We start from the raw sequence: 61,409 nt of genomic DNA, 5'->3' as shown, positions 1-61,409 counted from the left end.
AATAAATAATGAGGAATATGGGAAGGTCCCCAGAACAGTGCCAAGGTACAGTAAGAGTACAGCAAGTGAAACTTCAAAATAATTCCCATCGCAGGTTTCCCTGGTAGTCCAGGGGATATGAGTTCCAAAGCAGGTGGTGGTGGGAGGGCAGGATCCCATTGCTGGGCAACGAGGCCTGTGCACCACAACTGCTGAAGCCCACACGCCCTGGAGCCTGTGCTCCACAAGAGAAACCACTGAAATGAGAAGATCGCTTGCTAGAGAGAGCCCACGGGCAGCAACGAAGGCTCAGGGTAGTCAAAAAAAAAAAAAGATCCTATGGCAGTTTCCTCTCCATCTCCATAACAATCATCATCTCTTGAAACATCACTTTAATCAGTCCTCCTGCTTATACCCTTGCTTCCTGAAGACTGTTCTCAATGCTGCAGCCAGAGTGGCCCCTATGACAGTTATAGTCAGAGTATGTCCTTCAGCTCACAACCTTGCAGTGGTCTTGTGATACCCAAGGTAAAAGCCAAAATCTTCACTGGTCTCCAGGAACCCACCTGAGCTTCCCCCTCTTCCTTCATTGACCTCGTCTTCTACTCTAGGTCTCAAATGAAAAGACACTGGCCTCTCAGTTAGCTCACTAACCACATCCAACACTCTCCTGCCTCAGGACCTTAGCACCTGCTGTTCCTTCTGCCCCGAAACTTTCCTCCAGGTTACTAAGTAGCTCACTCCTACCTCAAGTTATTGATATAATAACCTTTTTAATGGGACCTTCCCTGACAACCTTTTTCAAATAAAAACACTCCTCCCATGTTTTCTACCCTTCCCTGATTTTTCATAGCACTTATTACCTTTTATTACGTGAATATTACTCTTTTTTATGTATGATACTCATTGGTGTAGTTTTTGATTGTACGTATTATACTATGTATGACATTTATACAATGTATTTGTTGATTGACCCTGCTCCTCCCCACACCTGTCCCCCACCCCTTATCTCTTGTTGACTGAGGGCAGGAATTACGCTTCGCTCGGTGATGTATCTGCAAAGCCTGCACAGTGCCCGGTACCCAGCAGGTGCTCGGTAAATACGGGTAGGACCAAAAAGAAAAAAAGAAAAAAAAAAATCAATCGAGAACGAAAGAACAGATGAACGAGCCTGCGGTCTCGACCTCGCCTTCCGGCCCTGGTTTAACCCCTTCGCGCTCCAGGTGAGGCTGGGGAGCCGAGCACAACGCGCCTGCGCGGCACCACCGCGTGGGCGTGCGCAGGTTGTAGTCCCGGAGCAGCGGCAGCACTCCTTTTCGAGGCGCGGCGCCCGCGGAGGGTTACATTCGGAGAGGCGGGGCCGTCGAAGGCCGGGAGCTTTGTGGGGCGGGGCTCGCTGGGAGTCCGGGCGGGGCGGCTGCTCCGCGTGCAGTTGCTCCACGTCCGCCTTGCCGCTCACACGGGGTCCCGCTCCCCGGCCTCTGCCGCCGTCCCCGGCTCGGTCCGCGGCCTGATCCCGGTCTCCCGAGTAGCCCCGGCCTTCCCGCCGGCCTTCCCCGCCGCAGTCATGTCCAAAGAGCCGCGAGCCGGGCGGGAGCAGATCCTAGAGTGCCAGGTGATGTGGGAGCCTGACAGCAAGAGGAACACGCAGATGGACCGCTTTCGGGCGGCCGTGGGCGCCGCCTGCGGCCTGGCACTGGGTGAGCGCGGGGTGCGCGTCCTGGGGGGCTCTCCGGCCAGCTCTTGGCTGGACCAGGGGCTTTCAGAAATCGGGCTCCTCCCTTGGCCGTCCGAGGGATCACTTGGCAGAGAGACACTGCTCCCGGAGTCCCGGGAGCCCCCCTTTTCCTGGACGTTGGGGTCAGGGCCCATCTTAATTGTTGGAATGGTCTCCTGATTTTCATCTTCCCGCCTCTGGGGGTTGGAGGAGCCACTGGACAGGGGGCGCGCCCCCTCCCTATGGGGTGGGACCCCTCCCTAGGGGGTGGGACATCTTCTGACTGTGGGGTTTTGCCCGTGTCTGTGCGGGGTGTCACTTCCTCTCTTTTCGGGGGGCCAGTCCCCTCTTCTCTGCAGTATCCATCTCTCTGGTAGGGTAGCCCCTCTGGTCTTGGAACCCCTGTGGACTGAGAGAGCCCTTGGTAGGCATTCCTACCTGTGAGGAGTGCTCCCTGGAGTCTTGCCCTCCCATACCGGGGGCTTCTGTCTCTCTGACCCAGGTCTTCTTTGACCCTTAGCTCCTCCCTTCTGTTGAGGGATGGGTCACTTGGCAGCCACATTACCTGGTGCTGACCCCTCACGGCGCCCCCCCCCCCCCCCCCCCCCTTCCCCTGCCCTGCCAGGCTGACCCTGCTAGAGGCCAGCCTGGATTCTGGGCATCGAGGAGATGGGTGATGCTCAGGCAGGAGGCTGTCTCTGGGATTGGGGTGGAACTCCTTCCCTTTATGTGTTTACACACCTAGCCCCAAACTGAACCTAGCCCAGTACCCCCCTTCCAGCTCCCTCCCTGTCCTCAGGAGCCACCTGGGTGAGATAGCCCTTTTCTGAGTGAGAAGCTTTCCCTCAGCTCTACCTGGCTGTCCACCTACTTCCTGCATCCTCCCCTCAACGATTTTTCATCTCATTGTGACCCTTTCCCCCTCGTCTCGCCCCTCTGCCGGCTGCAGGGACTCCTGTGTTTCTGTTGGTGGCATCACTGTCCTCAGGGAGCCCCACAGGAATGGAGACTTGGGTCGTCTGCCTTCCAGCATGGTCCCCTTTCCACCCCAGTGCCCGCATCTCCTTGAGGGCCCTGGTTTCCTCTTCCCTGAACCCTGGCTGGTTTTCCTCTTTCCTGCTTCTCTTCTCTTTAGTACCTGCTGCCTGCGGGCTTTGCCTGAGCAGCCTTGAAGCGAAGGTCTGGTTGGCCACACCTGGGCTCTGAGACTCACAATGGCTCCTTGTTGACCATGGATTTGCACATCCTGCCACCTGGCAGCTTCCATGTCCTCCACAGCACAGTGGGCGTCATAGCTTCCACAGGTAGCCCTTTCCCTTGCTCATCCAGCTCCCTCCTTCTCCTTGCTGCCTGCTCACTGGAGACAGGTGTGGCTTATTACTCTCTAGGCCTTTTTTTCAGGTAATAGTTGGTAAGTTAATGTGTGTTGGATTGGGGGACAGAGTTGTTTCTTTTTGGTTACACTGCATGGCTTCTGGGATCTTAGTTCCCCCTCCAGGGATTGAACCTGGGCCCTCGGCAGTGAGAGCACAGAGTTCCAACCACTGGACCGCCAGGAAACTCCCTGGGGCATAGACTTGATTCCCACCAAGAGCCAGGAGTGGAACCACATCCTGTTTTTGTGTTTCCGTGCCTTGATTCCATGTCTCTTTTTCTTCTGCCAGCTGTTCTCCCTGACGCTTTACAAAAATGATTTCACAGAAGGGCAGTCCTGTGAGATGCCTGAGGCTGAGCTGTCACCTCACTGCCGGGATCCTGAACTGGCTCTGCCACTTACTAGCTGTGTGGTCAGAGGGAAGTCATCGGATCTCCTGAGCCTTGGTTTCCCTCATCTGTAAAATGGGCATAATGAGAGGACCAACATCATTGGGTGGGCGTGAGGGCAATCAGGCTGAGCGCTGTGCCACACCTGGCCGGTGGGGGTGGCTGAGCAGACACTGGCAGGCACCAGTAGCCCCCAGACTGTCTGCCCAACTCCTGTCTGCCCTTCAAGGCTGGGACTGGTGGCCTGCTGGCCAGGGTGAACCTGCAGACTTAGTTTGGGCTTCTCACACTGAGTTACAGTCTCCTTGAGAGACTGCATAGGAAAAGCAAGATTTCCAGCTTCTTTGGCAAACCCACTGGCCCGTGATGATGGGTTCATGTCCCCACAGGCGGCATCAGCTGAGCTGAGTGGGGCTCCTCTCTTGGTCTGGGAGTGCTTTAGACCTTGGTTTTTTTTTCTCTTCCTCCTCTTCTACTCCTGATGGTTAACCCACCCTGCTTCTCTCCTTTCCACAGGCCTGGCCCTGGACATTTTGGGCTTTGCTTTAGGAGCCAACTCAAACGCTGTCTTCTCTGATTATTCTCTTTGACCACTTTCTTTTTCTCTCTCTCCAATTGCATATAATTTGGACTTTTATCCTGTCTTGCCTTTTCGTTTAGTTGTGAGCATGTTTTTTTATTTTTGGTCTATGAGGCATGTGGGATCTTCGTTTCCTGACCAGGGATTGAACCTGTGCCCCCTGCAGTGGAAGCATGGAGTCGTACCCACTGGACCATCAGGGAATCCCCTATTTGTGAGCCTTCTTATTTGCTTAAACACAGCTCCCTTGAACTTGTGTTGTCTGTGCCATCAGCGGTGGCTGGTGTGTGGCTGGTGGGCAGCACTGAGCAATGCTCTTGTCTGGATGTAGGGAGAGAGCAAGGGATGCGTCCTCACAGGCTGGCTCAGCCCTACTGCAACCCTGAGATGGGATGAGTTGGGGGGCATTCCCCAGCCCCTCAAGACCGGTGTCAGTGGGAGATCTATCCTTGTGTTTTGGAGGGGCAGGGCCTCTGTGGAACTATGCAGTCTCTTCCAGGACCAGAACCGTAGGTTGGTTGGCTCTCGTCATGGCTTCCAGCAGAGTTCATCTGGGAATCCACAGCATGCTCACCTAGACCTTGGGGTCCTCTGGGTGCAGACCTTGGGGGCAGCCTGCAGCCCCAGCCCAGCACATGTGCCTGTGACACTTGGCCTTGTTTGCAAGGCCCCAGGGGGCATACTGCATGTACCAGCTCTCGGTCATTAGGGGAGGCCACCAGCTTTATGGTACGCATTACTTTTTGCTTTTTATACAGAGCCATTAAAAAAAAATATATATATATATATTTATTTGACTGTGCTAGGTCTTTTCAGAGAAGGCAATGGCACCCCACTCCAGTGCTCTTGCCTGGAAAATCCCATGGATCGAGGAGCCTGGTAGGCTGCAGTCCATGGGGTCGCTAAGAGTCGGGCACGACTTCACTTTCACTTTTCACTTTCATGCATTGGAGAAGGAAATGGCAGCCCACTCCAGTATTCTTGCCTGGAGAATCTGAGGGACAGAGGAGCCTGGTGGGCTGCCGTCTCTGGGGTCGCACAGAGTCGGACACGACTGAAGCAACTTAGCAGCAGCAGGTCTTTTAGCTGCAGCACGTGGGGTCTTCGTTCTGTGTTGCAGCATGTGGGATCTAGTTCCCTGACCAGGGGTCGAACCCTGCCCCCTTGCATTGGGAGCCCAGAGCCTTAGCCACTGGACCACCAGGGAAGTCCCAGTACACGCTCTTCTGGAGGACTGGGCCAAGTGTCTTTACGTCACAAACTGCAACTCATCTCTGCGTGCCAGCATCTGGGGGAAAGCTGGGCAACACAAAGAAGGCTTGGTCTCCCTTCTCAAACAGCTCAAGTGTCTTTGTGGGGAGAAGGCTCTCACAAAGCTAGCAGCGCTGAGCAGCGGGTGTAGGGGCATGTGCTGCACACCTTCTGAGCTCCGGGGCTATTAGGATGCTGCTAAAGGGGGCTGACAGGCCCTTGAGCTGAGATGTGAAAGGTGTAGGCGGGTCAGAATTTTCACAGGTGGGGAGGAAGAAGCCAGTGAAGAAGCCAGTTTGTAAGCGGGGCTTACAAACTCAGAGGCCTGCAGGGACCAGGCAGGTGATGAGATATTAGTTAACAGTGAATGTTTAGTGAGCCCTTCCTATACGCCAGGCCTCATTTGGGAACTTTGCATGGATTAACTAACTTATTCCTCAGTAATCTGGCCAGATAGATGGGGCTTTCATCAAGGTTCTCAGCTGAGAAGCTGGAGGCTTAGAGTCTTGGCTGAGGTCTTGGAGCAGTGACCAGTAGGGCTGGAGTCAGTGCCCTGAGCTGCGGTATTAGGTTGCTTCTCACGTGTGTGAAGGGCCAGGTGGGGCGGCTGTTACCTGTTTAGCTGTTTGTCACCGTGTTGTGTGACCGCTGCCTGTTGCTTCATTGCAAATCACCCCAGGACTTAGTGACAGTAAACGACAGTAGACGTTTATTATCTCTCAGTTTCCACGGGCCGGGCTTCTGGGAGGGGCTTAGCTGGACAGTTCTAGCTCTGGGTCTCTGAAGGCTTTGTCTATCTCTTCTCATCTGAAGGCTGGACCGGGGCTGGCAGCCACACTATTCAGGGGCTGGCCCACGTGGCAGTGAGTCATTGCTGGTTGTGGGCAGGAGGCCTCTGCTGCTTGCCACCTAGGACTGCTTGAGTGTCCTCCCAGCATGGTCACTGGCTTCTTGCAGAGCAGGTGATCATGACAACAAGAACTGCAGTGCCCTTATGACCTTCTGACCCAGCCTCACAAGGCACTCGGTCATTTCCGTAACAGCTGGTTGGTTCGTTGGATCAGCCTGGCTCAGCCGGGGGCAGGGAGGGGACACCTGTTGGCCAGCTCCCACAATCAAGATGCCTGTCTTCTTGGGAGAAGTCAGAAATTCTGAATTTCATTCGGAAACCCAAATTTAGTATCAGCTGCTTCTGTTTCTTTCTGAGCATAGTGCAGACTGAATGAGACATGCCTGTGGTTGGTCACTCAGGTGTCTGGATCATAGCCTCTGAGCCCAGGTTGGGATGTATGTGTGCGAACAGAAGCCCCGGAGTCCCTGCTTGACTGGAGAGTTGTGGACGGTGGGAGAGTTTGGGCACAAACTCCACCTACTTTTCCATGGGTCATTGTGAAGTTGAGATGGTATTGTGACCTCCAGCTCCTTGGTCGGCAGGCTGGTTACATTCCTCCACCCTGCTAGATGCTGTTGGGGATGCAGTTTGTGATGGGCTATCAAGGTCTTCAGGGGAGGCCTGCGTTTCAAGCTCCAGCTCCATCTCTTGTGTCAGCCTGGGCAGGGGGTGGTTGGTTTGGTGCCAGAGCTCTTTGCAATTTGTGAGGACCAAGATGATTAAAAAAAAAAGCCTGGGAGAGGGAGGACCTGCAGGGCCTGTTTGTCTAGTGCGGTTTCCCCCAGGCCTTCCAGAGGCTCTGCTGCTGGAGAAGCGCCCTGGGCCTGGCACTGCCTCCCTTGACGGGGAACATGGCAGCAGGCTCCTGCTAACATGTGCTTTTTCATCCCTGTCTCCTTGTCTGAGCTCGTGTGGTGCGGCCAGGAGGCCCATCTTGTGTCACGAGTGATGCTCAGGGTAACAAGCTTGGGCCCTCCTCTCTGACAAGCACTGTTCTTAGTCCTTGCAGTGACCCCACGGTAAGTACCATTATCTTACTTGGAAGAGACAGAGGCCCAGAGAAGATTAATGACTTGGGTGACATCAGCCAGTTTAGAGAGCGGCAGGACTTGCACCCGGGTGGTCGGCCCTGAAGCCAGTGTCTGAGCAGCATGCTCTCTGCAGTTGTCCCTGTGTCACAGGTGAGGATGCTGAGGCTCAGAGAGGTGAAGCAGCCAGCCCAAGGTCACTGTCTAGTAAGTGACAAGAGCTGAGGTTTGAAGCCAGTCATTCAGCCTGGCCCTGGGGGGCAGGTTAACCCTGCACTATAGGACCCGGTGCTGTCTCCAGCCCATTTCCAGATGACACTCTGGAGAAACAGTTCCAGAGAGACAGCGTGGCCTCTCTGAGGTCCCCAAGCACTGTGTTGAGAGTCAGGGCTGGCTCCAGGCTCCCAGATGCAACCATCCCTGGCATCTTTCCCTGTGAGCTTGATCGACCTGGACTGTGGCTCCTGGGTTGAGTAGATACAGGGCAGGGCTCGGGGGAGGTTCTCTGGTAGGGTCTGGAGGACAGGCAGGCATCATTGCTGGGACAGCAGCTTCTCTTTCTTGAACTCAGAGCTCTAAGGCACCCCCCTTCCCCTCATCACAGCTATGCTGACTCTTCCCCCTTTGTTCTGATCTCTGCTGCCAGAGATGCCCCATGGCCTGGGCTCTTGGCTTCCTCCCTGGTCCTAGCCCCCTGCCCCTGCCACCCTGGCTCTCAGCGATTGCTCTCTTCCTCCGGCTCCTGTGTCCAGCATGACCGAGAACAGATAAATACTGGATGCCGGGACTTCCCTGGTGGTCCCATGGCTAGGACTGAGCTTCTAATGCCGGGGCCTCAGGTTCGATCCCTGGTCAGGGTACTAGATCCCACTGCCATAACTAAGATCTGGTGCAGCCAAAAAAAAAAAAAAAAGAACTCTTTTTAAAAAAAATTTACTGAACGCCACATGGAGGAGGGACACTGCTAAGGGCAGGGATCACTATGTGTCATCCTCTGGATACACCCCCAGTGAGGATGATGAAAGCTGTAGTTGAGTGATGCAGTGAGAGAACTTGACTTGTTGGTCAGCTTCCTGCTGGACTGTTATCATCCCTGGGGGCGCTGGTGGATGAATTTTAAGTCCTGTCGAAAACATACTGAGATTAAAAAGGCCAAAGGGGACTGGACTTGCCCATGGTTCCAGGATTAGAACCTGCTGAGAAGAACGTGCCTCCATTTGTGTAAAAGTGGGAGGCAGAGGGATGTATTTGCTGACACATAAAATCTGCAAGGTCACACACAGAAAAATCTCTATGACTGGTTACCTCTGGACCAGAAAAGTTAGAGGGTTGTGGGGGTAAGAGAGAGGGAGGCATTTTTTTTTTCTCTTTAACCATGTAATCTTTTATTTACTTTGTAATTTTGAATCCTGTGACTGTAGCACTTACTCAAAAATCAGAATAAGTAAATAATACAAAAAAATCCCCGTAGCGTTGTCTTGGCATGAAGAGTCATTGGCAAGCTTCCAGTACTGGACTGAATTTTCAAATCTGTTTAGGTTTTCTGAGTTTGTAGGGTATAATAATGTGTTAAGTCACTTTCAGTTCAGTTCAGTTCAGTCGCTCAGTCATGTCCGACTCTTTGCGACCCCATGAACTGCAGCACGCCAGGCCTCCCTGTCCATCACCAACTCCCGGAGTTCACTCAGACTCGCGTTCATCGAGTCAGTGATGCCATCCAGCCATCTCATCCCTGGTCATCCCCTTCTTCTCCTGCCCCCAATCCCTCCCAGCATCAGAGTCTTTTCCAATGAGTCAACTCTTTGCATGAGGTGGCCAAAGTGTCGTGTCCAATTCTTTGTGACTCTGGACTGTAGGCTGCCAGCTTCCTCTGTCCGTGGGATTCTCCAGGCAGGAATACTGGAGTGTGTTGCCATGCCCTCCTCCAGGAAATCTTCCCGACCCAGGGATCAACTGTGCATCTCCAGCATTGGCAGGTAGATTCTTTACCACTAGTACCACCTGGGAAGCCCCTAAGTATTTTATACCTGGCCTCATTGAAATCCTCATATTTGCCCTGTGAAGCAGGTTGTTATTAATCATTTCCATTTCACGGATGGGGAAACAGAGACATAGGACTTACAGAGCTTGCCTGAAGCCTCACAGCTAACAAATGGCCGAGCCGGGATTTGAACCCAGGCCTTCTGGGTCCAGAGTCCATGGTCTTAGGCATGCTGGTTAAGATGAAAAATCAGCTGCCTCATTGCTTTGGTTCTTTTAGGGGACTAGCAGTGGTGGGTTTGCTTCAGCAAAGACTAAGGTGCCCTGCTCTCCCAAGATCCTTTCTCATCAGATGCCTTTGAAGCCTTCAGACACATGTAACTCCATCTTGTCATTGAACTAAGTTTCCTCCTAAGATTTATCTGAGCTATATGTCTTTTTTTTTTCCCAGAAAATTATGATGACTTGTATCATTGGTCAGTTGAGTCGTATTCAGATTTCTGGGCAGAATTCTGGAAATTCAGTGGAATTGTCTTCTCATGCATGTATGATGAGGTAAGTAGAAATTTCACTTACACATTCTTTTCTACATTGCAAAATCATTAATTTGGGGGGATCGTGGTTATGATTCAAGATGAAGTGTTAATTTGGGGGAAGACTAAATCCTATCTTATTTTAAATCCTCACAACAGTGGGAAAAAGTCATTGCCTCAGAGAATTGCTGGGGGATTGTTTTGGGGTCAAGGACCTCATGGGTACTCTGCAGACTTGGAGCCCTCCAGTGAGCATGGATCCCAGGCCCTGTCTTGCCACTCTGAGTGATCCTAAGAGTAGGGCATCACTTTGTTTTTGTTTTAATAAAAATTATTAGAGTTGTGGTAAAATACACACAACACAAAATTTTCAACGATGCTACATGCATTCACATAATTGTTTTTTAAACTATCAGTTTTGTTGTTAACTTGGATTTTATTTTTGGCGGTGCAGCATGTGGGATCTTAGTTCCCTGACCAGGGATCAAACCCGTCCCCCCCACTGCAGTAGAAGCTCAGTCTTAACCACTGGACCACCAGGGATGTTCTTAACCTGGATTTTAGAGGAAAAATCCAAGCTCTTTATGCTCAATAACTATCCAGGGACTGGGAACTCTGTTATTCAGATAACCATTTGTTGTGTTGTTGGTTTCATTGTGAGGTGAGCCATTCTGAAAGGTTCTTCTGCAGGCACTTGGGGAAGAAAACCAAGGTTCCAGCCCCTGAGTACAGAGCAGGGATCCTGCTTTCTGAAAGCTGTGGTGGGAGGGTCAGGTAGGCCCTGCACTTTGACCCCCTGGTTTCCATGCTCCTGGTTACACCTGGAACGCTCGGTGGCTGCCATGTCTGTCTTATTTACTTTCTCTCATCAGCATCTTTCATAAAGTAGGGGCTTAATAATTGTTGACGGAGTAAATGAGTGGGGATGGTGTTTTCCGTTGGCATTAATTTTTTTTAACATTAGCAAGGAATAATTGCTGTGTATAATTATGTATTTCAAGTGTACATGTGATGACATCTTGTGGAATGATTACCAAGGTAATTGACACAGTCATCACCTCACACAGGTAACCTTTTTTTTTTCCCTTGGTGAGAATGCTTAAGATCTTTCAGCAGCTGTCAGGGACACTGTACTGGATTCATTTCTATTTTCACTTTCCAGACTTTGGGCCAGGTCAGCGTTCTGTCCATAAAACGATCTAGTGTCGCTTGGGCTGGTTGGTTAGTTGGCTTCCTGGGATGCGGAGTCCCTCGTGCGCATCCTTGGTGTTACCCTCTCGTGCATGTGTGTCTTGGTTTGCCGTTGTCCCTCTAGGTCGTGGACACTTCCAAAGGGATCGCCGATGTGCCTGAGTGGTTCAAAGGCAGTCGCCTCAACTATGCAGAAAACCTCCTGCAACACAAAGAAAACGACCGAGTGGCCCTTTACGTCGCACGTGAGTCCCCTTTTCCTCTCTTAGTGTGTGTTTTTTGTTTTAATATTTTGGCTGCACCAGGTGACATTAGAGATCTTAGTTCCTGGACCAGGGGTTGAACCCTGGCCCTCTGCCCTGGAAGCGTGGAGTTCTAACCACTGGACTGGCAGGGAAGTCCCGGTTCTGAAGCATTCAGAATCTGATATCTTATTTCCAAACAATATCTTGGGACCTTTGGGTTTTATGTGTGTGTGTGTGTGTGTACACGTGTGTGATGAGAACATAAAATAGTAACTTCACCATCTTAACCATTTTTTGAGTGTCCAGTTCAGTGGTGTTAAATATATTCACATTGCCATGCAGTAAATCTCTGGAACTTTCTCACTGAGACTCTGTACCCACTCAACATTGATTTTCCCTTTTCCTCCCCCAGCCCTTGGAAAGTTATATATATTAAAAAAATCACAACCTGATCAAAGAATTCTTCACTTTATAGAAGCATTGCCAATAGTAAAAAAAGAAATTTTTAAATGGCAGATTCTGAGCATGTGTCTCAGAGGTGCCCTTTCCCACAGCTTTTCTTTTCCGTAACGTTGGGTAAATCTGTATCTTGTTTTGCATTCTCTGCATCTGTGTAGCGTCTCCCAGGCATGTTTTCTAACCTGTATTTGTACAGGTGTGAGTTTCAACATGTCTGTGACTCAGAGTCTCTCTCTCTTTTTTGAAAAATTTATTTTGTTTTTTGGTTGTGTGCAGTGTGGGATCTTAGTTCCCTAACCAGGGATCAGCCCCAAGCCCCCTGCAGTGGAAGCATAGAGCCCTAACCAGTGGACCACCATGGAATTCCCTAGAATCTTTTTTTGTTTTTTTTAAACTAAAAAAATATTTTTTTACCATGTCGAGGTGGTTTCTGAAATACGACAACACAAATCAGCCATGATTCTACATACATCCCCTTCCTTCCTCGCCTCCCTCCCCTTCCCCCATCCCATCCCTCCAGGTCATCACAGTGCCAGACTGGCCTCCGTGTGCTACACAGTCACTTCTCACCAGCTGTCCATCTTACACCCGATAGTGGATATATGTTGATGCTTCCTTCTCCCTTCGCCTCACGCTCTCGCTTCCCTGCTGTGTCCGCAAGTCCATTCTCTGCATCTGCATCTCCTTTCCTTCCCTGCAAATAGGTTCATCGATATTGTTTTTCTAGATTCCGTACATATGTATTAATATAGTATATTTGTTTTTCTTTTTCTGACTTATTTCACAATGTATAACAGGCTCTAGGTTCATCCACCTCACTGGAACCGACTCTAATTTGTTCTTTTTTATGGCAGAGTAATATTTCATTGTGTATACATACCACATCTTCTTTATACATTCACGAGTCGATGGACATCTAGCTTGCTTCCATGTCCTGGCTATTGTAAATGGTGCTACTAAGCACATTGGGGTGCATGTGTCTTTTTCGAAGATCAGAGCCTCTCTTTAGAGGACAGTCCATGGATGACCTATCCCTCTGCTCTTCCCAGGGGAAGGCAAGGAGGAGATTGCGAAGGTGACTTTTGAAGAGTTGCGGCAACAGGTGGCTTTGTTTGCAGCAGCGATGAGGAAGATGGGCGTGAGGAGAGGAGACCGGGTCGTTGGTGGGTATTTCTGGCTCCTGTCACTGTGGGAACAGGGGAGTGGCTGGGAAGAAATGCGGTGGAGCTGGGTCAGGTTGCCCATGGCCTTGTGTTTACGTGTGCTGCACAAATCACTGAAAGTATGGCCTGGCGGGAGTGAGCTGGGCTGTGAGGGTCCTCAGCTCTCAGCCCCAGCGTGAGCGTGTCTTCATGCTGAGTGGGAGCCAGTGTTCACAGCTATGTATTTTTTTTTTTAATGAAACATGGTCCTTTTTTAAAAAAAATTTTTTTGTTTATGGGACTGTGCCCACTCTTAGTTGTGATGCATAGGATCTTTAGTTGTAGCGTATAAACTCTTACTTGTGGCATGTAGAATCTAGTTCCCTAACCAGGGACTGAACCTGGGCCCCCTGCTTTGGGAGCACTGAGTCTTAGCCACTGGACTGCCAGGGAGGTTCCAAAATGTAGTCCTTAAATGAAACACAAGCCAGAGAGTTCATCAGTTGCATGCATGCTCAGTCATGTCTGACTCTCTGCAACCCCATGGACTGTAGCCTGCCAGGCTCCTCTGTCTATGGGTTTCTCCAGGCAAAAATTTTGGAGTAGGTTGCCATTTCCTTCTCCAGGGGATCTTCGTGACTCAGGGATCGAACCTGAGTCTCATGTGTCCTTCATTGGCAGCTGGGTTCTTTACCACTGACTCTTCCAAGGCTGGGAAAAGCTGGCTGCTGCATTTTCTGCGTCTGCCCACCTCCAACGCACTGGTTTTCGGAGGAATTTTGGAGGGTAGTTTCCAGGCTGTGATTTCTGCTGCTTGTATTGACATGACTGTAGACTGATCCTGAAAACCCAGCAGAGGGAGTTTTATCAGTGGAGACTCACCTGACAGATTTCCTCCGCCGCACAGATGTCATGGGTGGTGCCGCCAACCTGCTCGTTTCCCAGATGAAAAACCGAGGTCCAGGGGAGAAAATTCACCAATTCGTTTTTTTTTAATGTGGAAAGAATTTCATTATAAAAAACTGGTTGTTGATTTAAATGAGAGGGCTTCCCAGGTGGTGCTAGTGGTAAAGAACTCATCTGCCATTGTAGGAGATGCAAGAGACTCAGGTTTAATCCCCGGGAGAAGGAAATGGCAACCTGCTCCAGTATTCTTGCCTTGAGAATCCCATGTACAGAGGGGCCTGGAGGGCTATAGTCCATTAGGGTTGCGAAGAGTCGGACACAACTGAAGTGACTTAGCATGCATGCATGCAGACAGCTTCAGTTCACAAGGTTGTTAACATAAAGTATGTGAAAATACTTGGCCTCTGGAGATTATTTTAAATAAGGAGTTAACTTTTATTTTTTTATTTTTGGGCCATGCTGCTTGTGGGTTCTTAGATCCCTGACCAGGGCTTGAACTTGGGCCCTCAGCAGCAAAAGAGTGGAGTCCTAACTGCTAGACCGCCATGGAAATCCCCGAGTTACTTAATAATGAGGCATGAAATTTCATGGCCAGGACATCTCATCACAGATCTGTTAAACAATCGATTGTAACTGTTTGGTGCTACAGCATAGGAGCGGGACCCCTGGGCCCCAGCTTCCTCATGCCAGGCGGGTGGCCACACTGTCCCTGGGGATCCCCACCAGGGTTGTCTCACTCAGCGTGGCTTCTCCCATGTAGTCCTTCCTGGTGAGAATCTGTTTAGCAGCTTCGAGGGTACCAGGCTCCCTGGAGTCAGGTGGCTTTCTTTTTGTACTTGGTGCTGCCTTTGGGCCTGTGGATTTGAACGAGAACTTCCTCCTCCCCTGGACCTCGAGTTTCTTCATCTTAAATGGGGCGGCAGAGAGGCTGACCTGACTGGTTGTACAGAATGTCTCGTGGGTGGAGAAGTCAGGTGGGCCTTCTCAGTCCTGCCCATCCTCCAGCATCCTGGGTGGGGCCAGTAACGAGGAGGCGTCCAGGGACAATTTCCAGTCCACAGCCAGCTGGGGTTCTTTGTGCTTTTTGCTGTGATGCTGGGGTCAGTGTTTAAGTTGTTCCTTCCAGGATCAGACATCAGATCTCATTCTTAAACTCAAAGAGAGAGCTTCTCTGTCCTCTGGCCACACGGCCACACGGCTTTGCTCAAGGCACCAACCCCCGTGGCATTGAGGGTGTCTGTCCCCTGCTCCAAAGCTCACTAGCTCCTGCTGCCCCCAGGGGCAGGTCTGCACAGGCCTTGCATTCTTGCTTCCTTCCCTGCCTCCTCACACCCTCACCTTTCCTCAGTCCTTCCCTGACTGCTGTCCTCCGAAGTGTCCAGCAGATCCTTTGTGGGGAGCCAGCCTCCTCCCACTGGCCTGTAACTTTACCTGCAAATAGTGTCACTCAGGGAAGCCCCCTGGTTGCCCCCGTTGGACCCTCAGGAGTCACTCAGGGAAGCCCCTGGGTTGCCCCCATTGGATCCTCTGTTGGCATCTCATCCTCTGTCTTCAGAGAATGTGTCATTGGTATTGGGTTGGCCAAACAGCTTACAGAAAAACCCGAACGAACTTTTTGGCCAACCCAAGTAATTTTCTGTTCGGTTTTTGTGATTATTTGATCATCAGTCTCCTCTGTTTGGCTCTAAAGTCCACGAGGCCTGGGGGGGGGGGGGGCGTCCAGCTGTGAGGCTGCCCTCCCTGCCCCCAAGGGTCATAGGACCAGGACCACAGGCCACGGTGTCAGCAGGAGAAGCCACTGGGCATGTTGGTATAACCGTTACCCACCTCCCCTCTCCCAGGGGTCTCACTGAAAGTTGGCGCTTGGCGTGTGTTTGCAGAGAGGGTGACCTTACCCTGGGGTAAGCCGTGTGAAAGGGCTGGACCCTGAGACTCCTTCTCAGATGATGGAGCCGGGTGTGCAGTGAGCACTCACTAAGTGTTAGCTGACTGGGCCTGTCTCAGCCCTGGATGGAGTGTTCCCCTGTAGATCCAAGAGTTCGCCCTGGTTCACTGAGGTCTCTGCCCAGAGGCCGGCCCTGCCATCCTGTGCAGAAATCCACTGCCACTCTCTCTGCACCTCATTTACAGTTGTCGCCTTACTGGCTCCCTGAAATCACGGGATTATTTGTATGTGTGTGTGTGCACATGTCTGTCTGTCGGTCCTCCTCCGGGACTAGAGGACGCGGCTTTGTCTTCTGTTCACGGCCCCACCTCAGTCCACGGGGGGCCTGGCACACAGTAGCGTAGAATGAGTATTTTATTGGATGACTGCGTGAGAGTACTGGGTCAGAGCAGGCATTTGTGTTGAAACCACAATATCTTGGGTTTTTCTCGCTCTAGTTTAATCTGCCTAGAAAAGGAACTCAAGAGGCTCTTCTACCCTCCAGTGATTTTTCTTCCCTCCTATTTTTATTTTAAAAAAAAAATCTCCCTTTGAAGCAAACACTTCTGAGAAGGAGAAACAGAAAACAGGGTATATGGGGGCACCTCTTGGCCATGCTTTTTTGGGGGACACCTGCTCCCTTGTTCTTGTCCCCTCAACATCAGGCTGGTCCTGGGTGGCACCCCACCCCCCTCAGCCACCCCGCTTCTTGAGTGTCGCAGCTAGAGTACTGATTTGACCAGATGACAGTTACCAGGACTGGGGACTGTGCTTCCCAGAAGCGAGTGTGAGGAAGCCTCAGTGCAGAGGGGCTTGCGTGGGGAAATCCTTGGAGAGCTTTGCGGATAAAGTTAGAGCTGCTCACGACTCTTCCTCATCTGTGGATTGGGTATCTCCTGGCCATGTGTCAGAGCCAGCAGGGTCACACAACCTCCCTGGGTGGTGAGTCTCGCCCTGCCTCAGGCAGTGGCACGGTGGAGACACGTCAGTTGCATTCACAGCCAGCTCTTTCCTCAGCAGCAGATGCCTGTCAACGGGTCTGCCATGTGCCAGGGCTGGGTGGAGCCTGGGTACTGAGTGAGCGATGTAGGGCTCATGTCCCTGGGACACCCAGCCTGGGAGATGCGGTGAATGCATAGAAACGGAAGTTCCCACCGCTGTTGTCAAATAGGCGATTCAGAGCTGCGGGAGGAGGAGCAGGGGGAGAGCTGTCCAGGGCGCCTGGGGTGCTGAAGCAGAGAGGGTTTTTGTATAACCAGGGAGCCGTGCTCGGGGGAGGCCCTGGCCCTTCTGCTCCTGGCTGCTTTGTGCACAGATCCTTTCCTCTGGAGCATTTAAGACAATCTGTTTAATCAGTCATAGTCTCTTTGGCTATAAAGGTTCTCTGCCTCTGTTACTGTAGAAGCCCAGCCTCCTGCTTGAAGACAGGCCTGAGCCCCTTTCAGGCTTGTATATGTCTCTGCTCTGTCTTCATTCCCCTACAGCCTCTCCTCTCCTCCCTCCATCCAAACATCCACCCACCAGCCGGCCACAGGGCCTTGATCTGCAGGGTGTGACAGAAGGCATTTGGTAAACTAGAGAGCAAGACAGGCAAAGTCCCAGCCTTCGCAAGAGAACCAGTTATAAGTTGCCAGTTATGATTTTCCTTAGGTGATTATTATGGGAAATCTGGTGAGGGAGAAATATGGCATGCTTTATGGTGACTGGCCAGGGCACCTGAGTTCATGGAGTGCCCTTGGAGAAGGCTTACCTGAGGGAGTTTCGTTTGCATTCAGCGCTGAAGGATGCGTGCGTGCCCAGTAGGGAGGGCTGGTGTGGGTGGGAGTGTCTAGACAGCTCATGCAACCTATGCAAAGGCCCTGAGGCAGCAGGCACTTCAAACAACTGAAGAACTGAAGGCAGCCTATTATGACTGAGCCCAGAGTGAGTGCCAGAGCGGAGGGAGAAGAGACCAGACCGGATCTTGTAGGGGTCACTGATCGGAGTGGGTTGGAGGGGGTGGTGGCAGGAAGCGGTCAGGCTGGCAGCAGGTGATTGCAGCATCCGAGCAGGAGCTGTCCAGGTGGGTGGGGTGGGCCTGGCCCTACTCTGTGAGCCGTTCACAGCCAGCCCCTCTCCCCACTCCCGCCTGGCTCTGGGAGGTGCTTTTGGAAGTCTGCATCCTCACACCCTGACCAAGCGTTCTCCCTGTGTCCTCTCCACAGGCTACTTGCCCAACAGCGCGCATGCCGTGGAGGCCATGCTGGCGGCTGCGAGCATTGGGGCCATCTGGAGTTCCACGTCCCCAGACTTTGGCGTGAATGTGAGTCAGGGTCCCCTCAAGTGCCCTGCATGTGCTACCCCTGCAGGGGATCATTACTTGTGATTTCTGCCTGATATATTGGGTCAGGGTGTGGGCAGCTGCAGGGTGGGACCAGCAAGATGGGGAGGAAAACGGCTTTACTGTGACCTCCCGTCTCCCCAGCCAGTGACTTGTGATCCATGGGAGAGGAGGAGCCAGAAGGAGCTTAATGTTTTTTAAAATTAATTAATTAACTTACTTTTGGCCATGCTGGGTCTACTGCTGCTCTTGAGCTTTCTCTAGTTGTGGCGAGCCGGGGCTGCTCCTCTGTTGGCAGTGCACAGGTTTCTCATTGCAATAGCTTCTCTTGTTGCAGAGTAGGGGCTCCAGGGTGTGTGGGCTCAATAGCTGAGGTGCATGAGCTAAGCTGCTCCGCAGCATGAGGGATCTTCCTGGGCCAGGGATTGAACCCGTGACCCCTGCATTAGCAGGTAGAGTCTTAACCACTGGGCCATCAGGAGAGTCCAGAGCCAAATCTTCTCTTAAGCCTACAAGTAAATGATTCTTCCTTCCTTTCTTTAATATTCCTCACGTCCAGCCATGTGTATTGGCTACATTAGTGTGTTACATGTGATGGGCAGTGTTCTGAGCATTCAGTAAGAAGTGCCCGACCACTGCTCTGGTGACTTCATGCCCACATGAAGTTTTCTGATGTTTATCCTCTGCAGACTGTTTTCCAGATTTTTTCACAGAAGTTCCTCCAAGGCCTCCAACATTGCCATTTCTGATCTCTTTTTAAAAAGTATTTTTAAAATTATTTATTTATGTTTGACTGCGCTGGGTCTTCATTGCTACATGAGGGCTTTCTCTAGTTGCAGTGAGTGGAGGCTACTCTTGGTTGCTGTGAGCAGGCTTCTCATTTCGGTGGCTCCTCTTGTTGTAGAGCGTGGGCTCTAGGTGCACAGGCTCAATAGTTGTGGGCGCATGGGCTTCGTTGGTCTGTGGTGTGGGGGATTTTCACAGACCAGGGAGCAAATCAGTGTCCCCTGCTTTACAAGGCAGATTCTTAACCACTGGGCCACCAGGGAAGCCCTCATCTCTTACTTTGAGTCTGAGCTTTGCACCCTGTGTGGGAGTGGGTTGAGCCTTTTTATTTCCTTAAACCTGGAGGGTACCAGGGACCAAGATGCACCAGCTGTACAGTGACCCAGGCAGGGGCAGGAAGCTGAGCCCCACATGGGGAAGGAAGAAACAGTGGAGCAGGACTTCTGGGACTCTCTACTTCCTGATCAGGGACCTCTTCTGGTTGCAGAGCCTTGGGGCTGAGGGACCCTCAGGAGCCATGAGCACAGTCCCCTGTTAGAGGACACAGTGGGCATCTTCCGAGACTGCTCTTCTTTTGCCCTGGGCATGGCCCCAGCTCTGGGCATCCGTCAGAGCAGCCCAGAGGCCAAGGGCTGGCCTGGCTTTGCTGCCTGTGCATCCCTGGGCGAGTTGTTTATCCTCATGTGTGAGGCAGGGGCAGTGGAAAGAGAGAGTCTCATGAAACAAATGTAGACCGTGTGGGCCTGTGATTGGCGTGGGAGGGTTGATATACTTGGACTATAGATGCAGTGATGGAGCTTTTCCAGCCTCGCTCTGTGACCCATGTGCCTGGTCCATGGGCCAGGCATTTTGGGTGTGAGCTTGACACTGATGTCTGTCCTGAGGCTCGCTCTTCTGGAAAAGATTTCACAGTATTTCTTATTTTCCCCTGCACCACACAGAGGAGGGATAGACGTGGCTCTGTAACATGGAGGCCTGGAGCAGTGAAGTGATTGGCCGAGGCGAGTCCTGGCCCCATGGGGTGAGGACTGAGCCCTGCTGAGTTCAGGGAGAGGGTGGTCATCTCGGCCCTCATTGCTGGTGGCCGTGATTGTGCCTCCTGGGGCTTTGCTGGGCCTCTGCCAGATCGCCTCCCGCCAGGACCGACTTGAGATTGAAGCTCCGGGGTGACTTCTTGATCCTCAAGGCCCTCCGTGAGGCCACGTGTGCTTGGGACTGGGCCATCCTTGTGGGAGCCAGTCCCTGGGCACTGTTGTCCTTGGACCTGTTAGCAGCCCTTGAGCTGTGTTGCCCAGAAGTGGTGAAGGTGCCTCGGGGTTGGAGAAGCCACGTGGCATGGAGGTTACCGGCAGGCAGGCTCCTGCCTGGGTCTGAGTCGGGCTCTGCTGCTTCCTGGTTCCCATTCCTGGGGGCACACCGCAGGAGGCTTGTGAGGACAGCAGCAGAGCTCATCTAGGGTTGGGACAGCGCTTGACCCGCCCCCGAGCTCAGTAAATGTCAGATGTTCCTGATGTGGGATCTGGTTCCTTGACCAGGGATTGAACCCAGGCCCCCTGCATGGTGAGTGCAGGGTCCTAGGCACCGGACCTTCAGGGAAGTCCAGAGGGGTGTGTGTTTTTGAGTGAATTGGAACCTGTAAGCAGTTGTAAAGATGTTGGCAGAGCTCTGTGTGGCAGGAGGGTGTGGCTGTGGCCTTCTAGAGCCTGACTGAAGCTCGTGCCTGAGGGCATCACAAGCTTCAGAGAGTAGAGGGCCTGAGTTGGCCTCTGGTGGCAGCTCTCAGCCTCCAGGTGCAGGGCGGGGCGGCATTAGGGGACAGGTCACCTCACACTTGTTTGTAGCATCAGCAGCTGGCCCTGACCCCGTGCCTGTTCTCATGAGTCTGTTCTGTGTGGAATGTCACCACCACAGGCCACTCTGGCCAACTCTGGTCCGAGGTCCTGTAGTGTCGAGGACGCAGCCCGTGGGTACCGCTGGAGGGCGTCCCAGGCATTCCTTCCCTGGGTTGAGGCTGGTTTGGTTTTCTGACGTGGCGGCTGTCGTCAGACGCACGTGCGCACTAGATGGCAGCGTGGCTCTGCTCTGACCCTGACCTTCAGCGTATTTGATTCAGGGAAATCTTTGCCATGCAACGGCCTGAGTCTGGGGAGAGCCCTCCGTTCCATCAGAAAATGACAGGGCCACATATCTTTCTACTAAGATGCTTCACTTTGCCCTGAGTTCTGGGAGGTGGTCCTCATTTTGCTGAGCCCCTGGTGTAGAGCCAGAGGCAGATGGTCATATGTACAGTCTTCAGGAGTGAGTGTTGAGCAGCTGACAGTTCATGTATCAGCCTGGTGACTTCAGGGTGCCCCGGCTGCTGGTACCACCTCTTAGCTCCCAAGGGTGAGCCCTGTGTCCGGGAAGCCCTGGTCCGAGTAACCTGGACCATAGCACTTGCTCATGTGGGCATCGATACCCGTGGGCTTCCCTGGTGGCTCAGATGGTAAAGAATCTACCTGTAATTCGGGAGACCTGGGTTCGATCCCTGGCTGGGTTGGGATGATCCCCTGGAGGAGGGCATGGAAACCCACTCCAGTATTCTTGCCTGGAGAATCCCCATGGACAGAGGAGCCTGGTGGGTTACAGTCCATGGGGTTGCAAAGAGTCAGACAGGACTGAGCAACTAAACACAACAAGGACCTGGTAGAAAGCAGTGACCCCTGAGCCTCAAGTATCTTCTCTGTTCTCTTCCAGTAGCTAAAACCTGCAGGAAACCCTGAGAGTTAATGATAAGATGGGGCCTGGGGTGGGAAAGGGGAGTCTTATGGGCCTGCGACGGCCCTCTTCAGCAGTGTGCAAATCTTTACTTAAAAAAGAGCCTCCTGGGGACTTCCCTGGTGGTCCAGTGGCTAAGACTGTGCTCCCAGGGCGGAGGGCCCGAGTTTGATCCCTGGGCAGTAGCACCCCACTCCAGTACTCTTGTCTGGAAAATCCCATGGACGGAGGAGCCTGGAAGGCTGCAGTCCATGGGGTCGCTGAGAGTCGGGCATGACTGAGTGACTTCACTTTCACTTTTCACTTTCACGCATTGGAGAAGGAAATGGCAACCCACTCCAGTGTTCTTGCCTGGAGAATCCCAGGGATGGGGCAGCCTGGTGGGCTGCCGCCTATGGGGTTGCACAGAGTTGGACATGACTGAAGTGACTTAGCAGCAGCAGCAGGGAACTAGACCCCACATGCTGTAACTAAAGATCCTGCATGTCTTAACTAAGACCCGGTGTGGCCAAATAAATAAAAAAGAGGCTACTGTTCTCAATTTCTGGCATCACCATATTTAGATGGTCCTCCCAGTGTCAGTAAAGGGTCCGTTTCTGAAATTTGCAGTGAAGTACAAATGTCTTTCCTACTTTGACTCATTTTCTGTTGCAGATCACTGAAAATCCGTATAATAAAGGGAAAATTGTCACTCTCTTGCAAATGCTGATTTTAACTTTTTATTTTTGTGACGGGGTTACACTGTTAGTGACTATGAAGTAGTTTCTAGTCCTGTGGCACACGCATGGGGGATAGTTACTGGGCAGTTTACAGGTATGGGGGCAGGGTCTGCATACATGTGGACTCTCCTGTCCACGGATGAATTCTCCTTGCCTAGCCAGGCTGGTGATGACAGGACCCCCTCTGTTGCCAAGCTGCGTGCCTGTCTGTGTGGGCTGTTCTGGGGCAGGGTGGGGTTGCTGCTTTTGCTCAAGGATGCTGGGGGCCATTCCTTACTTCCCTTGACACCCCTTAGCTCTGGTTTGCCCTCCCACTGCCCATCACCTCACCCTTCCTCCCATCCTTTCCACTTCTCCCACCCTCTCTGCTTGGATACCCCCCACAGTGGGCTCAGGGACGTCTCCAGGTGGGTGGGATGCTTGTTCTTCAGGTCCTCAACATTCCAGCCTCACCAAGACCTCCAGGTCCTGTGTGTGTTGACATTTGGTTTTTCCTTTGTGTCACTGTTTACCTTTGAATGGGTGGCTTTTTCAGAGACACTGGGGTAGTCCAATCTTTGATATCCATGCATCCAAGAGCCAGGCCAGTAGCTTGTCGCCCTCCCTCTTACAGAATGCTTTCAGGTTGCTGCATGTGTGTATGTGTGTACCTGTGCACACACTTACGTGCGTGAACATAAATAGGAGAGCTGTTCTCACTCTGGGTGGCAGTCCATGTGATCCAGTACTGGCCTGGCTGTTGGTTACAGCACTGGCTTGGTTGCTAAGCACCCTATCAGGTCAGCTGCCCGATCACAGGTGTGTTCGTTTCATTGCGACATGAGAGCAGTCACGACTGAGCAGCCCTCTCCTGGACTGGAATAGGCCAGCGGCTGGTTTCTGATGCTCAGAGATCCCAGCTCGACCCACGAGGAACCTCACCACCATGTCATGGGGTCTCTGAGTCTGTCCATGGTGCCCTGTTCTGACCCCTGGTTCTGAAACACTTGTCTTTGCTGTCTGCTCTTTCTCTCTGTGACCAAGGGTCACTTCCGTGATGTCTGAGCTTCAGGTCACTGCTCTCTGATCCTTCTACCTGTGTGGGCTAGTCTACCAGAAGGATGCTAGGTGTCATGGAGAAATTTCTGCCTCCTTCCAGGACTCCTGTCTGGCCCCATCCTGCTCCTCCCTGGCCCCAGACTTTCTAGAAGTTCTTTCCTTTCCCTGGGCTGGCTCCCCCTGCCCCGGGCTCTTCTCGTGGCACCTTCAGCTCAGCACGGCTGCTCCCCTTCCACCTGACTGCGAAGCCTGCTCCCCTGATGCCCCTGAGCGGAGGTGCTCTCTGGAGGCGTCCTGGAATGCTCTGGCTGTGGTTCTTGCTTCCTCCCCCTATTCAGTCTGTGGGGACCCCAGCCCTGGCTCTCTGCTGCTGCCCGGTGGCTTTCCTGTCCCAAGGGTCAGTCTTTCCTTAGTAGAGGCATTGCCGTGGTTAAGAGCACCAGCCCCCGTGGCAGATGGAGCAGCCTGCAACCCCAACTCTACCGCTGGCAGGTTGTGAAGCTTTGGGCAAATGATGCTGGTCCTGCCTCAGCAAGGATGTGGAGCTGATCACAGCCCCAGCCCGCTGCTGGGGACTGGAAGTCAGATGCGTGAGTGCCTGCCACCAGCTGGAAAGGTGGATGTTGAATGCTCAGTACATGTAGATGTTTTCATTGGCAAAAATTTTCTTCCCAGCTTAAGTGAGGACTCTTCGCCCCTCTTAAAACCCTGGGGTCCAGGAATATTGTTTATTTTGCTGTGGAGCTTGCTGTTGTTTTCTCTCTCTCTCATTTTTTTCCATGCCCTGCTTGGCATGTGGGATCTTAGTACCTGACCAGGGATTGAATCCCCTGCAGTAGAAGTGCAGGGTCTACTGGGCCACCAGGGAAGTGCCGCTCTGTGGAGTTTGTACATGGCCACCTTGCCTAACCCAGTTCTGTTGGTTCGCCTGGTGGTTCTCCCTGGCCTTTTTCAGCATAGCCATTTCTATTGCCTGCTTCTCGGCTCCTTTCTGCCAGCTCCTGGCTTGGCTGGAACTCCAGGACACCGTGGCAGTCTGGGCACGGAAGCTGGTTTCTGCTTTTTGCCAGGATGCTTTTTTTTTTTGGCCACGCTGTGGCATTCTGGATCTCAGTTCCCAACCAGGGATTGACCCTGAGCTCCCTGCAGTGGAAGTGTGGAGTCCTAAACTGGATTGCCTGGGATGTCCTACCAGGACTCTCCTCCATCAAGAGCGATGTATTTGCCATAGATTTTGGTGAGACACTGTCTGTCAGTGAGGAAGTGTCCAGTTTAGTAAAGCTTTTTGTGAGGAAGCTTTCCCCCTTTTAATCTGTTAGTGTAGTAAATTACATTGGTCTGTAATCTCTTTTTCTGTTTGCTTGTTCTCTGTCATTTTCTGTCTTCTGGAATGGTTTGTATAAAGGGAATGTTCTGGTGCTTAAGGATGAGGCGACACCTGCCCGCAACTCTGTCCCTCCCGGGTGTCTGGCGCTTGAGGATGGGGCGACACCTGCCCGCAGCTCTGTCCCTCCCGGGTGTCTGGAGCTTGAGGATGGGCGACACCTGCCCGCAGCTCTGTCCCTCCCTGGTGTCTGTGTTCAGAGGTGGACCTTTGACTGCTTTTTCTCCCATGGTTATTGTCTCTTTGGGTGTTCTGCTGCTTCTTGGATCATTTTTTGATAAATTTATGTCTTCTTGGGGAATCATCCACTTCATCTGGCTTTTGGCAATTTGTTAACAACACCGAACATAGTGCTTTGTCATTGATTAATCTTTCTGTAGTAAAGTGTGATTTCTGACTTTGGATGGTTGTAGGCCTTAGTCTATCCATTTGTAATGTGGGGATAATAATGCTGTGTCAGGGTACTGAATGAGTGAATATTAGTATAAAGTGCCCAGGACAGTGTCTGATACGTGATAAGTACTGTGTAAGTGTTAGCTAGAAATATTATCTGTCTTGATCACATTTGTCAAGAGGCTTATTTTATTGATCTTCTTGGAAGAAAGATTTTGGTTTTATTGATCAAATCCATCAATAATTTTTCCTTGTGGCTTTATACCTTCCTTTCTTCTCTCTTTTTGTTTTCCTGGCTCCCTAAAGGATGAGCTTAGTTCACTGAAAGCAATTGGAAATTAGAAACAGTAACATTTAATTGCTTTGCTACTTTTCTGCCAGATAGATTGTGTGTTCTAAGGACAAGGAACTCTGCTTGCCTGGCACTGTGTCTTGAAAATGGATGACATTGAAAGTAGAATCTCAGTTCTTCACTCTGTAGTTCAGAGAGTCACAAATTTTATCATGCGTTAGAATCATCTGAGGGGCTTGTGAAAGCCCAGATTGCCAGGCCACCTCCACACTGTTGTTACCAAGACCATTCCCAGGGGCCCTGTCTTTCCCCTTGTCTCAAGCACGTGCTTTGCTGACTCCTGGAAAACTCTGAGAAGCAGCACCTGGCCCACTCCAGGCCAGTTAATTAGTTACCTGGTGAGTTTAGTTAATCGTCCTGCCACAGGTGGCCTGTATCCTGCAGCCAGGGTGGAGACCCTGTCCATCAGATCCTCACATAGAGGTTCTGACATCCCTGGAGTAGCCCCAGGCATTGACCTTGAGCTGCTACATTGGGCTTACATGTGAGGGACCAGGAATGCTGGTCCAGGAGTCCGGAGTCCAGTGATGCCTTCCCAGATGCTGTTTTTGTGAATGAAGATGGCTCTGCCATAGTCTGAATTTGGCAGGCTGGAAGGGGAGCTGGAGGGGAGACTGTGAGAGCTTGTACCTGTCACCCTCAGGGCTGCGTGCAGGTTGTATCAGTGTGTCTCGAGGCTACACCTGTCAGTGTTGTGTGTGCATGAGAGGTGTGCCTTCTCTCAGTGAGAAGGATGTGCTTGAGGGGGATGGTGGTTCCATATGTGGTGTAAACAGACTGCTGGGTGTGAAGAGCCTGCTTTTTCAAATGGGCTGGTTTACGAGTGTACATGTTAATGGGTTTATCCATTTGCTTGGCAAAAAGTGTCATTTGGAGGATTCAGGTACCTCTGTCATTGAAGATCAAAGGAAAAAAAAAAAGATCAAAGGAGAACCAAACCGTGGGACCACTTTGCATACAGAGCTTCCTTTTGGGGAGGTGAGCCTTCCCTTACGTACGCCAGAGGAGCCGTGTTGGAAGGTTCTTTCTGTAAAGTGGGGAACCATTTTGGTGATGCAAACACCATGCTGTTTTCACATTTGATAGACTCAGTGTGTCTGTGAGTCCATCTGGTGTTTCTTTGCATTGATGCTTTCTGTGAAGTGATGTCCTGTCTCGGGTGCGTGTCTGGTTTGCTTGGCTGTCTTTCTTGGCCTCCAGGTGACAGGAATGCAGGGACATGGCTGGCATGGTGGTCATGCTCCATTTTCTTTCCCTGAAGATATACCGGTCCCATGGGCTACTGGGAGATTTTGCCTTTTGGATGAGCAGCAACAATGTTTCCTTGAGCAATAATGATGTTTCTTTTTGCAGGGGTGGGGTGGGATAGGGGTTGTGCTACTCAGACTCAGAAGTTTGCAGCGGGTGGTCTTAGCTGCCCCGAGGCAAGTGGGATCTTAGGTCATTAGTTCGGTTCAGTTCAGTCGCTGAGTCACGTCCAACTCTTTGCGACCCCATGGACTGCAGCATGCCAGGCCTCCCTGTCCATCACCAACTCCCAGAGTTTACTCAAACTCATGTCCATTGAGTTGGTGATGTCATCCAACCATCTCATCCTCTGTCATCCCCTTCTCGTAACCAGGAACCATATTCGCCTCTCCTGCATTGGAGGGCGGATTCTGAACCCCTGGACCTCTGCAACAATGGCTCTCTCCTTCTACCCCAGGGCGTTCTGGACCGGTTTTCTCAGATCCAGCCAAAGCTCATCTTCTCCGTGGAGGCCGTCGTGTACAATGGCAAAGAGCACAGCCATATGGACAAGCTGCAGCGGGTCGTTAAGGGTGTGTGGGCTGGCATGGGGTGGGGGCGGGGCGCAGGGGCAAGAGTCCCGCCCCAGGGCTCCCAAGAGCCCCTGGTAGCTGTGAGCTACAAAAACGGAGCAGTTCCAGCCCTAGGTTGTTTTATGTTTCATAAAAAAAGAGAAAGATCAGTGACTAAGTTTGTCGGGGTCTGTAAGCTTGTGTGTTCTTCTCCCCCTGCTTTTAGGACTACCAGACCTAAAAAAAGTGGTATTGATTCCTTACATCTCCTCCAGAGAGAAGATAGACATCTCCAAGATTCCAAATAGGTGAGCCAGCCACACGCTGATCACTAACTGCATATGGAACACAGTCAAGGACCCACTGGGCAGCAGGTTCTGTGACTCTTTCCAGTTGGAGTGGGAGCATCTCGGAGGTATAGGGTATCTTTGTTAAATGTCATTCCATAGAGACTTCTCTGGTGGTCCAGGGGTTAAGAATCCACCCAGCAGTGCTGGGGACTTGGGTTCAATCCCTGATCTGGGAACTAAGATCCCATATGCTGCAAAGCAACTAAGCCCGCGAGCCAGAACTAGAGAGTCTGTGCACCACAAGGAAAGATCCCTAGTGCTGCAACTGAGACCTGATGCAGCCAAAAAAAAAATCATCGTTCTGTAGATGGGCCCTGGAGGGCCCAGAGGGAGTCCCTTGGGGCCACATGGTGACTTAGTGGCAGAACTGAGTCTGTCCCAGGCATCCTCACCCTTCCTGTCTCTTGTCCCTCGGAAGTGGTGGTGGGCTTGGATGGGGCCAGGCCATTTGGCCACAGCAATTCTGAATAGTGTCTCAAGTGTATGCACATGTGCGTACGTGTGTGTATGTGTGTGTGTGTGTTTACACACACGTGTGCACTTTTGTGTGTATGTATATTGTGTCTATGTATGTAAATGTGTATGCACGTGTGTATATATGCATATGTACAAAGGAATGGTGGTGTTGGTGTTAGTCACTCAGTCGTGTCTGACTCTTTGGGACCCCATGGACCCCACCAGGCTCCTCTGCATGGGATTCTCAGGCAAGAATACTGGAGTGGGTTGCCATTCACATGCTTAATACATTTTTTTCCATTTTAGAACCTGTTTTTTGTTCCCATTTGTTAATGGAATCTTCCTTTCCTCTTCTAACATTCATAAACTAATAGACTTCAGGCCTTGAGCACTGAATAAAATGGTGAGCACCTTAATTCTGAATAGGCATCAATAAAATGGATTATGATTTGCTCCAAGTAGTGGTTCTTCCTGAAGGTCTTGTTGTCCACCTTTCGTCTCTCTTAAAGAGAACACTGAAGAGAGGTAGTTTTTTTGGGGACACGCTTCTTGGCTTGTGGGATCTTAGTGCCAGATCAGGGATCTAACCCTTCCCCCTGCAGTGGAGGTACAGAGTCCTAACCTTTGGATTGCCAGGAAAGTCCCAAGGAGAGACTTCTGAGATCAGACGTGTTTACCTGCACAGGTAAACCTATCCGTTTAGTCTTGTGTCTGGGCTGTGGGCAGGAGTCTCCGAGCAGCCTCAGAGCCACAGGTGGGGTTCCGCTGTGTGCTGTGTGCAGGGAGCGAGGGGGTGTGGAGGCCTTGCTCTTGGGTGGACATGGCTGAGTGGTTCTGTCCAGGCACCTCCTCGGGCACTGAGCAGGATAAAGCTCATGTGCTGTCCCCAAGTTTACAGTCAAGCTCAGGGGTAAAGGCACACCTGCAGGAAGGGTGAGCTGTGACCACTGATCCCAGTAGACACAGCCATGCTCGGTGAGTCAGGGGACAGGCGGTGCCCAGCAAGTGAGACATTAGCACAGTTGCTTCTTTGTGGGAGGGGGAGGCAACACCTGAAGTGACCTTGAGAGGTGGCCTGGACAGCTGCAGGTGCCAGGATTCTAGAGGCTGAAAGGGGCTGCAGCAAAGTGACTGCTCCCTGAAGGCTGTGGCCTCCAGCCAGACTGCTCTGGGTCATATGTCAGCTGTGTGGCCCTGGGCCAGCGAGCAACCTTGTGCCTGAGTTTCCCCATCTGTAAAATGGGGATAATAGTACCTTCCTCTCAGGTTTAGCAGTGTGCACAAAGTTAGCTGTCAGTAACGTTGTCTGTCATTAAGAGCAGGTGACAGCCCAGTCAGGAGTGAGCTGTGTCTTCTGGAGCACCTGGGTCAGGACGTATAGGTCCTTAACAGGCCAGCCCCGGGGCATGGGCTTGTCCCCGAGACTGTGGGACCCCTGCCTACCTTGATAAATTACACCCAGCCTTAGCTCCCTTTTAAAAAAATTTATTTATTTTTAACTGAAGGATAATTGCTTTACGATATTGTGTTGGTTTCTGTTATACATCAACAGGAATCAGCCATAGATATGTCCCCTCCCTCTTGAACCTGCCTCCTGCCTCCCTCCGCTCCTTGGTTTTATCGATGGGGCCATAACGCACAGAGGCCAGGAGGAACACAGGATGGTTTGCTGGCCCCACAGTGGCCTGGCTTTTATTTTTCTGTATGTGTTTATCGGTGATTGATGTAAAATGAGAGCAACCAGGAGAATTAACATCCACCGCTTCATTTAGCTCCAGGCAATGTAGAGAGTCCTCCCTCCCCGCTGGTCCACCCTGGGAATCGGGCCTTGTTGCTGTCCAGCTTTCAGTTGCTGGGCGCCGCAGATAAACTGAAAGCATGTCTGTGCCCGTGTGCAGATACCTGTAACAGGACCGCCCTTTTGGCTTTTCATTTTTAGAAGAAACAACAAAAGTCATCACTATTTACTGTGATTTATAGACTAGTGAAAGAAGAGGTTTTTCTCTGTGTGAAGCATCTGATTAGATCGGGCTCTTTATATAAATGGGGTTTGGATGGGAGGTGGGGGCTTTCATTGGCTGAAGGGTTCCACGGTGAATAATTTTCCTAACACTCTGGAGAGGAGGACTCTGCTTATTTACTGCTCAGAATTGAATTATTTGGGGTGCCCTTTTCAAATGGCTGTGCCTCCCCCAGGAGACAGGCTCGTCTTTAAGGATGCCTTCGCATGTGAGCCAGCACACTTCTTCACTCTAGTGTGCATGTGTTTGTAAATATTTCAGAGTAATCATCGTTGGCAGTTTGTTGCCAGCCAAGTTGAACTGAGTTCTCCCCTTTCCTTGAAAGCAAGTTCCATTTGTCAAAACGGTAGCTTTGTTTGTTTTCTTCTCTCTCTCCTCTCTCTCTTCTAAACCAGTGGAGCAACAGAGCTGGGGTTCAGGGATTGATTTTTTCCTACTGATCTCAAAAGAGAGAAATCACTTGTCTCCCAGCGTGGCTTTGCGGCTTCCTCCGTCCTGTTTCTGCTCAGGAAACAGCCCCTTTGGTGGCCCTTGATCACACACAGGCTTTGAGTCAGCTCTGGGGGCACAGTTGAGGGCAGGCTGTTTAGGCCAGAGCCGACAGCTGGGCTGAATCTTACTTGTTTCTGGACAGATGTTTGTATCTGGCCATTGTAAACAGAATATAGGGAATCAGTGAGAATAGGATCATTGTCTGGCAGGATTTCTGTCATAGAAACTCTCGTGTGGGACCTTGATCCCACTTTCTTGCTGTGACCCTCACGTGTCAGAAGAGGTCTCTAAACCTGTCGCCTCCTCCCCTCCCTTCTCCTGGGGGCTGGGGAGATGGGGGTGGGGGGACAGAAGGATTCAGGCCCACTTGGCTCTCACGTCCCCTTGGGGCCCCTGGGGAACAAGGCATTTGCTAATCAGATGGTGAGTAGCAAATAGGAGGCACCTGGGTTCTGAGGACTCCAGCATCAGTTCAGACCCCCTCCTCTGCAGAATTTGCACATAAACAGTGGCGTGTTAATTGCAAATGATCCTCCTCTGCTGTGTTTAATATTAAAATGCTTAGACTCTCGGGAGAAAAGCCCTTAGTCTCTGTCAGTGGCACTAATAAAGCAAAAATTTCACTGAGTTTTCTTTCAGTTTGCGTAGTCCGTGAGCCCTGACTCTCCCTTCCTTCACAAAAGCTTTCAGACAGGTGGGTCCCGGAGTCCAGGCTGCTATCCAGGTAGACATGGAGGGGAACGAATGGGAGGACTCGGCAGATTGCCCCCGACCCCCCAATGTTCTAGAACCTTCACCGTTGTTCTCCTGTGCCTTTCTGCCCACAGCGTGTTCCTGGAGGATTTCCTGGCCACCGGGCAAGGCGACCAAGCCCCCCAGCTGGAGTTTGAGCAGCTGCCCTTTAGCCACCCACTCTTCATCATGTTTTCGTCGGGCACGACAGGAGCACCCAAATGCATGGTTCACTCGGCCGGGGTAGGTCTGCTCGGGGACTCCCTGCTGGTGAAGATGGCACCTCATCCCCGCTTTCCTGGTGGGATGCCACACGGAGATCCATCTTCAAGTGAGACGAGGGAGGCATGCTGGCCTTGCTGCTGTGACCCCATCACCATGGGGTCAGGGGTTCTGCAGCGCCACCCTGGTCCCTCTGCACACAGTGATCCCTGAGGGGATCGTGAGCCCAAGGAATGGGTCTTGCCACATATTAGATAGAAGGAAACAGGATAGATGAGAACAGGAAATATCAGCACATCACAGGTCTTAGGAGTGGTTGGTGTGGTTTCTCCAAACTGTCATGTAAGTGCAGGTATGGATGGGCAGGTGTAGGGCAGCATCATAAAACTTCTGTCTGACAGTGGGTTGGGGTCAAAAAGTTTGAAAGACATGGGGTTGTTATCGAGTCCGAGCTCGATCTGCTCACTGCATAACAGTCCAGTAATCAGGAGACGCGATGGTGAAGCAAGGAATAGTGACTTCATTCAGAGAGCCAGCAGCAGGCTAGGGCCCTAGAGCACCATGGTATCAGGGTCTGGATGCCAGTTTCTTTTACAGAACAGAAGGGGGAGAAGATGAGGAAGTAAAGTAAAAATTAGGCTGAAAATCTTGCAAAATATTTCCTGGCTTAGCCAGCCTTGGGGAAGGGATGTGTTAACTTCTTCTTTCCTGCAGCCATTCCCAGGTGGACTGGGTCAGAATGTCATCCTGTGAGCTGAACAAAGGCTGTTTAGTTTAACATTCAGGCAGAGGGGGCAGGTTCCCCAAGGCAGGCCATTATGTATGCTCACAGTTACAGGCAGCATCTTTTTAGTGATTATAGTAACAAAAGCAATGGAGAGCAAACTTTAAGAGAAACAGATCCATCATGGAGTCAGATTTTATTCTTCCCTGTTAACAGGTTACATTACAAAGTACAACTAACTGAAGGATTTCCCAACCTGCATTAGTCAAAAGTCCGTGCTAGCAAAATAGCATGGACCTGAGGAGCTTAAATGACAAAGATTTACTTCCTCCATGTTCTGGAGGCTAGAATGTCCAAGATCGGGGTGTGGGCAGGGTGACTTCCTTCTGAGCCTCTCTCCTTGGCTTACAGGTGGCCGCCTTCTCTCTGTGTCCTCACAGTGTCTTTCCTCTGTGCATGTACATCCCTGATGGATCTCTTTAAAAAGTATTTACTGTTTATTTATATGGCTGCAACAAGGTTTAGTTACGGCATGTGGGATTGAAGCCGAGTCCCCTGCACTGGGGGAGCAGCATCATAGCAGCTGGATCACGGGGGAGGTCGTTCCCCCTGCCATCCCCAGTGTCTCCTGGGTGTCTGCAGTTCCTCTTTCTGTAAGAACATCAGTCACAGTGGATGATGGCCCACACTAACGGTCTCACTTCCTCCCCTCCTGGAGGCCCGAGGATTATCTGAGTAGAGAGACCTCACGTTCTCAAATAGCTTTCTAGTTTCGCTTGGTCAGATGGTGGTACTTGAAGATGAAATATAAAATTTCTCTTATCCTAGCTCATTTAGCTTTTACAGATGTTCTCTGCATCTAGAAGCTGTTTGAGTCCCTGCCTTAGGAAGGAAACATTTACACTGGAATCACATTATCACCTTATACAGCTCTTTACACAGTGTTTTCATTAGAACGTGGAAAGGAGTTAACACATAACACAGCTTTGTTATTACCTGGATTTGGATCCACGGACGGTCTGATGGCAGGTTATGAATTATAACCACCAGATGCACACAGCCTGTTCATATACAGCGGGCAACTTCCCAGAAGCCCTGGGGCAGGAGGGAGGGGATATCGGGCCAAAGGCTTGATTTCTGGAAGCAACACTGGCCAAGCCGAGTGGCCTCTAGGAGCGAGTTCTTCCTGTTGCTCAAACCATCCTGTTTCATCACACTGAGTCTGGAGTGCCCACTCTAAGGTGCGGCTGCTGGCATCGTGCTTCCCCTGGAGGGGGCGCCCCAGTCCACCTGGTCAGAAGCCTAATACCCAGCCAAAGAGATGAGGGTTTTTAGAAACCTTGCAGGCGAGGGTGGGGTGTATGTGGCAAAACAACACATCTTAGGGAAAACTGAAATGTCCAACTGTACTTTTATTTTTAGTGCTACTTGCCTAGTGAATGTCACTTTTTTAGGAGTGGAACATAAAAATATATTAGATCTAATGTAGTTGGCTCATAAAATCATCGTGCCTGGTATATTTAGAGTGTGGAAAAGTCAGGAAAAGTTATCTTAATTCTGGCTTTGCTGAGTTCTTGCACGTCCAGAGAAGTGACTAAGCACCTTGCCTGTTTTCAAGAGTGATCTGGAGAGGAAACTTGAAAACAGCAAGATGGGACTGCCAGCACTGACTGCCCCTAGGGCTCTTAGGGGTGTGTGGCCCTGGTTTGCTGGTTTGTGTTTTCTAAGCCCATGAAAGAGCCAGAAAACAGCTTCCTTCTCTTCCCTTTTTAAAGTGAGTCTTCTTGCCTGAGTTCCAGGAAACCGTGTTGCTTGTATTTCCTGACCCTCAGGGAAAGTGTTCAGACTTGCCATAAATATTTAAAAATTAAGAGAAGAGCTCTTAATTTGACTCATTAAGATTCATACTTTGGTCACCTAAGGCAAGGAGCCAACTCATTGGAAAACACCCTGATGCTGGGAAAGATTGAAGGCAGGAGAAGGGAATGAGATGGTTGGATGGCATCACTGACTCAATGGACATGAGTTTGAGCAAACTCTGGGAGATAGTGAAGGACAAGAAAACTGGCGTGCTGCATTCCATGGGGTTGCAAAGAGTCAGACCCAACTTAGTGACTGAAAAACAACAACAACAAAAGGTTCATACAGAGAGAAGCTGAGGGCGGTTTAGTGCTGTCAGCACGGTGAGGGTATGGGACTTCCCCGGAGAGCCAGTGGTTAAGACTCGGAACTTCCATTGAAGGGGGCACAGGTTCAATTCCTGGTCAGGAAGCTAAGATACTACAAGCTGCATGGCACGGTCAAAAACGAACAAACAAACAAAAATGGGGGTACTGAGCAAATGAACAACATGTGATGGGTTATGGATCGTCTGGGCTTATAAAGGCAGACCATCCAGGCAGAGATAAAGCTTAGATGCTGATTAAAGTACAAAGGGAAATGGGAAGGGGATTTGCCTCAGGTTTGTCTGATCTGGGAGCTCAGAGTCCTTTCTGAGAATTTGCCATGTGAACAGTTGGCGTTCATCAGAAGAGTTCCCAAAATGTGTACTCACCCACTCTGAGTGAGAACAATGTGTATTGTGGGACTTTCCAGAGAAGCCTGTGACTGTCCTGGGTTGGGGCCCCTGAGCCCACCATGCGTGTGCGGTAAAGCTGAGGGATCTCAGCTCTTGCAGACCGAGGGTGGCCTTGGAGAACCCTCCCAGCAACCTTTCTACCACCATCTACCCAACCCCCGTGTGGCCCATCCCTAGGCAGGTTGACCCCACTGCAGGCCTAGTGACGGGGTGCTGTCCAGGACAGACTCTGGAATAGGGGCTCTGGCCTTGAGTTAGAGAATTTGCTGGGCAGGATTGTTTCTCTTTTTTGTTAATTGATTTGTCTGCATCAGGCCTTAGTTGTCACCTGCAGGCTCTTCGTGCTTCATGTGGGAGCTTTCTGATGTGCTGCATGGACTCTAGCTGTGGCACGCAGGTTCAGGAGATGCGGCACATGGGCAAGTTGCTCCAAGGCACGTGTGATCTTAGATCCCTGACCAGGAATCGAACCCACGTCCCCTGCATTGCAAGGCAGGTGCTTTACCATTGGGCCACGAGGGAAGTCCCTGGTGGGTAGGATTGTTTCTGATGTACCTTCAAAGGGGTCATTTCCTAATGGCTTTTTTATTTGTCTTGGGTCCAATGAGGGTTGCAAGGCTCATTTTAATATGTGAGTCCCAAAGATTCCTGAACATCCAGGACTATCATTGTTGTCTGCCAGCAGATGCTGTCTGTGGCCAGACTGAGTGCAGTGGTCCAGCCTTTTCAGGGGTTTTGGAGGGGCTGCGTCCCTGGTCTAGCTTTAGGGTCTTGTACAAGATCCCCTGGGTGCCTGGTCACCTGGCGCTCAGAGCCTGCAGGTCAGCAGGAGAGGGTCAGGGTTTCCTCTCGTGTCCTCTGGGAGTCTCAGGGGTCCCTCTCGTCTCCTCTGGGAGTCTCAGGGGTCACGTGACAGAGGGATGGGAGATTGTTCGTCACGGCAAGGCTGTCAGAACTCTGCCTCTTCCTTGACTTCTCCTGCTCCGGGGCCAAGCGTCTCTTCGGTGCGTGCCTTTGTGCCCTGGAGGAAGCTGCTTGGCTCACTTGCTTCTCTCCAGGGGACGCTCATCCAGCACCTGAAGGAACACATTCTTCATGGCAACGTGACCAGCAGTGACATCATCTTGTATTACACCACGGTGAGTGCCCTCCCAGGGTGGGCTCTGGTTCACTCAGGTGGGGGGTCGTTTATCATTATTATTCTTTTCGCTTCTCCCCGTCGCATGTGTCAGTAGTCAGAAATACAGCTCAAGCTGCAGGCTGCGTGCCCCAGACCCCAGACTGTGTGCTCGAGACTCCAGGCTGTGTGCTCGAGGCCCCAGGCTGTGTGCAGCTGACCCCAGGCTGTGTGCACGGACCTCAGGCTGTGTGCTCGAGACTCCAGGCTGTGTGCTCGAGGCCCCAGGCTGTGTGCAGCTGACCCCAGACTGTGTGCTCGAGACTCCAGGCTATGTGCAGCTGACCCCAGGCTGTGTGCTCGAGACCCCAGGCTGTGTGCAGCTGACCCCAGGCTGTGTGCAGCTGACCCCAGGCTGTGTGCACGGACCCCAGGCTGCATGCACAAGTGGCCTTTGCTGTGGGATCCTTCCCTGTCAATCTCTGTCTCTCCCTCTGCCACTGCCTTCTCCCCCCAGGTGGCTGCCTCCTTGAATTGGCACCAGGGTCCCTCTTTACCTTGGCCCGTCCTCCTGTGTTGACCTTGGTTGCCACTGGGAGACCTGGTGCCCTGGGGAATTCCAGAGAAACAAAGGAGACTGACTGGTAGTTCAGTTTCTTGAGCCTGTAGAGGTGGGGAGGAGAGACACGTGACTGAAATCTATGGCTCAGCTGGGGGCGGGGGGGCAGGAACTTATCAGAGACGCCATGAGGCCAGTCAGTCCTTAGCCCTGTGGGACAGCAAAGGGACTCTGACTCATTCAAACTGAAAAGGAATTTATTGGAGATTGTAGGGTGCTGCAGGTGCCAGGCACTGTTCCCCATGTCTGATGTGGATGGGCCACTCCAGCACCCAGTTTTTGGCTTGTGTGCACCACGTGACCACTATCATCTCTGTGACCTTCAGTCCCTCTTGTCACCAGTGAGGCTGCAGGAGATGTTCTCCGACATGTCTTCGTGTACACATGTATGTTGATCCATGTTCAGGGCATCTCATATTTGGACAGACAGTTTTTGGCAACTTTGGCTCAGCATCGGATGGTTTCTAGGGATGTGAGAGGCTGAGTGACAGGGCCGAGAGGAGCCCACCCAGCACTTGGTTGACACGTGTTCCTTTCTGTCCAACCCAGGTTGGCTGGATGATGTGGAACTGGGTGGTGTCTGCTCTTGCCACAGGGGCTGCTGTGGTCCTGTACGACGGTTCCCCACTGGTTCCGACACCCAACGTGCTCTGGGATCTGGTTGACAGGATCGGGTAAGTACCTGGGATGCTCAGATATGGGGTGGCCTCTGTGAGGGTCTGCTGCCACCTCTGGAATGCTTCACAACCCCCCTCCCCACACCCCACCCCTGTCTGTCCACATTCCCCTCTTGGTGGGGGGCTGTGTGAGGACATGTAGGTGCTGAGGGCAGGTGAAGTTGTCAAGGAGGTAGGAAGGGGTGGGCACCCCAACAGGGACCGACCAGTCAGATCTGTGTAGTGAGGAGAGGGCTGCCCCCTCCCACCCCTGGCCCAGAGGTGAGCTCTGAAGCCTCGGACCCAGGAAAGGGAACATGGTCTTATTTCTGGAACTCTGGACTCTAAAAACTTACAGAGCAGCTCAGAAGAGAGGCAGAAGAAGGGTTTACTAGAGCCGCGTTTTACACGGGGGTGAGGTAGAGAGTGAGCCAGGCTGAGTGTACTACCCCGGTCAGGGGGTGGCGTGGATCCTCTCATCCGGGGAAGAGCGGATCCATCCCTGGAGAGTTCCCAGTGTTCGGCCTTCCCAGCTGCCTTGCTGCACGCCCTCAGGACTGGCCAGTGCCTCGTGGGTCTCCTGGACTCAGCAGTGTGCCCAGATCCCCTGCTGCCAGCGCTGCAGGTGGGCATCTCCGCCTCTCTGTAGTCCTGTTAACAGAGTGACAGGCGGGTATCCTGACGACAGGGGCAGAGCAAGCTGAAGTGGAACATTAGGGGAAGGGCAAAGCGGCCCCATTTATCCCCCAACCCCCTCCCCATCGTCATTGCTAGAAACTGTCAGAAGACCCTGTTTCATTAGCACTTTGTTGGCTGATGAATTAATCATCACCGGCTGATGCATTCTCGCGGCTGTGGTTGGTGGTCACTGTTGGCCTGATGGTCGTGTTTCCAGGAATGAGAACACGGCTGGCAGAGCTCCTGGGGCCCGGAAGTCAGCCACACTCTGAAACGGTCTAATTACTTTACATTTGAGTCTGCTTGCGCTGGGGAAACAGAATGAGCCACAAATGTTCTTAAGTCCTTGGCCATTAATATTTTAAATATAACTTTGGCCTGGGTAATATTTAAATTCTGACATTTGGCTCACGACATGAGCAAGGAAGGTTATTTCCTAATGAGATTGTTTCCAGCAAAAGGTTAATCAAATCCCTGGGAACTTAGGCGACTTGAAGATTTTCGCCCTTAATACCTGTAAGCCGGGTGCAGGTGGAGGCATTTCTGAAGTGTGTGTGTGGGTTACAGGAAGAGATTGGAGGGACAAATTACCTCCACAGGGCTTAGAGCTGATGAAGTTGAAGCTGAAGGACCCCAGGAGACCCAGCTTTGAGTGTGAGTAAGTGTATGTTTGTGTGCACGTGTGGATGAGGGAATGTGTATATGTGCAGAAGTGTGAGCATATATGTGTTTAAGTGTATGCAAGTGTGTGTATATCTGTGCAAGTGTGAGCATATATGCACTTGAGTGTAAAAGTATGTATATGTGCACAAGCATGAGTCTCATGCGCTTGAGTGTGAAACTATGCGTGTATGTGCACAAGTGTGCCCCTGTATGCACTTGAGTGTGAAAGTGTATATGTGCACAAGTGTGAACATACATGCACTTGAGTGTGACAGTGTGAGTGTGAGCATGCATGTCCATGAATGAGTGTATGTGTGCATCTGTGTGCAGGTATGCATGTACGTGCCTGTGTATATGCATGTATGTGTACACATATGCCTAGGTAAGTGGGAGTTGTAGAGCACACACGTCTGTAAGCGAGTGTATATGTGCTGGCATGTGATCGTGTGCAGGTGTGTACATGCGAGTGTGCATGTGTTCACAGCCCTGTGGACTGTTAGTAAGCACGTGCCGGGCCTCTGCCTTCCATCCTGGTTTGATCTGTGCGCTGGACACTGGCTGAGCTGTGGTCTTGGTGGTCCTCCGGGCCCCTCTGACCTGACCTTTCTCCTGGCTGGGAGGGCTGACTTGCTGGGTTCAGTGAGACAGGTGCCACCTGGCAACCTGTGAGGGGTGCGTGAAGGACACCCCAGTGCTCCGGCTGCCTACGTGGGCGAGAGGGGAGGAAATAATGTCCATACATTTAGAGACAAAATCTTTGTTGATTATCATCATGGCAGCTCACAGGCTTACTAACACGTTTCATAACTGAGCAATCATGTTGTAGATGTGAACAAGACTTTTAAAGGACGGATTGTCCTCTTTGGGGTGTTTCTAGGCTCCCTGAATCTAGCCCAGGGAACATTCTGATTGGAGTTAGGGTAGAATTCTGAAGTCTTTGTCCAGGTTTTTAACTGAGCAGCCAGTTCATGTTTAGGACTGGGAGACCTATGTTCCAGGCTGAGGGAACAGCAAGTGCCAAGACCCTGAGGGCAGAAAGAAGGGACCAAGATGGGGGTGTTGGGGAGGCTGGAAGGAGGCCCTTGTGGCCTGGATATGGGAGGCAGGGCAGGAGGTGATGCACCAAGATGAGGGGTGGTGAGAGGTGATGAGAGGTGAGGGCGGGAGTCTGAGCCCCCAGGGCTTCCCGGGCTGTACCTGCAGGGTGGGTTTTTTCTGAGTGAAACGAGACACCACTGGAGTACTTGAGTTGAGGGAGCTACATGATCCCCACAAAAACCATGGAGTTGAGGGCACCTGAGAGGAGACAAGGCTCAGGCTGGCGAGACCTTGTCTGCATATGGCTCCTTGCAGGGCTCTGAGGTTTGGATCCTGACCCTGCGAGCTGGGAGCTGCCTTGTTTCTTGTGGAGTGATTCCCAGCTTTACTAGCTAAAAATACAGTGTTGAGCACCCACATAAGGGTGCTTGCGCTTTGTGAACTCTGTTTTTTAAGCTATCTTATGCAAGCCCTGGAGACAGATGGGGAGGCCTCGCTGCTTCTTCAGACAAGCAGGCCTGTGGGCCGGCCCCGGGGACGCTGTCTCAGTCTCTACACATAACCAGGGTCACGGTTTGCAGGGACTCCTGTGAATTAAACACCCTTCAGGACCACAGAGGGCCCTCGGTTTTTGGGCAGGGGGCAGATGGGTGATGAGCTGAAATCTATGTGTGGTTGGTGATTGGAGATCTCTGTACGTGTGGCTGGAGGTGGTCCCTGGTCTTCTGTTAAAATACAGATATTCCTGAAATAGCTGAGACCTTAATCCTCAGAGGTGATCTAGAATTAGTCACACTATCTGAGTTTATGAAATTAGCTGGGGTGGGGGCCTGGGGACAGGCTTGAGTATGTTTCCTGCTCCCCACAACCTCACAGCTTCCAAATTAACCATCATTAGGGCACAGCAACCCAGGAGGCATCTGAGGTTTCAGTGGTGGCAGGGTGTCCCCGAGAAGTGAAGAGAATAAGGGAGAGGAAGCGTGAAAGACAGTAGCTTTGAGACCCTCCTCACCCCCTCCCGCCCCCATGGATTCTGCACCTCCCAGCCCAGTGAGTCCTGAGTCACCCAGCGTTCTGTGTGTCTCTACCTCTGAACATGGAACAGAGCATGGCTGTCTCCTTGGGATGAATCTTGCCAGCCAGGTGTAAAGGGATAGGTTTTACTGCCCAGAGAGGAGAGGCGAGACCTGGATTTTTTTTTTTTTTTTTGCCACACTGCATGGCATGTAGGATCTTAGTTCCCCTACCAGGGATCGAACCCTTGCCCCCTGTACTGGAAGTGTGGAGTCTTATGGACTCTCAGGGAAGTCCTGGGACCTGGATTTTATGGCCTCCTTTGGCCCCCAGGAGAAAACATCCTTTACCTAGGAAGCTAGAGCTTTCATGTTGAGGGCTGCCTTGCTGGAAGGAAGCAGAACATTAAATAACAGTCTCTCCTTGAAAACACAATACTTACACTCGCACAATGTGTCATTCTCAGCGAAGAATAAAGGACTGTAGAATTGAAATGTTCAAAAAGAAGGGGAGCAGTTTTGTAAGTTTCATACAAATGTGAGCTGATTTAAGGAAAGAAGATGGGTCAGCAATTCCAAGCATGGCACCTCTTCTAACAAAAGCTCCTGCAGCCCTCTCCACTTCCCTGGAAGATGGTCTTGTGAGCTCAGAATTTGAGGGGCTTTGATTCTGTGACCTTTGATCTCTGAAAGAGATCATCCTACACTTAGGAAGATAGGGATTTTTTTATTTTTCAGGGCCTTGCAGCACACAGGCTTCTCTAGTTGTGGAGTGCAGGCTTAGTTGCCCTGCAGCACGTGGGGTCTGTTTCCTGACTGGGGATTGAACTCTTGTCCCCTGCGCTGGAAGGCAGATTCTTAACCACTAGACCAGCAGGGACGTGTCCCCAAAGATAGTGGGTTTATGTACAAACAGTTGTTTTAAGTAGAGCCAAAGGTTAATGAGAGCCTGAGTGCTTTGTCACTGCTGGCCCCAGAGTAACACAGGTTTTGTGACTTGCTTTCAACTAAATATTAAGTATAAGTTTAGCCCAGAAAAATGATGTGTCTTGGATTTTGCAGCCTTGTTCTAAATGAGTCACCAATAGGAGAAAACTTTGGTTACCTGCAGTATGAAAGAGCATTGACGGGTTTCTGGTGTTTTCTTTCCGTCAGCATCACCATCCTTGGAACGGGTGCTAAGTGGCTGTCTGTGCTTGAGGAGAAAGACATGAGGCCAGGTAAGCATGTCTCCCTGCGCATCCGTCCCTGGAAATGAAATCAGATCCTCTGTGTTACCCGTTTCCTGCAAGCCAGCACAGGGCATCGGATTTGGCTCTAATCTCCCGATGCTTCTGGCTCTAGTGGAAACCCACAGTCTGCAGACACTGCACACGATCCTGTCCACTGGCTCCCCGCTGAAAGCCCAGAGCTACGACTACGTCTACAGGTGCATCAAGAGCAGCGTCCTGCTGGGCTCCATCTCAGGTACAACCCCATCTTGCGCCTGTGCCATAGAGAGGGTTCTGGAAGGATCAGAGACTTGGGGCCCAGGCTTGGCCGCTCAGTGTGCTTACCCTCTGACCCAGCAAGCCCACCAGCTTGAATCTATCGGGATAAACAGTCAGCAGGGTGTGCTCAGTTGATGTTGCTGATTCTCAATAGTTATGTTCCAGGGAGAAGCTGCAGACATGGAATTAGCAGTTGCTGAACCTTTGCCAGAGTGGGAAACATACACACGCACCTCACATCGGTTGTAACCTTAGATCCTAAACGACTGATTCTGCTGCTGCTGCTGCTAAGTCGCTTCAGTCGTGTCCGACTCTGTGCGACCCCGTAGATGGCCTCCTACCAGGCTCCTCTGTCCCTGGGATTCTCCAGGCAAGAACACTGGAGTGGGTTGCCATTTCTTTCTCCAATGCATGAAGGTGAAAAGTGAAGGTGAAGTCGCTGAGTCGTGTCCGACTCTTAGTGACCTCATGGACTGCAGCCTACCAGGCTCCTCCGTCCATGGGATTTTCCAGGCATGGAAAATCTACTGATTCTGGTAGAGCCTATTTTCTTTACAAAAGAGAAAATGATGTTCGGGCGTGCTGAGTGACTGACCCACAACCACCTGCTAGCAAAGGTACAGAGTAGGATTTTAAAAAAAGCAAAAATTTATTAATTTGGCTGTGCTGGGTGTTAGTTGCAGCATATGCAGGGTCTAGTTCCCTGGCCTGGGATCGAACCTGGGGCCCTTGCACTGGGAGTGCAGAGTCGTAGCCACTGAATCACTAGGGAAATCCCAGTGTGGGATTCAGACCTGGTTCTGTTGTCCCAGAGCCAGAGTTTCCCCACCATCCCCATCCCATCCCCTGGTCCTCCCCAGATCCTGCCTGGTGGGCAGGGGTGTGGTGGTCATGTGGGCACAGGGTTGTCTTCCCAGGCCAGCCCAGCCCATCTCAGGGCAGCACGCCTGTTAGGATCTCAGTCGGTCCTCCCACCCCTGTCCAGTGAACCCAGCTCTGATCCTGAAGCAGAGGAAGCAACACTTCTGCTCATGCCCTTGTGCTTCCATGGGGCCCCGGGGGCTGGTCCAACCTTGCTGGTCACTGCAGTGAACGCAGTTCTCTGTTTTTGTGAGAAGCTTCAGCCAGTGTCTGGATGGTTGAGTCTAGGAAGGGAGAGTCAGGGGCTCCTTTGGTGACCCCTGCTCACACCCTCCCCGCTTTCCTCCCTGGGCTGCTATCTGCCTCCACCGTGCACCTGGGTGGGCCGCTTGCATATCTCTGCCCTCAGGACATCCCGCCCTGAAATCACGTGGGGCCCTGCCCTCCCCAGGTGCCCTCCCTAGGGGACAGTTGTCAAGGGGGTGGTTGTCCAGGTCTAGGGGTTAATGCCATTCCCTCCTGATGGCATCTGGAGTCTGACTCCCTTTCAAGCTCCTTCCTGAAATCAGAGTGTTTCCCATCCGGCACATTGTCTCTCACATGAGACTCGCCCTCCTGGGACCACAGGCTTTCTGCTTCTCGGGTGATTAAGTGAACGTGAACCACAGCAAAGAGCCTTTGCACAGGACCCATCTCCCGCGGCAGTGCCTGCGGGCGGATCTAACAGGCCACACTTCAATCTTCCACGAACCTCAGTCTCGGATTTCAGTGTGACCATGGGAGGTCGTTCACTGGTTTCTCCTCCAGCAGGAAGTCCTGGTCAAAAATAGATAAATAAATAAACCACCCAGACTCAGGAGGTTTGTGCCAGTTTCTGAATAACCGCCCTGTTCTTTCCCTGAAAAGACGCTCGACTGTCTGGAGACAGAGTTGGAGAGGTTGTCCTGCAGGGTCTTTTCTCCTGGAGGGTTCACCAATGAAAAACCCGAGCAGTTGGTCTCGGTCTTGTAAATCCTGGATCTCCTTTTGCTGGCAGGTGGCACCGACATCGTCTCCTGCTTCATGGGCCAGAATCCATCCATTCCTGTGTACAAAGGGGAGATTCAGGCTCGGAACCTGGGCATGGCTGTGGAGGCATGGAATGAGCAAGGTGACGGCCCCAAACCCTTTCTGTCTTTGTGACGAGGCATGAGTGGTCACCCGGGTGCACTTGGATGTATAGCCTTGCTGGGGGACAGTTCTCCAAAACTGCCCCCTCTGAGGATCTACCCCTCCCCACCAACACTTGCAGACTGCTGGCCTCCAAGCCTGGTTTAACCCCCACCGGCTCCGTATCTGCCTTCAGCCTGAAGCAGAGGAAAAGGTGTTGGTTTGGAGCATAGACGGAGGGCCATGTGCTTGGCACGCAAGGCGGGCATCTGAATGTTGGAAACACTGCTGAGGCTGCCCCACCAATGGCCTCACATCCTATCCTTGATGAGGACACGGGGTCAGATGCAGGCACAAGGGGCAGTGTGCCACCATCCATGCAGAGTTTAGAAACACACAAAATGATGTTATTCAGATGCATGTGGATGTAGTAAAAGTATTAATACATGCAAGGGAATAATACAGTGTTCCAGTCGAGAGAGAGATTGGGGAGAGTTGTGTGGGGAGGGATTAGCATGGCTTTCGGTGATGTCGGAGGGATGGGCAGGGGGCTGGGACCAGCTCTGTAGCTTTGGGTGTGTCTGAAATACTGCATAATAGCTTGTAGTTTTAAAAAAGGAGAGAGAGAGCGCCGAGGTGTGGCCGTGGTGTGTGCTCAGTGTACCTGTTGCCCCTCCCCGACCAGGAAAGGCTGTGTGGGGTGAGAGTGGTGAGCTGGTGTGCACCAAGCCGCTCCCCTGCCAGCCCACGCACTTCTGGAATGACGAGAATGGCAGCAAGTACCGGAAGGCCTATTTCTCCAAGTTCCCAGGTGGGTCGAAGATGCAGGCGGAGCCGCCCAGGTTCCCGCCTGGGCTGGGCCTTCGGGGTCTAATTCTGGATGTAACCTCCCCCTGCCAGCCCCCTCTCCCTGCTGAAACCTGGTGAGGCTGCTCCTGGCTCCTTCTGCCAGAGGGGTGATGATGAATTTTTGATCAGTATCTTGTCACTTTCATCTTGAAGCTATCATACAAAACTCTGATCTGGGTTTAGTGTGCTCTTAACAGCCTCCGTGCCTACAGCCGCTTGGCCTTGAGCCCGGCACCTGGAAGCTGGCATGAGCCGCTTGTTTGCCTGTGTAGGGACGGGGCTGAGGGGGGTGGGGCAGTGGTCGCTGCTTGCTTACCCAGACTTGTGTGCCTATTCAGGGAGAGATGCCTGTGCAATAGGTATCTGGCTGGGGTCTCCGCTGTCTCACACCCCGTCATCCAGTCCTTATGGAGGTAATGGGAGAAGAGAGCTTTTGCCGTGGGATAATTAATTTCAGGCCCGTCACTCACTCAGGCTGCCCTCTTCGTTTATCTTTGGAGCAGTGCCCTGCCCCTGAGCTGGGAAGTCTCTTTATTTAAAGCTCTGATCCCTGCCTCCTCCTTATTTCATAAGCAACCTTGAGTTATTGCTGCTATATAATTCATAATTTAGCAAGCCTTCTGCTCTGGAGTTATTTATACCAAGTACTTGCTCTCTTCAGTGTCTAGAAAGGTAATTCGATTTTGTATAAACCACATGTGGAGAATCAGAAAGTGGCAGGTGACTGTCAGGGGTAGAATGTGCCACCGATCCCTCTTATTTCTCTGCTCAGCCTTGTGTGTCCCCATGTAACGTCCCATCTGAAAGCCATTGTACCCAGCATAGCACCTCCCATGTGGCCTGGTCCTTATTGGATGCCTGCTGCGTTTAAGCCCCACCTCGGATCCTGCCAGGGTGTAGCTGTTGTGACATACTAAGGCAGAATAGAGAGGGAGGGGGAGGGAGAGACATGTTCCTCAAATGATCCTGAAGAGTCAAGGCTCCTGTCTAAGGGAAGGATTAGAACCTCAGCTTGAAGACTCATCTAAGAAATGACATCTCTTCATCTTCTGCTCAGCACACTGTTCCTTGAAAACTGTTTTTGCTGTCACTTTTTGTTACGTATACAAGGGTTTACGTGATAGATGTCTCTTCAGGATTAATTTCATAAAAAGCCTTTTTTTTTTTTTTCATTTGGCCATGCCACATGGTTTGTGGGATCTTAGTTCCCTGACCAGAGATGGAACCTGTTCCCCTTCCAGTGGAAGCACAGAGTTTTAACCACTGGGCAGCCAGGAAAGTCCCAGAAAAATCTTTATTTTTGAAGTGCTGATATTCCATCTTGGAGAAAATGAAGACTCTGTGACTTGTGATATTTCCATTTTTGCCTTGGCTGCCAGGAAGCTCAGAGCTGCCATCATTGATTTGTTGGAGCTGTCCTCTCACCCCTGTGCAGTTTCCGATTCTTTCAATCATCCCATTGTACAGTTGGTTTGATAGGTAGCTTCCTCAAATACTTTTTGGAAATAGGCGGGATATATGAATAAATATGAAGAAATAAGGGCAGATAAGATAATGAGATCTGAAGCTACTGGTCATGGTCAGGACGGACATAGGTTGAACTTAAGTCATTTCATCCAGTCTTGGGCTGATTGGGTTAGTGCTTAAGAGTCAGAAACTGTCCTAAGAATTGGGAAGGACGAGGTGGTGTCCATGAAGGCTCTGAGCCAGTTTTTTCTGCTGTTTTCTCTGTGGATCACAGGAACTCTGGGGCTTATTTCAGGAGGCCAGGCTGCTGCTTGTAAGTTGTGCAGAGCCAGTGGGGCCACGCTGTCAGATACACCTGGAGCGCCTCCTCTATTTGTGGGGCCGATCCTGGGCTGGCTGTGTTAGCCCAAGGAGGGAGGCCTCTTCCTGGCCGTTCCCACGTGAGGCTTGGCTTCTCTTTGACCAGCCCCCTTGGGTCTGTTCTTTTGCTGTGCCCAGGACGAGGGGCTCTCCTTGAACATCACCAGCCCAGGGCCCAGGTGTACGCTGCCGGCCACACGGGGACGGCTCAGGGCACACGGTGTCAGTGTCCCCCTATTCCTCTTCCGCCCTCCGTGCACCCTGGGCTTTCCTGCTAGTTAAATCTCTGTCCACGTGGCTGGTGCCTTAGTTCAGGCTTCCATCACTGGGACTGGTAGAGTAGCCTCCCGCCCAGTCCTGCTGCTTCTCTTTATTCTGTTCCGAGATGGGCCCTGACTCCTCCAGACCTGCTCCGTCAGCCGCCCCAGGCTACCCTCTCTTCCTACGTTGGGGCATGTACTTTCCCACCCTCTTCTCAGGGGCCCCCTTGACGCTTCATTGACCTGCTCAGCGTGCCCTTCGCATCCTCACTGCTGGCGTTGCTCTCAGCCCGTCAGTTTCTCGCTGGTGCCTGCAGGAGGGCCGTTTCTCACTCACCGCTGCATCTCAGAACTGGCTGTAGGGTGGACCCTACTAGGAGGCATGCCTTTGGGGGTGAGAACTGTTAGTTCAGTTCTGCCCCCAGCCCCATATCACACCTGTTTCTGGGCCTCGGCTCTGTCTGTTAATAAGAGTTACATTTCTGTCATATGTACCTCAGGCGTCTGTCCACGCCTCCCTCAAGGTGACCACCCCCTGTGCCTCCCCACAGGTGTCTGGGCGCATGGTGACTACTGCAGGATAAATCCCAAGACTGGGGGAATCGTCATGCTGGGCCGAAGGTGAGGGGTCTGCACACCTGGCTTCTATCCCCTGCAGACCACCTAGGGGGTGGGGGGTGGTGGTGCTTCCTGCATCCTGGGCTCCACTGGCTCAGTCTGGGAGTGGGCTGACTGTACCCCATCTGGGCCCTTCCTGTGTCAGCTCCCCGAGGGCGGGTCTGGCCTGATCTGCATTTCTGAGCCCCAAAATGGTGGACTGAGGGGCTTTGCAGGGTGGGGGCGAGGGCTTTGGGAGATGTAAAGCCTGCATTTGTCTACAGTAGCTGTGGCCCTTCCCAGAGTGGCAGTGTGGAGGTGCTGGGGCGTCCGCACCTGGGAGAGGGGCACTTGTACAGGTGGGAAGGGCAGGAGGTGGCAGATGCTCCCACACAAGGGGACCCCTTGATGTCTAGCTTTGAGTTTAGAGAGAGAAAGGTTGGTCAGGATCAGAAGCTGCGGAGGCAGCCGGCAAGGACTGGGTGGGCGTGGTGGTGTTGTGGGAAGGGGCTGACTGTCCTCCAGCCCCCACAATTGGCCTCACTCAGGAGCCACCGTGTGTTCACGACCTCGTCTTTCTTTGCAGTGACGGCACGCTCAACCCCAATGGAGTGCGATTCGGCAGCTCGGAAATCTATAACATTGGTGAGCATTTTCCTTTCTCCTGGAATAATTCTCAGGTCATCCAGGAGGGAAGGAAGGAGGGTCCTAGTAGGGAGCCTGCTCTCCAAAGATCCCACCTTTTGGCATAAGTGGCCCATTTGCCTCCGCTTGTGAGAGTAGACGTGTATGAGCTTGTCCTTCTTCCTAGAACATGCCTCGTCCCACACTGCCTGTAGCTTGTAAAGCAAGACGGGCTTCTTAAGGTCCCATGGCCCGGCCCCATTCCATTACATCTCAGCCTCATGGTGAGCTCTGTGGGGTCGGTCATTTGTGTCTACTCTTTTATGGCTGAAGAAAGATGCACAGAGAGGTTGTATGGTTGTTGAAGGTCACACAGCACAATTCGCCACCAGATAAAGACAGTGCACAATAGAGGTACCCGTGGGCCTTCAAATGCCCCCACCAAAGCCACGGAATCATCCCCCCTCCCTTGGGGATGTCAGAGCCCCAAGGTCACGTCAGGGCTGTGCAGCCAGGATGGAATCTCGATCCCTGTGATTCCAGCCTTTCTTCCAGTGCTGGAGTCCCCACCAAGGTGCTTACTTCCTTTTCTTTTTAAATTTGTAATTTAAGAAGTAAGCGTGCACGGCTCCCTGTAAGACGTCAGCCCTTCCAGCATGAGCTGTGGCTCTCTGCTGGTGATGGGTGTCCTTCCACCTGTTCCCCAGAAGCTCTTCCCCAGGGTGGGGGCTGGAGGAAGCGACGGCAGGCCCCATCAAGGTGGGATGGTGTGAGAGCAAGGCCCTGTCCCTCGCCCTGTCTCCGCAGTGGAAGCCTTCGAGGAGGTACTGGACAGCCTGTGTGTTCCCCAGTACAACAAGAATGGGGAGGAGAGGGTGATCCTCTTCTTGAAGATGGCTTCTGGCCACACCTTCCGGCCTGACCTGGTGAAGCGGATCTGTGAGGCCATCCGCCTCGGCCTGTCTGCCCGGCATGTGCCCAGCCTCATTCTGGAGACACAGGGCATCCCGGTAGGGCCCCCCAAGTGCCTCCCTGCTTCTGGAGCAGTCAGCTAGACGCTTGCTCATGTTTTATATATAGTTGTTTCATGTTGCCTGGCAACCCCGTCCCCATCCTTTTTTCTTTTCTGCCATCCCTCTCTCTTTTTTTTAACCCCTCGTAAATTGCATGTAAGGCAACTTGTGCTAAACACTGGTTTTCAGAGGGTAAGCAGGCCCAGCCCAGCCTGACCAACTGGTTTTTCCCCAGTGTGGTTTTAGTGTGTTCTCAAATTATTAATGCAAAAATTAATTTTAACTTTTTAAAGAGCCGCAAGGGTGCTGTTGCTCTTGCCTTTTAATTTTTAGTTCTGGCCTGCAGAAAGAAGATTTGAATCTATTTAGAGGCACATCTCCAGAAAGCGGCCCTCCTCCCGTGCCTTGTACTCTGTTTAGGCTCTCAGTGGGGGAGGAGATCAGATCACAGCTTTAACTTGCCTGGCTTACAAAACCAATGCCCCTGTCAGCATAGAGAGGAGACTGCCCTGTGTATGCACACACACCTGTATGCATGGGTGCACACACAGCGCATCAAGTGTACAGGTGAGCCAAGCTTGTACTCTTCATGGGTGTTCATGGGTGTGGGGGATGGGAGCAGGTCCCCTGGGTCCCCAGGGGATGGAGAGTCTTCACGTTAGGAGTAGGGATGTGCTTGTTTGTTTGTGGGTGCTCAGTTGTGTCCAGCCTTGTGAGACCACATGGATTGTAGCCCACCAGGCTCCTCTGTCCATGGGATTGTCCTGGCAAGAATACTGGAGTGGGTTGCCATTTCCTCCTCAAGGGGATCCTGCGTCTCCTGCATTGTAGGTAAATGGTTTACCCACTGAACCATCCAGTGGGGATGTGAGGTACAGTTAGAACCAGGGCTTTTTATACCATCCACACATTTATTCTCCACTTTGGTTTTGTGTAGGAAGGGCCCTGTGACCTGGAAGTTCTCTGGTTCTCTCAGTGGGTGAGGGCCCTGTGACCTGGAAGTTCTCTGGTTCTCTCAGTGGGTGACTCTTTTCTCTCCTTAATATTTATTTTTATTACTTATTTATTTGGCTGCACCAGGTCTTAGTTGCAGCATGTAGGATCTAAATCCTTGACCAGAGATCAAACCCAGGCCCCCTGCATTGGAAGCATGGAGCCTTAGCTACTGGACCACCAGGAAAGTCCCTCAGTGGGTGACTCTTGGTGACACAGTGGGGACAGTGGTTCTCAGGGAGAGAAGAGACTTCTTTTTTCCTTTTTTTGGTTGCACCTTACATCATGTGGGATCTTAATTCTCCAGCTAGGGATCAGATCCCCACCCACTGCAACCTTGCATTGGAAGCACAGAGTCCTAACCACTGGACCGGCCAGGAAATGAGAAGGGACTTCTTGAGTCAGTGTCACTGACTTTCCCTGGTGAGGGTCTCAGGTATCCCTTCAGTGGATCAGGTTTTGTCTGCATCCGAAACACTTTGGGGAACTAGACTATGATCGTCCCCTTGGCCTTTATTTTGTTGAGAACGAATCTGTCTCCTTTACTGTCAGAATGGTGAATTCCCAGTCTGTATCTGCTCATGCAGCCTTTAACTGTGTGGATCACAACAAACTGTGGAAAATTCTTGAAGAGATGGGAATACCAGACCACCTGACCTGCCTCCTGAGAAATCTGTATGCACGTCAAGAAGCAAGTTAGAACTGGACATGGAACAACAGACTGGTTCCAGATTGGGAAAGGAGTACGTCAAGGCTGTATATTGTCACTCTGCTTATTTATATGCAGAGTACATCATGTGAAATGCCAGGCTGGAAGAAGCACAAGCTGGAATCAAGATGGTAGGGAGAAATATTAATAACCTCAGATACGCAGATGACACCACCAGTATGGCAGAAAACGAAGAACTAAAGAGCGTCTTGATGAACGTGAAAGAGGAGAGTGGAAAAGTTGGCTTAAAGCTCAACATTCAGAAAACGAAGATCATGACATCTGGCCCCATCCCTTCATGGCAAATAGATGGGGAAATAATGAAAACAGTGAGAGACTTTATTTTGGGGGGGGCTCCAAAATCACTGCAGATGGTGACTGCAGCCATGAAATTAAAAGACACTGGCTCTTTGGAAGAAAAACTATGAGCAACCTAGACAGCATATTAAAAAGCAGAGACATTATTACTTTGCCAACAAAGGTCTGTCTAGTCAAAGCTACGGTTTTTCCAGTAGTCATGTATGGATGTGAGAGTTGGACTGTAAAGAAAGCTGAGCCCTGAAGAATTGATGCTTTTGAACTGTGGTATTGGAGAAGATCTTGAGAGTCCCTTGGACTGCAAGGAGATCCAACCAGTCCATCCTAAAGGAAGTCAGTCCTGAATATTCATTGGAAGGACTGATGCTGAAGCTGAAACTCCAATACTTTGGCCACCTGATGCTTAGAACTGACTCATTTGAAAAGACTCTGATGCTGGGAAAGATTGAAGACAGGAGGAGAAGGGGACGACAGAGGATGAGATGGTTGGATGGCATCACCGACTCGATGGACATGAGTTTGAGTAAACTCCAGGAGTTGGTGATGGACAGGGAGGCCTGGCGTGCTGTAGTTCATGGGGTCGCAAAGAGTCGGACACAACTGAGCAATTGGACTGAACTGAACTGATCTGCTCATGAGACTAGTGGAGCGATTTATTGGAAATGGAGGAAGACCCCAGCCTATTTTTCCATCCTCAGCCAGACTCTTGTCCACTTACTCTCAGGCACCTAGCTCAGCTCTCTCCTCCTCTGTCTTCCTGTGGGGTCATGACTCCTGGCCTATGAGGTCATGTCTAGGGTCCCTGGAGATTTTACAGGCACCCTCACATTCTCAGATCCCCTCAGTCTGAACTAACGAAGCACTTAGGAGAAGATTCACCCTGTGTCGCCGGGCCGGTGTAGAGCGTCTTGCTGGGCCATGGCGCTTGGGGCTGGCCATGGCCAAGGTCCCAGCTGGGGATCTGGTCTCACCTAGGGGAATGTAAGTGGGCATCTGAAGACCTATCTGGCTGGAAGGCCCGGTGGCCACAACTGCCCTGGCCCCAGCAGGTCTTCATCCCTGGTAACGGCTGATGTACTGGCCTATCCTGACTGGAGGCTCTGACTTACCTCCTGGGTGGGGGAGAGGAGGGGTTCCATCAGGAGCTGGGGAAACTTCTGCTTCCCCTCAACCTTTCTCACCAGGAAGCAGAAGCAGAATTTCTTCTAAAACAACACCTTGTTTATTTTGTCAGCCGATGGAAGATGTAAGTTGTTAGCTCCCATGAGCCATTATTGGGGCTTTAGTGCTTAGAGCACAGAAACTGCATGAGACGTTTGCATTTCTGGGCGAGAGGGACTGACGGCACCCCAGTGACAGAGAGTCCCTCGTAAGCCTGCACTCAGATCCGTAATTAGTTCACACGTTGACAGAGGTTTTCAGTGAATAAATTTTAATTACATCTCAGGTTAAAAAGAAGAAAAAGTGCCAGTGCAGGGAGAGATCAGAGCACTGGCAGTGTTATTAAAGAACCGTATTTGTTTGAGAATTTTCCTGGCCCCTAAACATGCCAGCATGGCTGCCAAACGCCCATTGGAGTTAAAGATGAAACACACGTGCTATGAATTTCAGAGGGAGCTTTGAACATTTAGAGATCCAATTATAGGAAAAGCAGGGTCCCATTCATTCAGATGACGGTTCTGGGGGAAGATGGGCTGGAAGTTTCGAGAGGCTCTTGGATGACGCTCACTTTTTAGTGATTGGCGATGGAATCACAGGAAGCCAGTCCAGTCCTGGAATAAGCTAGCCTTTCTATTATAAAACAGTATAAGAAAGTAAATATAAATAAGCAGTGTAATAGTGAGTCACACCCAAGAGCCGTGTGCGGGTTAACTCACAGACTTGGGGTGGGTGCTGTGGTCCCATTTTACATTTGAGGAGATAAACTTGGGTTAAGGAACTTGCCCGCAGTCACCCACTGAGAAAGACTTGCTCTCAGAGTCCCAGGTCATGGTCTTTTTGGCTTGGATGTACCCAGATATCAGAGCTAAGGAATTTTTTTTTCCTTTTGGGTTTTCTTTTTTTTTTTTCCTTTAAGATTTTTTGATGTGAAGCATTTTAAAGTCTTTATTGAATTTGTTACAGTATTGCTTCTATTTGATGTTTTGCTCTTTTGGGGGCCCGAGGCATGTGGGATCCTAGCTCCCTGACTAGGGATTGAACCCACACACCTTGCATTGGAAGGTGAAGTCAACCACTGGACCACCAAGGATGTTCTGGGATTTTTTTTTTTTTAATATTTATTTTTAATGATTGATTTATTCAGCTGTGTTGGGTCTTAGTTACGGTATGTGGGATCTAGTTCCCTGACCAGGGATCAAACCTGGGTCCCCTGCATTGGAAGTGCAGAGTCTTAGCCACTGGACTGCCACGGAAGTCCCTCCTCTTTGGGTCTAAACAGTCTTTCTGTTTGCTCCCCCTGCCTACCCCCCACTGGCAGTACACCCTCAACGGCAAGAAGGTGGAAGTGGCCGTGAAACATATCATCGCTGGGAAGACAGTGGAGCACCGAGGGGCCTTCTCGAATCCTGAGACCCTGGATTTGTACCGGGGCATCCCTCAGCTGCAGGACTTTTGAGCCGAGCTGGCCAGCATGTCCCTCAGCCACACGCGCCTGTACTGTCATTTTTGTACATTCAAGAAATTACTTAGAAACCTACGGCTCTTTGGAAAGGGGTTCAAGCCAAGTCCGTAGGCCCAGGGAAGAACCATTCTCTGTCCTGCAGGTTCATTTGGTGGGTTCCCGAGTCTTCCACGCAGCATTGCGGTATCCTGACCTTCAGTGATCTGGAGGGTGTGTGTTTTTGCATACTTGCAGGGATGAGCTGGGGTCACCTGTGTGTGCACCATTACAGCTGATGCCCGGTCCCCTGTCCAGGGCCGGTGGGCATCCTGTGTCAGCTCAGCTCTGGGGATCACAGCTTGCAGCCTTATGCTGTGGTCCATTTTGATCTCTTTCTCCCCTTTATCTTCTCCCAGCTCTGGCTGCCATCCTTCAGGGCCCGTCTGGCTACTGTGGTGTGTTGCCCATCATGGGACTTGTCCCAGGGGGACTTTACAGCATCTCACAGCAGACCGTCAGCACCTGGGCTGACCGCTGTCCCGTCTGTGTGTCACAGATGGAATCCGGGCAGCTCCTGGGGCAGCCGTGTGTTACCCCAGCCCTGGCACCCCTCAGCAGACAGAGCGAGCTCCAGTTGCCTTTAGAGAATGACTGGGTTTCATGTTTTAATAGGATCTCTTTATTTCGTGGATTTTTGAGTGGTTTAAAATTTTTTTAATGTTAATTAAGTGTGTGGTATGTGGGTGTTTGAAGGTGTGGGTAATGTCCACCCCATGAGGGGTGTCACTCAGGAATGTGGGCAAGCCCCAGGTGGTGGGTCACCCAGGTCCTGCCAAGGCAGAGCTGCTGGGCTTCGAGGGACATGGCTTCGCTGCACAGCCCCGCCCAAGGGCCCAGGACCCGCACACCAGCAGCCAGATGTACTTTTGAATGTACCTGTCAGTTTTGTCGTCATAATGTTCATTTTTGTATTTTTTAAAACTGAGCACAGTGGAAAACTTTCTTGAACCCTTTTTTGTCTTGTGGATTATAAAAACGGCAGATTGCTACGAGGCATTTAATGCAATAAACATATATGTATATACGCACACACAGGCATGCTCGTGCGTTCTCTGCAGCGGGTGCTGGATCTGAGGGTGTCAAGCTGGTGTTGATGGGCCAGCAAGATGTTTGGTCCAGATGGTGGGAGTGTGTCCTGGGCCCCTGGTATGTAGCAGACCTGCCTGGTGATCAAATAGCCCCAGAGCCCTTCACAACATGAGGTCACACCCCAGAGGGGAGGACGTGCTCACCCTGGACTCTGCTGGAGCTCAGAGCCGCCGGGGTTCTGGTTGGCACTCCTTCACCATTGCAAGACCACACGTGTGTCCCTTGGATGGTGTTTGGCTCTGTGTCATAGCATCCAGGTCGGGCCCAGCAGGGCTTAGTTTTCTCAAGTCATGGGAAGTTGAAAGCAGGCTGTTCTGAGTGGGTGTATGGGCTGAAGGGGCCCAGCTCCTCCATCTCCTGGACTCCACCGTCCTCCCATGGGGCTGCCCACCTCTAGCCTCCCATCTGTGTCCCAGGCAAGATAAGGACTGGGTGAGAGGCGAAAAGCCTGTCCCTTTTCAGCTTTTATCATCAAAACAATGGTTTTTCTGGAAACCCCGCCCAGTGCACACCTGCTTATGCCTCGGGGGCCAGAACTGGTCACAGGCTACCGCTTGCTTTGGGGGAGGGAGGTGTTGCACTGGGGAGGTGGGGTAGAGTCTGGAGAGGTTTTACGTGAGGCCTATTACATTTGTGTACAGATCTCTTTTTTTTTCAAGGCTTTTTTTTTTCTTTTGAGGTGGACCATTTTTAAACTATTAAACTTGTTACAATTTTGCTTCTGTTTTATGTTTTGGCTTTTTTGGCCACAAGGCATGTGGGATCTTAGCTCCCCGACCGGGGATCGAACCCACACCCCCTGCATGGGAGGCGAAGTCCCAACCATTGGACCACCAGGGAAATCCCTGTAGACCTCCTTTTATTGTAAGCTGTTTTATTGTGCTTCGAAGATACTGTTTTTTTTTTTTTTTTTTAACAGATTGAAGGTTTGTGACAACCCTGCATTAAGCAAATCTGTTGGTCCTGTTTGCTCACTTTGTGTCTCTGTGTCACGTTTTGGTAATTCTCCCAGTACTTCAGACCCTCCACCAGGAAAAGAGATGACAACTTGCTGAAGGCTCAGACAGCATTTTTTAGCCATAAGTATTTTTAAGTTAAGGTACATGGATTATTTTTTAGACATAATGCTGTCACACAGTTTAATAGACTACGGTATAGTGAAAACATAACCTTTGTTCGAGGGCTTCCCTGATGGTTCAGCCAGTAAAGAATCTGCCTGCAATGCAGAAGACATAGGAGACATGGGTTTGATCCCTGGGTCAGGAAGATCCCCTGGAGGAGGAAATAGCAACCCATTCCAGAATTCTTGCCTGGAGAATCCCACGGACAGAGGAGCCTCGTGGGCTATGGTCCACGGGATCACAAAGAGACACGACTGAGCATGCATCTTTATTCACGCTGGAAAATCAGAAGCTTCATGTGACTCACTTTATTGCAGTAGTCTGGACAGAACTGGCCATATCTCCCAAGAATGCCTGTTTCAGTTTCCTCTCGCTGTTGGAACAAATTACCACACACTTAAAATAGCACGAATTTATAGTTCTGGGGATCAGAAGGCAGGTCTCACTGGGCTGAAATGAGTGTCAGCAGGCGCTGTTTTTTCTGGAGGCACTAGGAGACGCCCTTGCCTTCCAGCTTCTGGAGGTGCCTGCCTCCTGGGTCGGGGGCTCCTCATCCTCAAAGCCTGCAGTGTAGGACACCCCTGCCACCCTCTTCCACTTCTGTAATGACACTGGGCTCACTTGAATAATCCATAATACTCCCCCTATTTTAACATCTACTGATTGTTGTTTAGTTGCTAAGTCGTGTCTGACTCTTTTTCAACCCTATGGACTGTAGCCTGCCAGGCTCCTCTGTCCATGGGATTTCCCAGGCAAGAAAATCGGAGCTGGTTTTCATTTCCTCCTCCAGGGAATCTTTTCAACCCAGGGGTCGAACCTGCCTCTCCTGCGTTGGCAGACAGATTCTTTACTACTGAGCCACCTGGGAACCCCAATATCTACTGATTAGCAAGCTTCATTCCAGCTGAAGCCTTCAACCCCTGCTGGCCATGTAACCTAATGTTTTCACAGGTTCTGGGGATTGGAATGTAGGCACCCTTTGCTGGGGGTGCTGGCTGGGGGAGGCAATTATTCTGCCTACCTGGTTTTGCAGACTCAGCGAGGATGCTGTGGGGGAGGAAATAGGGCAAGTGGTCATCAGGAAGGCAAACTGTGAGCCCTGAGTTGGGAGAGTGAGCAGTCGGGACCCCTGGTTGCTGACCACCCCCATATGACCGGTCTGCCGGCCTGCCAGCCTTCCTCCCAGGGCTCAGGGAAGGCCTGGGACACCTCAGCCCTCTCCTATGGCCCACTGCTTGGAACCCATTCACACTGACTGTGTTTGAGGAGTCATGAGAGCTTAATTGCCATGCCCTTTAGTTCTAGCAAGACGTCCCAGGCTGGCTGAGCCCACGCGTCCTTATTAATAAGCCATGCCGGACAGCTTCGTTAACGAGGAACAGATGGTCTGGAACAACGGCCACTCCGCCGCCTGCCGTGCTGGCTCTCCTGCGGAGTGCCTTGGCCTGAGCATCGCTCTTCAAAACCCCAGCTCCTGCCGGCCAGCTGCCCTGAGCCTTCCCTCCAGCTCCCAACACACGTGTCCCCGCAGCAGCTCCAAGGGAGCGTTAGGGCCTGCAGTGCAGCCTGGCAGGGCTGCCATGCTCTGCGCTCCTGGTCACCTCCCAAGAGTGACAGGAAAGAGGAGGGAAGGAGAAAATTGGCAAGCTGATTTCTGGAAAAGTCTTCCATCCACCCAGCAACCTATCCCTACCACCCCTGCCAGGTGAGCAAAAGGAACTGCCCTCCTCCCACCCCCCACACCACCCTGTCACCCCAAGCATCACTCGTGCACAGATCACAAGAATGCTTTGGTTCATGAAGCAAATAGATGTTGAACACACAGCCAGGGTGATGGGGAGCCTGTCGGATTTAGCCAGGAAGCCTGAACTGCGTTGATGAGCCAAGGTTCTTTCTGAGCCACAACTGCCACGGACATCAGCACAAACTTGTTCTAAACGCCTGCTGCCATCTTGTCCCCAGACCTTGAAGGCTGTCACAAGCGGAAAAGCAAAAGCCCGTTTAGATGTTATTTAAAACACATTATGAGCTAAGCACTGGCTCCTTGTCACAGCTGATCATCTTGGAGTGCGCTCTTGGCCGTCACAGCGGTAAGTGGATGGTCTCATAATTTCATTAGATGACTTCCAGGGGAGAAGCAGTTGTTAGTCAATTCATTATGCCCTGGAACAATTTCCAGGCTTCTTCATCTCAGGATGCCCTCCCTGTGCTTCCTCCTACTCTCTTTCCTTAACTTGAACTGTAAATCACAAGTCAAGCTGGGTTTGGAGAGAGGGAAAGGCACAGCTGGGACCCAGTTTTTCATTCTCTGGGTTTTGAGCTTGCTGGTCTCATCATTCATACTCACCACTTACCTGCTTAGTGTGGTCTCATTCTTTTTGGCATCCGCTTGCTTTTTTCAATCACAACTCAGGATTTTCCTGGCTACAAGTAACAGAAACTCCAATCGAAACTGGCTGAAGTGCAAAAAGGGTATTATTGGCTCACAGTTTTGAAACCTCAAGCGCTGGGACTAGCTTCAGGTATGGCTGGATCCAGGGGCTCCATGATGTCATCAGTGTCCTCTGCCTTCATATCAGCCCTACCTTCCTCTGTGTTAACCACATTCTCAGGTGGCTTCTCCTCTCACGGGAACAGATGAATACTTATAGCTCCAGGCTTATGTCCTCACAGGCCTGAGAGAGGAGAAACATTTTTTCCCCCCTATAGTAGTTCCAACCTGAATTCTTGTGTTGAAACTCGTTGGACTATTTGGAGCACATGCCCAAACCTGAGCCAATCACTGTGGCCAGAAGGAGAAAATATGCTGATTGGCTAAGCCTGGGTCACATGACTAGCCAGCAGGCGTGGAACTAGCTGCTCCTAGTAACTGGGACTGAGAGTGAGGGAGATGAGTCCTGAAGGAGCATGTGGCTTTCCTTTAAGAAGCAGAAGCAGCAGCAACCAGCCCTTCGGTTTCTTTTCATCTTTCCTCAGGGGCCAGTCCTTTCCTTCTTTCCTCCCTGCTTCCTTCTTTCTCTAGGAGAGTCTAACCTCCTGTGTCTCTCTCCCTGTTCCCGGAGTCCTCCTCTGCACCACAGAATTTCAGGTTGCTCAGAAAACAAGTTGGGTCCTGGTGACATAGGTTTCCAGATTAAGAAAATGGGAGTGTGGTGGGCAGACATGTACTCTTTTTCTATAACATAAATTCTGCAAAGTAAAACTCTGAAAGCTAATGTTTGTCCTTAAAGTTCTGGGAGATGCTGGATTGACATTTAAATGGCCCCCTCTGAGCCCTCTGCAGCCTGGGGGAGGTTGCAGCTATGTGGGCTGGTGGGCTTAGCCCTCCTGGGGGGCTGGCACACTGCCACTCTTCCTCCAGCCCTCACCTGGGGTCCCTGCTCCCCTTCTCTGCTCTCCGGCCCTCTCTCTCTTTCCCATTCACCTCTTCCTCCTCTCCTTACCCCCTCCGACCACTTGACGTCACACCAGTCACTTCCTTTTTCTGTGCCTCAGTTTCCTCACCCAAGACGGGATGAAGAGAAACGACCACCTGCCGTGGCTGGGGGAGGCAGGAGTGAGGCTGGAGGCAGAAATCACAAAAGCGCCAGTGAACAAAGGCGCTGAAACTGCGCAGGTCAAATCTTGTCTCACCTCCCTGAAGTTCTTCACTCCCCAAATGCCCACACCCCCTCTCCTTGGAAGCCTGTCCTGCTGTGCCAGTCTGGACCCCCGTCTGTAGTATACACATCCTACAGTGACCCCATAATTCAGCTGGGTCATGTGACCGCCCTTGCAGCTGGAGTGTGGAGCCAGCCCAATGGGGACCACCTGGGATGAGAGTGGGGAAGGCGAGGTCCCTCCTGGGAGAATCAGTGCTGATGGTAGAGGGGGCAGTGAGTATGGGTTCCTGATGATGCTAATACCCCCACTCAGTGCAGTTACAGGGCATCTGTGAAATGGCAGGATTCATGGTCAGAGAGAAGAGCTGTTGCTGGATTTCAAGCTTAAGGTCCTGCCTCATTCTCAGCTGAACTAGCCATGCCGGTGGCGATGAAGGTGGGTGGACATGAAGGCGTTATTACAATAACGCCTGGAAGGCTAGAGAATTAAAGAATTACCTGGATCTTGGCTGGAAGAGTTCCCAAATAGACTTTCAATGAAAAAAAATTTGTTTCTCTGGTTCTGAATGTTTGTGTGTAATGAACACAAATGAGACTTATTTGCACAGACGGCAAACATCAAAATTGGGTTTTGAGCATCAGCCAGATTTAAAGCGAGGCAGGTCACCTTTGGGAGAGGCAACTCTGTCTGGGATAAATCCATCTTACGAAATTGCAATATTCCTGGAGCTAGCATTTCCTTTAGGAAGAGAGGGCTCTCAGGAGTTGTGGTAGTTCAAGAAAAATGGCAGAATATTTTTTGACACTTCTCCCACACTGGTGGAGAAATCTGATGACCTCAAGGTCATCACTCCAGGGAAGCCACGTGGAGGCACTCGGGCCAAAAATTCCAGCAGAGTCCAGGGTTACTGCCATCCCTGCCAAGGCACCGGGCACATGAGTGGTGCCAGCCTTGACCTCTGGACAAGCCCTCTGCCACACGAATGTCATCAAGTGACCTCAGCTGACACCACGTGGAACAGAAGAATCACCCAGTGAAGCCCTGCCTGAATTCCTGACCCGTGGAATCCATGATGCATAGCAAAATTCGTTTTGTTCTACGCTACTAAGTTTTGGGTAATTATATAGCAGTAGTAATCAGAACTTGTTTATTTATTATTTTTTTAAATTTTTATTTATTTATTTGGCCACTCCAAGTCTTAGTTGTGGCATGTGAGATCCAGTTCCCTGACCAGGATGGAACATGGGCCCCCCTGCCTTGGGAGCACAGAGTCTCAGCCACTAGACCACCAGAGGAGTCCCCAGAGCTCCTTTGAAGAAGGGCCAAAGCTGGTGACGGGAAGGCAAGAAGAGGGTCGGATGTAGCCCGAGGGAAGCTGGGGACAGCAGGAGCCTGCTCTGTCTTATGGCGACAGCCATTAGTAGGAAGCACAGGCATAAAAGGACTGGCTGTGGAAGCCAACTGTCTGGGTTCGAGTCCTGGCTGGGCCAGCTGGGTCATACTGGGAAAGCTTCTCAACCATCCTGGGCCTCAGCTTTTCCATCTGTAACATGAGACTATCTAACGTGTTCTAAACTTGGCAACAAGGAACAGACATCTCCAGCCAGTGGGCGAGGGCTCACATCTAGGCTACAGATGTGTCTTGTTCGACTCCCATGTTTTGTTTGGTTTTTTAATTAAAAAAAAAAAAATTGGCTGTGCTGAGACTTCGCTGGTGTGTGCGGGCTTCTCTAGTTGCGTCAAGGG

The 61,409-nt window shown here is 51.4% G+C and overlaps 1 protein-coding gene across 1 annotated transcript; it reads left to right on the top strand.

Moving 5' to 3' along the window:
- The first annotated feature begins 1,445 nt into the window (after window positions 1–1,445).
- AACS (acetoacetyl-CoA synthetase) lies at window positions 1,446–54,874 on the top strand. The gene is made up of 18 exons (XM_052654389.1): window positions 1,446–1,679; window positions 9,643–9,746; window positions 11,040–11,160; window positions 12,669–12,782; window positions 17,796–17,893; window positions 27,046–27,160; window positions 27,366–27,447; window positions 31,286–31,433; window positions 35,773–35,853; window positions 37,000–37,124; window positions 41,654–41,718; window positions 41,843–41,965; window positions 43,886–43,999; window positions 44,684–44,809; window positions 47,486–47,555; window positions 48,118–48,176; window positions 48,963–49,165; window positions 53,668–54,874. Exons 1-18 carry the CDS (start codon window positions 1,547–1,549, stop codon window positions 53,803–53,805), a joined length of 2,019 nt encoding a protein of 672 aa, XP_052510349.1. The 5' UTR covers window positions 1,446–1,546; the 3' UTR covers window positions 53,806–54,874.
- Window positions 54,875–61,409: the final 6,535 nt, after the last annotated feature.

The sequence above is a fragment of the Budorcas taxicolor genome, chromosome 17, assembly GCF_023091745.1.
Source record: "Budorcas taxicolor isolate Tak-1 chromosome 17, Takin1.1, whole genome shotgun sequence".
Taxonomy (NCBI): domain Eukaryota; kingdom Metazoa; phylum Chordata; class Mammalia; order Artiodactyla; family Bovidae; genus Budorcas; species Budorcas taxicolor.
This window is presented reverse-complemented; position numbering and strand designations above follow the sequence as displayed.

Coding starts and splice junctions, on each gene's coding strand:
- AACS (XM_052654389.1), top strand. CDS start 1,547: ATGTCCAAAGAGCCGCGAGCCGGGCGGGAGCAGATCCTAGAGTGCCAG. Junction 9,747..11,039: donor TCTCATGCATGTATGATGAG/GTAAGTAGAAAT, acceptor TTGTCCCTCTAG/GTCGTGGACACTTCCAAAGG. Junction 12,783..17,795: donor GAGAGGAGACCGGGTCGTTG/GTGGGTATTTCT, acceptor TCCTCTCCACAG/GCTACTTGCCCAACAGCGCG.